At 39.5% G+C, this 72089-nt stretch overlaps 2 protein-coding genes across 7 annotated transcripts; both read right to left on the bottom strand.

Annotated features, from left to right (window-relative positions):
* Window positions 1-40579: 40579 nt before the first annotated feature.
* Window positions 40580-42797, bottom strand: LOC131241228 (calreticulin-3-like). 4 transcript variants are annotated; one of them, XR_009168985.1, is made up of 5 exons: window positions 42708-42797; window positions 41446-42530; window positions 41270-41365; window positions 41096-41152; window positions 40580-40872 (listed from the first exon to the last, which is right to left on the bottom strand). XR_009168985.1 is itself a non-coding variant. In XM_058239962.1 (5 exons), exons 2-5 carry the CDS (start codon window positions 41488-41490, stop codon window positions 40636-40638), a joined length of 435 nt encoding a protein of 144 aa, XP_058095945.1. In that variant the 5' UTR covers window positions 41491-41561; window positions 41717-42723; the 3' UTR covers window positions 40580-40635. The 4 variants fall into 4 exon arrangements, 2 of the variants coding, with proteins under 2 accessions (XP_058095945.1, XP_058095944.1); XR_009168986.1 differs by having other exon boundaries at window positions 41446-42232; window positions 42328-42752; XM_058239962.1 differs by having other exon boundaries at window positions 41446-41561; window positions 41717-42723.
* Window positions 42794-65666, bottom strand: LOC131241227 (pentatricopeptide repeat-containing protein At1g63330-like). 3 transcript variants are annotated; one of them, XR_009168983.1, is made up of 4 exons: window positions 63803-65636; window positions 57078-57224; window positions 56426-56531; window positions 42794-42914 (listed from the first exon to the last, which is right to left on the bottom strand). XR_009168983.1 is itself a non-coding variant. In XM_058239960.1 (2 exons), the coding sequence occupies exons 1-2, from the start codon at window positions 65613-65615 to the stop codon at window positions 57217-57219; spliced, it is 1821 nt and encodes a 606-aa protein (XP_058095943.1). In that variant the 5' UTR covers window positions 65616-65636; the 3' UTR covers window positions 56592-57216. The 3 variants fall into 3 exon arrangements, 1 of the variants encoding a protein (XP_058095943.1); XR_009168984.1 differs by having other exon boundaries at window positions 56426-57224; window positions 65582-65666; XM_058239960.1 differs by lacking the exons at window positions 42794-42914; window positions 56426-56531 and having other exon boundaries at window positions 56592-57224.
* Between the last annotated feature and the right edge of the window lie 6423 nt (window positions 65667-72089).

Raw genomic sequence — 72089 nt, 5'->3', positions numbered from 1 at the left:
TTTTTCTTTTTGGGTTAGCTTGTTAGTACATCAACGGTCATTTCACACTTCACTGTTAGCCACCCCCACCAGGGAATCGATACCAAGACCCCAGTGTTGAAACGAATTATCTTTCACTCATCAGAGGGAGAACGTGATGAACGGTATGGATGGCATGCACAGCCAACAAAGGCCCCACAACATAACATATGAGCACCTCTTATATCTCACGCCACTGAAGGATATTTGCCTCTCTTTTTTTGATGAAAGATCGAATGTAATCAGGCTATATAGCCCACCTCATGTGTGCGTGAACATCCAACGTATCTGAGGGTTGGCCCACCATGAAGATCACCATGAGTAAAAACCAGGCCAATCTAGTCATGAGGTGGGCCACACCATAGAAAACAATGGAAAAGTGCTCAAAGCTACCGAAAATGATTGGGAGGTGAATAGAATTCTAACGTGATAAAATGACCAAAATACATTTCCTCCTGATTTCATGTGTTCGCGAGGTTGGTGAAAGGTTGACTAGGCAATCTGATGTCACGGGTGACTTCATACAGCTCTTCGAATTTGGTATCTTGTACGTTATGGTGATAGTTCACCACTACTTAAAACGCTGGCAATTTACCTACCTACTGTTTACCATGCACGTACAGGAATGGGATAGTCAACCTGCGACTATCCCACCAGTTATGACCAGAATCGTCTATATTATCCGTGAAACATGCAAGCTTTTTGGAACTCATCATGGTGTATATATGTTAAGAATCCACTCCGTACATCACGTGTGTTCCTTGATTTTAGACCCTGGGGCCAAAAATCAACCAGGTCCACCACTCAGGTGGGTCAGATAACAGTAAATAATGAGGAGGGGACATCAACCGTAGATTTGCGTGTGGGGTAACCATGGTGTGTCTTTCATCAAATCCACTCATCAGGTGTGCCTGACCAGGATGCAGGGAATACACAAAAATCAGCATGATCCAAAATTCCGGCGAGGCCATAACAGGTGAACTTAGAGATTTTAGTTGTAAGCTTACAATATGCTCATTTTTGTGGCCCATATATGTAGTTTAAAAGGATGATTTTTTTTAGTGTAATATAAATAATAGGGTCACGATTTAATGAACGGAGCAGATTTCATGTATACAATTAATGCAATGGGCCCGAAATGCTTAGGTGTTTTATAAGCTGCATAAAACACGTGTTGTACTTGTATACGAATTCAGTTGAGAGGTTGTTGAAGCATTGAATTAGACGATCTGAACCATTCCATTAATAAACCAGGACTGTTACGACTTTCGGTCCCTGCACCAACCGCGATGGTCCCCACAGCTCGGGTAGCTGGCTTCCAATGCTTGCAAATTGCGCAACAATAGCAGTAGTCTAAGCATTTTGCTGCTTTATCTTGACCGTCCATTTTAGACTTCATTTTGAATAAAGAGGTCCAAAAGTAAAGGTGATTTAAATGCACGTAATCAAAATCTGCAAGTCGAGAGCAGGGATAATGGTGGTGCAGTTATGCATCGTAAATCTTTAGTCAATCCACACCGTTCAATAAAACTACACTAATCAAATTATCAGACCCATTACACCAATCTTTTTGTTAATCATATTTTAGATTATTAATCGTTTATTTCTGACCATTCATTTAATGGACACCCATCAAATAATATGATAATGTAGTATCTAACTTGGAATGCATGTAATTCAAACAGGCCATACAAATCTTAGCCCATCAAAAATGTCTCCAGTGATTTGAACGGTTTAGATTTGAGAAAGTTCATGATGATGGTTGGAGGTACAGAGCATAGTTCGCCAACCCGCACTCAGATTCAGAATCGGACTGATCTCACTAGGTTGGGTCGACTCAGGACTCAAGACTCTCACTATGAATGCGGAGCGTTGATTATCATTTTACAGCTGGCCCATTTTTCTAACGTCCGTTTACCACACGAAGATTTTGACGTACCTGACATTTACATCTTACCTGTCATGAACAAATAAGATCTTTCGCAGCCCATACCTACCCCCGACTATGTTAGGTAGAGCGGTGCTATCGCTGTTGCACGAGTAGCTATCCATCCTAATCGAACCCTCTCCACACATGTCACATTGGCATCCACGTGATTGATCCGGTCCGGTGATTAGATGGACAGAAAATTAACAATGAAAGTTAACGGTCCAACTTTCACACATGTGAGAACCTTGAGCCACGGAGCACCAGCAACCCAATACTGTCACACGTGTCACATTGGCACGTGGAGGAAGAGTAGATTTGGTGGCAACTCGCATTCTTTGTTACCACCAACAGCTCCCGTCCAACTCAAAAGTGCAGAAGGACAGCTTTCTACCTCATAACATACCAACCCTTTCAATATAACTTAAGTTCGAAATAGGAATGCTGACTACACTCGCCTCACGATTGGACACAAGCAAACGTGTAAGAGATCAGAGCCACTCTTCAGGCGATGCTACTTATATATATATATATATATATATATATATATATATATATATATATATATATATATATATATATATAATTTATTTAGCAATCCATGGCTACACAATTATCAGTTACAATATTAAAAAATAATAGGTTAGTTAAGAAAATTGAACGTTGCTTCAAATTCTGTAGACGATGTGATAATTACATTTGAAAATTCCTAACTGAGAATTGTTGTGAAATGAAAGGGTCATATCTCCACACGTATAACTAGTTTGCATAATTAAGTGCGATGCACTTTCAAAGTTCACTCGAGCGAATGCGATTATATTTTTCTCGACGCAAGTGCATTGGAGGCTTTCTTGGTGCCACGTGTGTTATTCGTGGCCTCTCAAAGATTGCAGGTACATGTCCAGGAGACAGACGAGTAGTGGTTGAGATGCAACGGTTTCTGCGGATGTACTGATGCAGGAATCATGAAACGACGAAGAGCGCGCCGGATTAGGTGAGGCTGATTGTGGGACCCACTTCGATGTATGTGTCGGATGTCTTCCCTGTCCATCCGTTTTTCCAGCTCATTTTAGTGCTTGATACCAAATATGGAGGCTGATTGGGAGTAATTCTTATGTAAAGCCTGTGGGGCCCACGTGATGTATGCTTCAACTGTGGCCTCATGACATAAAATGAACTGGAAAACGGATGAACGGCGTGGATAAGACACATACATCCTTGGTGGGCCCCACACAGTTACTCACACATAAACCTATTTATACAGTCACACAGACTTCGAAACACGGACAACACAAACAGCAGCTCAATCCAAGACTTTTTACACCCCCCCCCCCCCCCCGCGGCAAGAGCGTGATTCGGAATCCTGGATTTAAAATCAACTTTAATCCAAAAGTGACTGTGTATGGTATATCTAGAGGGGTTTGAATTTAATTACTAAATCAACTTTAATATCTCTGGTTATTGAACATATGTAATCTTTGACACAATAGTTGTAATAAGCCAGTTGAAGTATATGCTTTGCCCGGAAATGATGAAATTTAGAATCTCGGATAAGGTACGAGTACAAGATCATGTCCGAGTGAGTGACAAACGATTTCATTGATTTAAATGGACAATGTTTGGACGACATTGATCATCGTATTAAAGTAATTATAGTAATGTAATTGATAATCTAGTTGTTTTGAGATATCGTTAATAGGCCATGTGCCCAATTGTTTACTAGTTTAGTGGCACACATATTACATATGCAATTTTTAAAAGGATTTTAGATGTAATCTAAGCTGTTGTAATGGATTTCAAATACCTCAAAAGACAACTTAAAATCCTTGTTTATTTTATGGTGCCAAACAACAAAGAGTTTGAAATTCCCCAAATCCATGGTGCCAAACGGCCTCTAAAGCTTTTAATGGTCAATCATTACTTAACTAGAAATCATGTAACATAAAAAATTATAAGCATGTTGTTATGACTATGTAACATCCACTTCATTCAATAGGTTTTCTGGCTCATGATGCTATACCAAAGAAAGTAGATTCGAGACTAAAACAAATCATGCCATAATAAACAGGATTCCAACTACATAAATGGAGAACACATGGGTGATTGTGTATTGAAGTTGCGAAGTTATGCATGCCTCGCAACAATACGTGTTATGTCCACGAGAAAGTTGAATGATGCACCCAACTACTCAAACGTCGCAAATACCGTAGAATCCAATGTTGTGCCCTATAGAAAATGAAAGCACCGTTGATTGTTTTTCAATCAGTGGGCCATCGGTGAAATTGTAGCTCTGGCTCACCTCAGAGTATCAATCAATGGAGAAGACATGGTCCGACTCGTGGCTCCCATTCACGGCATTTGTTAGGTTGTACGTCTTATTACAGCTGAAAATGTCGTTGCCACGTGTGACTAAATCCAATCCCTTTCCAAATAATAGCAGATGGATTCGGCCGCATATTTACTGATAAAGCCTTTTGTAGAATTATTGCACTGGAAACCTAGGAGGAGCCACCGTAATGTTTGTTTGAAATCTACTATGTCCATATGTTTTGTAAGCTCGTTTTAGGATTTGAGACCAAAAAGGGTTGACAATGATGCTTAAATACCATTCATATAGTTCATAACATTATTCCTACGGGTATGAACTGAGAACACAAATATTATCCTGGCTCAAAACTTGTGTGGCCTCACGAATATTTCAATTGTGGACGTTCAATAGTCACATTTTCAGCCCACTTGGATAATAAATCTGGCTCATTTTTTATCTCATGTCTTAAAATGAGCTCACAAAATGGATGAGCAAAGTAGATTTCTCAAAAACATCACGGTGGGCCCTACCTAAGTTTCCAACTTAAGAACTTCTTGGGAAAGTCTTTCCTAGGAAATCCGCGTCCCATAAATTCACGTGACCACCAAAGCCCACCTCACCATTTCTACCTCCTGACCTCCATATGCAATGACATGGTATATCGGACTTGAAAAGGAAGCGGATTGTGTGGTGAACCTTTAGGCATTGTAGGGCCCACCGTGATGTATAAGCTTTATATCCACCTTGTTCATCCGTGTTGCCCACTCATTTTAGGGCATGAGCACAAAAATAGAGTAATCCGAAATTCAAGTGGACCACATCACATGAAACCGTGTGAATAATGACACCATTTTAGGGCCCACTATATTATTTATTTGCATGGAAAACGAAAATATCAACTTGATCCAAAACTTTTGTGGCTCATGCCTTAAAATGAGCCAACAAAACAAATGAAACTGATAACTTGCAAAAGCGGTCGTATAACTACGATCCATTTCCACTTGCAAAAGCACTTTGTTTAAGAATTCATTCTCTTTCGCTTTTTTATTACCCTTTTGGATGCATGCAAAGCGCGTGGAAGGAAATGTTGCCTTTTGGGATACCTTATTTCAAAGAAACTAAGGGAAAGTAAATATTATTTTCCTAATTAATGGGCTTTGTTTTTCCTTTTACATTCTAAGCGGAATGTAAATGAGGAGTAATGATAACTTTTCACACCTGTTTATCCTTTTACATTCTAAGTGGAATGTAAATGAGTAATGATAACTTTTCACACTTGATTGGACGAGAGGGAATTATTGGACATGTAGGCCTCGAAAATTGTAGCGTAAATACGTTAAAAAATTATCAGAGTTGCACATGTAAAATTTATGGGCCTACTGTTTTACATGTGTTTGATCCATGCCCTCCATTTGTTTTATCTACTCATTTATAGCTTAAACCAAAAAATGAGGTATATCCATAGCTTAAGTAGACCACACTACAAGAAACAGGGAGAATTGAATGCCTTCTGTTGAAAGTCAAAATAAGCCTAGGGCCGAAAGGGATGTATACCTATCATCCAACCTATTTATGAGGACACATAGACATAGATGAAGGATAAGCACAAATATCAGCTTGATCCAATACTTTCGTACCCCCTTAGAAGAATTGAACGCTAAGTGTAATTCACTTGAGCTTTAGATTGGGTAAAACGGATTAATGGGATGGATCAAACACATACTCAACAGTAAACCTTACAAATTTTAGTGGAAAAAAATTCTTCTTTCCTCAATTTTAGTGTAATAGCGTTCCAAACAGGCCTACTTGTCAGCCTCAAGTGAAGGCTGCCAAAGGTTTATAAATAATTATTACTCATTTACATGTACTTACAATATAAATTAAGAACATATGTGTCCTATTTTTTTCAACAAGATAATTATAAAATTTTAGAATCTATTTACAAATTAGTTATTGGAATGAAAAAATTAAAAAAATTAAAAACATTTTAGGTAGTCACCAACATATGTCAAATTAGCACATATGACAGATGTGAAATGCTTAAAAATAGACATTAACACATATGACATATGTGAAATGCTTAAAAATAGACATTAATACATGTAGCATTATAACATAGTTATATATGAGTACATGAAATTGAATTGTGGTACACCTGATACATGTGAGGTGCTTGAAGTTGTACGCTAGCAAGACAAACATTATTAACACTTAAAGCTAGAAAATTATCTTTCTTAAGATAGAAATGAAAAACAAAAAATAATATTTTCCACGAATTCTCATATACAATAAAAAAGCATTATAAACAACAACAAAATGGGTTTCTTGGAAAACAATGTTTCTTTTACTTTTTATGAATTTAAACAGGCTCTTAAGTTACTCTAAAATTAGGAAGAAATGCAGAACATAAGAGAAACTTAGAAAGGAAAACTTTCGTGTTGAAAATAATTCTTAAAATCTTAGATCCATCCATAAACCTTAGGCTTCAGTCTCCCCAATATCACTTCTACATGAGTCCACACTTGCTAGGATTATAACCTGACCTAATGAATAATGTACCAACCCATATGACGTAGGATACGATCAAATTAAAAGTGGTCCCACCAACATGCTCATCACCTTAAATCAAATAGCCAAATTCAATTGGGTTTGACCAATGATGGTTGCCCAAGATCCAATGGCTAGATTTGATCTGCTTTGATCAAGACCATCTATTACACCTGATGGCAAGCGATCCGAGCACACATTCTCGCGTCTAACTCCATGATTCTCAATGCATGGTGGTCTTGATAAATCTAAGCTGTAATTACATTAGAAAATCCTAATACACTAATAAACGGTTAAAAAGATGTGTTGCAAATTTTCAAATCCAATGATTAAAAAGAATCCAAAAAATAGCATCCCTAGCATTTTGTAAATTGGGAGCATGAGCCAATTATGATGTACGCTGTTAGATTAGTGATAAAGATAATCAAACCATGGGCCCCACATGTAAAAGCACAGGCAAAAGACAAAAGCCAGGTCCATGTCTTAAGAAAATCCATCCTGTTCTTCTTGGCGTGTTTTGTAGGTTAATCAATTCATAGTACCATTCAATAATACATTAGAACCATGGCATCATATGGCCTTTGTTCTAAAACATTTGGTATCCTCCACTTTTCTATAACAAGTCCTTTTCATCTAATACTTTATAGATGCCATCCTCTCCTTGTGACAGATCACATGCAAGAGCCCAAGAGAATATACGTCTGCGCCCACTAATAAAAGGCAATGGGCACATTCAATACAAATGCCAAATGCTATAAATAAGAGAATAGGAGCATTTTAAGAATAGACGGTGCCAATAGAAAGGCTGGTTTTTAGATTAGCCTTAGTCTACAATTTAGTCCCTCATCTGTAAAAGTTATTCACCTTGTTATGGATTATTGTATGTGTGGGGTCCACTGTGCTTTTTGTGTGCCATCCAACCATTTAGAGTCCAGTTATGATGATGGGATGCTTAAAAAATCAGGCCTATTATATTATTAAATGGTCCACACCGTAAAAAATGAGAGCCGATTAGGTCTGGCCCAGGCCTCACCTAAGATAGCGTGGCCCTTACCGTAGGGTTTTTCTTGATGTATGTATTCTATATCCATGTTGGTTATTCTTTTTTTCAGATCATGTCAGGGCACGAGCCTAAAAATGACGAAGATCCAAATCTCAGTTGGACCATACCATAGGAGACAGTGGTGATAAATGAGCCACATAAGTTTTGGATTTAGCTTATATTTGGTCTTCCCTTCATTCAAGTTTGTGTGAAATGATTAATAACTTGGATGACAAATAAACATTACAAAGCCCTAAGGAATTTTTTTAATAGTAGGGTCTTCAGTTACCACCATTTCCTATAGAATTTTCCACTTTAAAAGCATAATTAAGTTAGGCCCTATGATAAAGGGCTGCACCGTCTTGAGTGTGGCTGGTTCCACACCTAATTTGCTCTCATAGAAAATGATGACAATCACTTGAAGACCTCCAAATTTACATAGTAGCTCATGTGATTGTTGAATGGGCTTAACTCCTTGGGGCACAACACTTTCAAGCTAGAAAGCCCTCGAGGAGCAGGTCAGATGCCACAAGCACAACTCTAGTACGAACTAATGGTATATATTGGCTGCCTATATATGATTGGCCGCAACTTGCAAATATACACACACACGTGCACGTGCATGCATACATATGCATGTGCACTTGTGCACGTGCACACCTTTGCACACGTGTCATGGGCATCCAATACATACGGTCCATGTGATGCAGAATCCCATGAAACCCAATAGACAAATTTTCACCCTAATATAAAATTCTAGTGGGTCATAGCAAAGAGAAATGCAAATCAAGGGAGGAAACTGTTTTCGTTTTTCATGGCCCACCAAAGTTTTGGATCAAAGAAAATTATTGGGTCCCACCAAAGTTTTGGAGTTTTCATGAGGTGCTGCTTCACATGGGCTTTCAAGAGGTGCTACTTCACATGGACTGTTCAGATTTTATAGTTACATAACGTACGATGAGTTCTCAAAAATGTTCGCATGCATTGTGATCAAATTGGTGCACAGCTGATCTATATATATATGAGCTTTGAATATTTGCCTTTGCGTCATTTCATTGGATTAACCTAAGGCTGCTTTTGTTCTTTCAACTGTTGGCGGATGGTAGTCCTTTCCTGGCGTTGAAGACATGGCAGTGGTGAGCCTATGTCAAGAAGAGGCAGATTAGAAAGTCAAGCCTACGCCACCCTCGGCCTTGGTGCGGTGATGTGGTGAGATCTGATTGATGGTAGATGTGCCGAGTATGTACTCCACCCAAAAACTTTAGAAAAAAGCCTGAACCCCATCTCTAACGTACAACCCCACCAATAAAATTTTGCCACGTCACCACACCACCAGTGAGCGTGATGTACTAAATCTGCCTATGTGTGAATGCGGTTCCATTGACCTGTTGTGATGAATCTGCAACATCCACCATAACGAATAAGGTTCTATTATTCTGAATAATGTTAGGATGTTGCATTCAAAATGAGGCTAATCAATCGATCATAGCATCGAAACCCTTCTCTCCGTCTCTCTCGTATGCTTGTGGCGACTCCCTTTTCCTTGGCCTTGGTTTCTTCCTATTCTCTCTCCTACTTTGTGGTGATGGGTTGCACATGGCATGTTTTGGTAGTTAAGGTTAAAAACTAACATATGCCAACCATTATCAAACGTGAAACGCATCCTCTTTCCTTTATTCAATTGCTTTGAGAAAATGGGAATCTTTCTCCTTTTTACCTTCAGTCGCTTTCGACGAGATATGATGTCTATCAACCCCCACTCAATCAGTCCGACATTTTGGACTCCACCAACCCCCACAAAAAACTTACCACGTGTCTTAGGTGGACAGTACGAGGGAACTGGCCATGTCTTTTAGACCGTTCATCAGATGCCACTTGTAGGCTTGTGAGATGAACAATGTTCTTATTTTTCTTATTCCTTTTTATCTACCACCTACATGTGTACCATAACGGTTATCTGGACATCAGTGGGTCGCACTGGTTATTCACGGACTTGAAATCACGTTGATCCTGACCATCCGACTCAAAACATGTGATGGATGGTTAAGATTAGGTGTGGTACAGGCCTCACCCAAGATGTGAGGCCCTTACTGTGGGGCCCACCTTCGATGCATGTATTTTATGTTCATGCTGTCCATACGTTTTGTCTGATTATTTTAGGGATGAGCCTTAAAATGAAGTAATACAATTCTCAGGCGAACCATATCATAGGAAACCGTGGTGATTGACCATCGTAAGTTTTGGGTCAAGGTGATATTTATTTTATTTCCTTAGCTAAGAATTATACTCCGGGTTACATGGCAAATAAGTATTACGGTGGGTCTTAGAAAGTTTTTAATAATAGAGTATTACCCCCACTATTTCTTATAATATGGTCTACCTATATTTGAATTTTCTTCATTTTTTTGCTTATTCTATAAAATGATTCACAAAACTAATGGATGACATTGATATACAATGCATACGTCAAAATGGGCCCATGGTAAGTGCCGCACCTAATCCACTCCCAAAGAAATGGGAAAGGGGCGACAATCAATGCAATGGATTGATAAGCAGATGAAATCATCGATGTCAAATGGTCATAAAAATAATTAAAACAAGCAAAAACAAACAAGCAAACATAAAAGCAGGTAGGTAGAGAGAACGAGTAATGGTCAGATACAACGGATTCATCTGCCCGTTTGGCCGGTCGGATTGGAAGGGATTGGATGGTATTGAAAGTAAAATCCCGGGATTGGCTGGGCGTGCCAAACAGAGTCGGTGATCTGATCACAATCCCATGGATCTTAAGACAATCCACTGACAACACTATCGTTACCTTTAAATCCCATCCAATCCACCCTAATCCGTTCAAATTTGCCTGGGACGTGTTTGGTTCAAGGGATTGGAAGGGATGGGAAGGTTTAATCCCGGGATTGGCCCGGCGTGCCAAACAGACTAGATACAGCAATCCCATGAATCTAAAGACAATCCACCGACAACACTATCATTACCTAAAAATCCATACCATCCACCCCACTACCATTCAATCCCTTCCAATCCACCCTGCCAAACGGGCCCTTAAGTTCCTACACGGCAGTTTGTTTTTGGAAACGAAATATCAGATGCATAGAACATCCTGTTTGTGAAAAAGGTGGGCTATTCAATGATGATCAGCTGGTATTAAAATCAGGTAGATCTATTCATTGGGTGTATCACACTCTGCACTTGGCCGCCATACCCACTCAATTTTAATACTTTTCTGATTTTAATATTACGTGATCATCACAGTAGTGTGGCCCACCTTCCACACAGATTGAATACTCTGTAGATGTGACAGGTTGGTGAGATGAAATTGGTCGGCTTGTTTTTTTTTTATTTTTTCGCTATTGAAAAGAAACCGTGCGAGTAATTAAAGGGACTTCGCTAATTGTTAGACGCGGATTGCCTACTGATGGCTACTGACATTGGTTTGTGGGCCCTATCATAAGTTATGTATCTTATCCACGTCATTCATCCATTTTTTCAGAATATTTTATTAAATAAGAGAAAAAATGAGGCAGATCCAAATCTCAGACGGACCACACCATAGGAAAGAGTGGTGATTGAACACTCACTATTAAAAACTTCTTAGAGGCCACAAAAGTTTTGGATTAAACTGATATTTTTGTTTTATCTTCATCCAGGTGTGACTGACCTAATCAACAGGTTAGATGAAAAATAAACACTACAGTGAGCCCTAGGAAGTTTTTAATGGTAGGCATTCAATCGCCACTGTTTTCTTTTGGTGTGGTCCACTCTAGATTTGGATTTCCATCATTTTTTGGGTTCATGTCTATAATGATATGGAAAAATAGATGGACGGATTTGATAAAACACATATATATCATGCGGGCCCCACATGACAATGTCAGTAGCCACCCTTGCTGATTGCGTCCTTGTTGTTGGGTAGATTTAATACGTGGACGCCTATCTTTGACGCACTAGCGTGCGTGCAGTTGAATAATAACGTCTATACCTTTGATGGATGTTAGCAATGCATCCAAACTTTTAATTAATACATGGGACAATTAATCATCAATCTGGACTGTCCATTCATCTCTATCACTTAGGGCCAGCCACGGGTATCTTATGATCATAGCCGTTCGAATTCATCCATGGTTTTGACTCTATGATTCGGCCGGACTTGTTTGGGTTTGAGTTGAGGTGTGACTCACCTGAGTTAAGGGCAAATCATCCAAGCTCACCTCATGAATCGGATGTGACTCGTGGATGGCCCGAACGGGTCCATGCAAGTCTGAGTCAACTCGGAAGAGCCCTCGTTGCACGGTTGATTCAACTGAGGTACCTGAGGTGGAGACGGTTTGGCTAGTGAACCCAACACGTTTTGTGGGCCCCATCATGATGTATGTGTCTTATCCATATTTTTCATTCTTGCTTACTTTAGGATATGAGATGAAAAACAAAGGCAAATCAGAATCCCAGGTGGACCACGCCACATGAAAACAATGTTGATTGAATGTCCAGTGTTAAATACTTCTTAGACCACAGTGTAATGTTTATTTGTCATCCAACCTGTTGATAAGGTCACATAGAATTGAATGAAGGGAAATAAAAAATTTAAGCTTGTTCAAAATCTTTCACAACCCCTCAAAAAGTTTTCAATGGTAATACATTACCCACAATTTTCTCCACCTAAGATTTTAGATTTTCTTCATTTCTTGGGTCATTCCTAATAAGTTGACAAAATGAATGTACAATGTGGATGAAACACATATATTATGATCGAGCCCACAAAGCTTCGACAATGGCTAGCTTGCCTGTGTTAGGTCATAGCTAGAGGTGTACATGAATCGAGCTTGGCATAGCTCGACTTGGCTCAACCACTAGTTGACTTCAGCTCGAACTCGGCTTGGCTTGTTCCTCGAGCCTATGTGTGCGGGATTTTCACATACACATGGAGTGTACTTTCAATTTTTTTTATTATATGTAATACAACAGCAGTTGTTTACAAATATTTCATCAAACACCTTGTAGGCAACATCAAAATCAAGAAAAAAAAATGGTATTTGTTTCATATATATAACTTCCTTGCCATTAGCCTACACTTCGTTGTGTCATTTCATCAAACACTTGATGAGCAATAACAATATGAAAGTAACCGAGTCACCAAATTGGTTTAATCCGAGTTTGATTCAAATTGGAGTTCTATCCAAGTCGAGTCGAGCTTGGGCAGGCTCAAACTTAGCTCAAAATTTTTTTTAAGTTTAAAAAATCAGCTCGACTCGGTGCAAACTCAATTTTGATCTGAGTTAAATCTAACTTTTTTGATTTGAGTCGAACAAGCAAACTCAGCTCATGTACAGCCCTAGTCTTATTGAAACTGTGTCCAGGTGAAATTACCATAGAGTCAAATCCTGTCCATCTAATAAAGAGTTTTGTCTCTTTCATAAGGTCTTCAAGTTATATTAAGTTATTTATAATATTCTTGTTTGAATCTCTTTTTACTTGTAGCTCTTCAATTGAATATATTAAAAAAAATAAAAATAAAATATAAAATCTAGACCTAATCTTTGGTAGACATCTCATTGGACGTGCAATATAATTAGGTAGAGTCGTGAAAACCGCCCCTTGAACATTCAAGGAAGTGCAATCATCATAAGGAACACAACATAAAAAGTACAACCGTTGATATCGTACAAACTACGTATGTTGCCGACCTGATGATATCATGGACCTGATTTTTTTGCTAGGTGAACTTGTTGGTGGGGCCAGCCTTTTGGACAGTTTGTATTTCATTCACTCATTTTAGTTGTATGTTAGACCTCAGCAACTACTTGATCTGTATGTTGTGTCCCTGGTGGGTTGTAAAATGGCATTGTTTTTGAAAAAAAACGGTCTAAACAGTGTATAACTCTTTATGAAAAGATTTGATCTTGTACACGTGTTTTATAATGGGACTTTTGTAAGCGTGTGGATAGACAGGATCCACACGCGTTTTTGAGCTAAGAAACCTCTAACATTTCCTTCTTATGGTTGAAAACGAAAGGATTCCGACATAAACGGAAGTAGATCAGGTGTTACCCGGGTAACACCGTAGCGGGCGTTTTTCTAAATCTAGGGTCCACCTTGATGTATATTTTGTATATCTATGCCGTCCATCATATTTTAAAGATTAATTTTTGCGGATATTACGAAAATTGAATCGTATCCAATTCCTAAGTGGACCCCACCACAGTAAACAGTGATAATTGACCGTTAAAAACTTTTTGTGGGCCATAAAACTTTTTGATAAATCTGATAGCTGTGTTTTCCCTTCATCCATGTCTGTGAAACCTAATAAACAGGTTAGATGTAAGATAAACATTACGATGGGCCCTGGAAAGTTTTTAATGATGACAATTCAATGACCACTTTTTCCTAGTGTGTGGTCCACGTGAGATTTATATCTGATTCATTCTTGGTATTTTTCCATAAAATGATCTGTAAAAACGGATGGACAGCGTGGATGTACAAAAAATAAATCAAGGTGGGCCCCATAGTTAGGAAAACACCAACGAGAGTGTTGCCCGGATAGCACCCCATCCGCTCCCGACATGAACCTACCCTTTTTTTATTATTATTATTTTTATTATTATTTTTTTGGGGGGGTTAGCTTGTTAGTACACAGCCATGTCAGTACACACACTCCGTGTTAGCCACTACTCAGCTTTGCTAAGACCACACTCGTGACACCTGGTGCATGGCTCAAGTGGTAGACTAAGTGAAAGATAGCATGATCCCTACTAGGTCAAAAAAAAAAAAGACCACACTCGTGTATAAACACAAAATCAACGGACAGGTAAATGGTCTGAATCAATAATGTAAAGCATGGCTCACCTAATGAGTGGATTGACCCAACTGTAGTTGTAGGGTCATTTCTTTAGTGACACCTTTTTCCGGTTGGGATCTTCTGCGCAAGTGTCACGTTGAATGTGAAACACATTGAAGAATTTACATAGGAATAAAGTGTAAAATAAAGTAGTCATGGGAAAAGTGTGGACGCTTGAACATGTTATCATAAAAAGTAAAATGAATCTTGATTCTTTTTCATTTAAATTATTGATTAAAGAAAAAAGATGCAGTTCTACTAACCCACACACGTGTACAAGTCAGATAATATACGCCCCACCAGGTAGGCCTGCGTTGCAGACAGGTGCAGTATTCAAGCCATCTATCAGAAGGGCACCTATTTATGTAGATTCCCACTAGCTAAACATGTAGGCCCATGCCAGGCCTGGCCTATTATGTAAGAACTTAGAATCATATAATAGGGTTTTGATAAAATCCAAAGCCCCATATCACAGCTGAGATGTGCTGTAAATTATATGCGGAATTGTAAAGGATCATGTTATGGATCGAATATGAAAATACCTTGTTGAGATGCCATTGATGTAAGGTTAATGCTATAGTCTATCACACCTTACACCCTCAGAGAAACTCCAGGATAAAACCTTTTTATATAGTTTAGAGAGTTGATGAATTTGAAACCCATCGAAACTACACTCACTAAATGTAGGATTAAGTACTGAGTCATGTTTATATAGTTTAAAGGATTGAGGAGTTCGATGGGTTTCAAACTCTTCTCCCTAATGCTCCACACGAATTTAGTAATCTCAATCTCATATATCACCCCTTAGACAATTTTAGATGCATCACAACTTATTGGGGTCCATTGATACTTTCGATCACACTATCAAACCCTTAAGACAATTTAGACCCTTGATTAATAAGGCTTACCCGACATATATACTCTGTATATGCCCTGGACTAAAAATAATATTATTTTGACAATCTAGTGGACCACATTAGTACATGAACCCAACTCATTCTACCCCAAAATCATATATTTTACGTCAGGTAAATCATTCTGGATTGCGAGATACATCCGATCTAAGGTCCGACGGTCCGGATCACTTCTGTTGTCGACCGGGCTTGTTCTGATCCATCTTGGCCATGAAATTGTCCGCGACCTGCTCTCCATCATATTCTTAATAGAATTCATGGTTTTTGTAACGCCCTGAAAATCGGGGGTCGTGCATATACTCGACTCTCGAGTTCCTGGAGTCACTTATAGCCAGTTTTAATTAATATGTGATCCAGTCTGAATGCGCAGCCTGAAATCTCCTGGAACATGAAGCACATCCACACAAGGCCACTGAAATGAAATAGACTGAATACAAATACATATATATACATGTCCAAAAGAATACATGGGACGCATAAGATGCTACCTAACAAAATCGCAAAAGAATAGTAACTCCAAAAAGGAATAAAACCGAGCCCCTGCTCAGCGATCCAATCCCGCCTCTCAAGCTGGCGGAGAACCGTCCATCAGCTGGAAGTATGATAGCTCGTCCTCCTCGTCCAGGCTCGTCTCGCCAGGCTCCTCCAGTCCCGAGTCACCTGCATCTATGAATGGGTCTGGTTGGTGTTTTAAAACACTGTCCCAGAGTGGGAGTGAGTGATCAAGTCAGTGGGTGCTATTAACCTTAAGTTATCACAGGCATCAATTATAATATGATCTTAATGAAAAGCAGACAATCACATACGTCTAAGTAATCTTATTAATGCGCATGTATGCAGCATGACATGATGTATGCCCTCACTATAACGCTCCCTCATGCGACACCATCTAACGATCGCCAATGCCAACACTCCCTCAGTGCGACCTCAACTGCCGAGTCGCCACTCTAACTAGTGCGATGCAATGATCGTGTTAGCCGTGTGATTAGTTAGGTCCATTCATCCAGCAGATTTGGAAATCTGGTACACCCCACGTATCAATACCATAAACGGGTTGCGAGGCCAAGACCCCCCAATGCGTGAGGCCGAGACCCCGAGGTCCGTGATCCCGTCGGGTTTCTCATCCCCGACTTCAAGCACATGAGGAGTGCCATGAGAAAGGGATCACTCGCGGTCACTACGGGGAGGCGCGGTACCCCAGCATAGGCCGACAGCTCGGACACAGTGTCTCATTCCACCATGCCCGGCTCACGAGGCTGTGGACCAAATTTCAAGTGGGTTATTGATGAGCTACAACGGTTGTAGGGTGTTCCAGGTTCCATATAAGTGTGAACAAGCAGGATTAACAATCAAGGTTGGTCAGACAGTAGGCTAGACCACCCGAGTCGGGCGAGCATAAGGCGAGCGACATCGGGCACAAAGGACCCATGTAGTCGAACTACAGCCACCCGCACACACCCGCCCAAACGCATGGGTCTAGTCATAGCATAGTCCAACCGATGAGACTACCGTCATTTCTCAAATTTCTGACCAACCCAAGGATAGGAATAGAGACTCATAGCATGCCAACTACCAAAGTAACATCAAGCATATTCAACACCATGTTCTCATGTTGCTCAACATATAATTCAAATTTCTCTAACAAGCAAACTAATAACATCATGAATAAAGTGTATGTGTGTGGTGTGGTTTGGTGAGGAAGTTAACACTTCCTCCAACTTAAGAAATCACATGCATAAGGGTAATGAATCATACATCCTATGAAGCAAAAACACTTAGGAAAATCAACCATGGCATGAACATATAATAATCCATACACCAAATCATGTGAGAGACAAGAACAATCATCATAAGAGTCGAACCTACAATTCCATACTATTGCAACAAACATACAATTCGTAGGGTTCCTCTAGTTCTCCTAATATGGCATTCAAGCAATCAAAATCATTAATCTCATACTAGAATTGGTGCTAGGCCACCTAAGATCAATAGTCCGCACCTCCAGATTGTTGAAGGCTTGAAAGACGACCTAGGAAGATGGATTTTTAGGGTTGAACGGCCGGAATCCCTAAAGCAAGCATTTGTATGTTAGAATCCATGCCAATCTCTTCTCAATACATGGATTTCAAGAAAAAATGGGTAGGAGTTTTACCTAGATGACCAACGGACGATTCTTGTGGTTATAGTGTAGGGATTTTCTTGGAGAATGGGTAGAGAGTTGCAAGGTTGAGCTTCCTTGGGCCCCACCATCAACAACACCCTCCTTCACTCTCTTATTCCTCTCTCTTTCTCCTCCTTCTCTTCTCCCCTTTCTCTCTTCTCTTTCTTCTAGGGCAAAATCGTATGGAGAGAGGGGGTGCCCAAATAAGGCCCTTTTATAATACCAGATTTGGTGAAAATGGCCCCAAGTGTTGGGTTTTTACTATACTAGACCCATAAGAGGGTCTTTCTAAGCTCTAGGGCCCACTATGAGGTGTACACATTGATTTACACCGTAGGATAGTTAGCCCTAATGATGATCTACGTATGGATATGATCGGCCCGCCATTTGGATGCGCCGATCAACAGATATGATTAGAAGTCTGTTCAACGGTCACCGATAGTCGATCGGGACCGCGGCTATACGGATATGAGCAGGAAAATATTTTTACTCCACGTGTGAAATTTGGTCGCAAACCAACGGTCCGAAATCCTCAACTTTGCATAAGAGGGGACGACCCAATTCACTTAAGTTTCAGCTCCTTTCTTTAAGGTATTTGCACTTCTCATGCACTCGTCCTTTAGCTCAAGTTGAGCGGTTCTGGGCAGTACCCAGGTCCGACTCTCGCGATGGACGTCAAGCCCAGCAAGACGGACATTACTCTATAATTTTGTAACTAGTGGCCCACCAACGAGCGGTCTAGAGCTTGTTCGGAAAATCGGGGCATTTTTGGAATGAATTAGGTATTGAGATTTCTCGTGGGCAATGATTAGGGTTTGGATTAACTATGTTCATAGTGTGGCCTATTCATAACTAGTGAAAGTGGAGATTCGGTCATGATTACTCTAAGCCGTCGGTTTTAGGCTAAAAGAGTAATGGGGTTGATTTGGTCTATTATTCAAGATCCGGGCCTTATCTGACCTTGCCCCAGTTAGATCTTTAATTTATTCATGCTTGCCTTGATTATTTAGCGAAGGGTCGGTTAGATTTGGGCCCTCTGGCCTTTAGTTTCAATGAATTCTCACAATAACCCTCTAGGATTCCTCATTGGCTTTGGGGCGGACCCAACACCCCCTTGGCCACCAAATTTGGTGTGTATGTGTCTTATGGCCCAATGAGGGGTCATATAAAATTTGAAAACAAACGGATGAACGGTTATGGGGTTTGAGTAAACGGTTCCGATCTTCAAATGGCCCTGTGGGGTCCATTCTGGTGATTGGAGCAGTTCTGGTGGCCCTCTGGTTATGAAATTCAAAGGATAGTTGCTCCATGGCTCGATGAAGGGCCACGCAAAATTTGAAGACGATCGGATCTGGAGTTTGGTCGCACGAGCCCGATTTGCAATCAACGGTCACCGTTCCACGATCAGGTCCCAGAGTTTGTGGACGGGTGTAGAAAAATTTATTAGACCTCCCTTAAAAATGTAGAAGAGATCCGACGGCTGGATAACCTTGTATCTCAGCTTCATTTGCGAGCGCCAGATTTCGATCCTGGCATAAGTGGGGTGCATTTAGTCAGTGCCAGATCCCACTTTTGGGTGTCCACTGGGTCCGTGGTCCGTGATGGCCTACAAGCCCAGTGAGTTCTATGGTTCCCTAAATTTTTGAATTTTTCTAACCTTCCTGCATCGCGGTACAGCCCGCACGGGCTGTCGCTAGGTGTAAACGGCCATCTGGCTTGGAGGCCCGCACTAGGTTCTATCAAGACCCGTCTGGCCTAATCAATTGGGCAAATCTTGGTCTAATTTATTTGTGATACCTCTCTACGAGTAGCTTAAACGAACGGCCTTGTGGCAAATCTTACATGGACGCCTCAGGACACTGTTCTGTTTGGGCGGGACGTTACACTACACCTGATGTTCAAGTGAGCGAACGGATTCATTGGCTTCCTACGGCTGATTAATCAGACTGGTGCGGTTCTTTACTGGTACCACCCCTGTATACACTAACATTGAGTGCTAATGGTTAATAAGTAATATTATAAGTTAATTAAATTTAAAAAAAATTAAAGGAATTTTGAAAATCTAAAACAGTGAAAATCCAGGATGTTACAGCTTTTGACCAAAAATAATGTGTACAATTTGGTCAAATTACCTTATTCTTCCAACTTTTCGAAGCCATTTTCTTATTGAGTTTGATTTTTACAACTCAAATGATCAAAAGTTATAGTTGAACTAAAATTTAATATTTACAATAAAAAATTAAAATAAATGAGACTTTTGACAGTTGATCTAATGGAATCTCACAAATTCAGCATTGGAGTTAGTTAGCTTAAGTAGGTTCTCCAACTCCAAAATCCAATATAATTTGTCAAAAAAAACTCATCCTGATTTGCTTAGATACGACTGATTTAAGGTTCTAACTGTCCAGATCATTTTCGCATTTGATTGGGCCTTCTTTGATCCATCTTTGCCATGAAAGTGTCTGCAACCCATTGTATATCAGCTAACTTTGCAAGTGTGTATGAGATCTAAGCCATCCATCGATCGAGTTTATCTTCCCTTGTCAAGTGGACCATAATGTTTGGTGCCAATAGATGGATGGAGAAAACATTGCCAAGCTTTTTGAGCCCTTCGTTTTTTTCCCACTCTGTGCGCATTATGATTGGATTGGCCTAATCTTTGGATGGTACATCTGCAACCCAAGACCCAGCTAATGGATGGCTTGGATACTCCACATGTAAAAACAGGTTTGCACGTGTGATGGTGCATAGTTGGGTGGCCTGATACATAGGACAGATTCGCTACTTTCATAAACATGATTGTGCTTTTGGGTTGCTTGTAGCTTTTGCAGACATTAAGATGACTCCACCAGTGGGAAGATCAGGCACTGGTCTAATTCACAGATGGATATCTGTTGATGGAAAGCATGGATGAAAGATGATGGATCAAACAATCCGTGCGTTCATGACATAACACCACATTCATTAACTATATCCATCACAGGATCTGATTTTCCACCAACAGAATCTCACAATATTCATACAACCTCCATCCAAAAATATACAATGATCCACTCATAGCGATAATATACAAGTGAAAAAAAAATAAAAATGAGAAATATGCTTTCATGGAAGGCCTTTTTTTTATATGCATTTTAGATCTTCCAACATAAATCAACTCACTCTTTACTAATGCAATTTTAAATTTGAACTAGGCATGGGTTTGAAAGATTTAAGGGTTAAAAAGTATTTGATTTGAGATTTATTATTATTATTATTATATTTCTTTTTAATTTTCCTTTTATATTGATTTTTACACGTCCCATCAATCTAAATATAATGAACAATTCTTTGGATCGTTGAAGTAGGATGTAATTGTATTTGATTATGTGCAAATTCCATGAGATGTTTGGAGACCATAGAAAGGAATGAGAGTGGATAGAATGAAATTGCATTGGTCTCATGTGGGATTTTTAATGGATTTTGAAATCCCTATATTTGTTGGCTCACATTCATACATGTGTTTTATGCATGTAGTCCTTCCATATGCATCTTTTATATGTAACATTCAAGTTGTATATGTGTACCATTGTAAATTTGATATGTTGATTACAATTTCATGATCTACAAAAAGTAATTTTGGTAAATATTGTATTTTTATCTGAAGAAGAATCTAATCTCAAACATAGGTATTGAATATAAAAAAAATACTATGATACCTCTAGACATGCAATTATCATGCAATAATGTTTTAAACTCAAGTAATGCAATTCCGGACCAAACAGCCCCTAACATTTATTATTATCATTATTACATGCGCAGACACACCATAATAGGATTTCACCACCTATGGATACTCGAATCCTTGATCAGGTGTTGAAACTCCTCCGGAAGTGTTTGGCGCATGGTATTGGGAAAGATTATATGGGATGGGATTCAAAAAATATAATTATTACATATGGCAGAAATTGTCCCCCATTACTATGGGATAAGCCTATGTTTGTAATACAGTGGTACATTGAATGAATATACTTACCATCATTTGAAACTATTGAGAATAACACATGTTATATCTAAAGTGCTCATCTGTTTTGTAACCTCATTTTATAATATAGGCTTAAAAATAAGGTAGATCCAAAATTATGTAGCCCTAAAGAAGTTTTCAACAATAAGTATTCAATCCTCGCTTCTTTCTATGGTGGGGTCCACTTGAGCTTTAGATTTTCCTGATTTTTTGGCCTATGCTCTAAAAAGATCTCAAAAAATGAGTGGACGGTGTGGATATAGCCCACACATCATGGTGGGACCTACACAACTTGCTAACACTGAGTGAAATTGGGAGGGACCGAGTGCAATTCCATCTAACCGAATTCCAAGCTTTCACGGAACAAATACAATTACGTCCCACGTAATCTCATCTAATACCACGCCCCAAACGCCCCCTCCTAGTCTACTACCATGGCAAGATTAAGAATCCAAACAACCAGCCCTGGTAAACAGGCAAACCTTTAACTGAAACACCCGAACTAACAGGCTCGGTGTCATCCGAACCAAAGCCTATCATGAGCCGGACGCGGATTAAATACTGACAGGTTGGGTAGCCAGATTCCCTACTTAAGTGACGTCACCAAGTTATGTAGACCTCACTGTGATGTACGTGTTGTATCCGCGACGTCCATTCATTTGGAGATATTATTTTAAGGGATGACCTAGAGAACTAGGCAGATTCAAAGCTTTAGTGGACCCCACCGTAGAAAACAGCGGGAGTCTGATGCACACCGTTGAAACCTTCCTAAGGCCCACCATGTTGTTTTATGAAAATCCAACCTGTTCGAAAGTTTAAAAAAAACATTAAAGAAGGGTAAACAAAAATATCATCTTGATCGAAAACTTTTGTGGCCTTTAGAAGTTTTAAATGGTGGTGTCACTCTCTCCACCATTTTCTGTGGTGGGGTTCACTGGAGCTTTGGATGTAACTCATTCTATGGATCCTATGCTAAAATGATCTCTCCAGATGGATGGACGGCGTAGATACAAAACATATATCGTGGGGCTACAGAAATTAGTGACGTCACTTCAGTGGCCGTCTTGCTACTCAACCTGTCAGTAGCCGATCTGCGCCCACGTGAGCCCAGTAAATGAAAGTATCTTCCAATTAAAAAAGTAAAAAAATAAGACAACACGTGACAAAAAAGGAAGCATGCTATTTCTACGAGGCTCCCTCTCTATAATACACGTGACTGACATGTTCTTTATGATACACGTGAGTGAGATCTGATGATCAAGACTATTATTCTAATAGGCCAACTCATGGATAGGCCAACACTGAAAGTTCAGGAGATTTAAAGACAGTAGGCATCCATCAGCGCACTGAGTTAGAACAACAGTCCACACTTCAACTAGAAAACCAAAAAACACTATATAGTCTGGATAATCATTGTAATTTTTTAACTTTTAAGTTACACCTCTCCAATGTCGTTCCAGCAGATCAACGGTCCAGATCTCGAAACATATATAAGCATGTGTAGATAAAGGAGTGAAATGCACGGATCTTCTTTTAGGCAGCCTGCACGGTAGCATTCCACAATAAAAAGGCCAATTCTTCCCCGCCTCCGCCTTTGAAAATTCCGCTCGTTGTCTTGACCGAGGAAAACGAATAAATCGCGAAATCCCAAACAGGCTCATGATAAAATGTTTGATGGATGATACCCAAACATATTTGTGGAATAATTCAAACTAATATCCAAACCGTCCAAATTATGTGGGTCCCAGCTTATAGATGTATCATGAACCAAAAATCACACTTATTTGATCACCCGACTATTGGATTTATGAAATTGATTGGACAGTTAAAACTGGATAATATCCCATAATATCGAATCGAAGGTTAAGATTGTTCAACCAATTTGATTTTGGAACTGTCCATTATCAATAGTGGGCTCCACACCTTATCAGTTTAATATGAGTTAATGCATACCACGTGGACAATTTCTTAGTGACAACATATCAAGTATCAAACTCTGCCAGAGCATCAATTAACTCCCCCAACTCTATAAAATAAGTAACAAAGTAAAGCAATTGGCAATTAGCTAAATGGAGCTTATGTCTTGATAATTTTTATTGATTTTCTTAGCATCGCCGAATTTCCGCCTCGTCGATGATAGATTGTGTACTTATGTGAAATAGTAGTGACTAATCCAAGACATTAAATTGCATAAAAAAATGTTCCTAGTTTGCAAGTGGCATTGTGTCCACTTTCTTAATTAAAGGAAGAGACAAGGCCCTTGTATAGATGACTGATCTGCGGTGGTTTGCTAGAATACATCCCGATGTATTTGCAATATAATATCCCGGTACTTTCATGTGTTGGATTGGTTTTTTTCAATTGCATAAACTGTTTTTGTGATGGTCCCTACCATGGATTGGAATACCCAAAAGAATTTCAAACATTGAAATTAATTAGTTAATCCTTTAATTAGTGAAATGTTGGTAAGATTATCAATACAAAAGGGGAAAAACTAGAATGATTAAATGATTGAAATATTCCAATCTAAAAGCTTATGTTTTTTTGTTGTTAACATAGGGAAGAGCATGAAAAAGTGAAAAGGAAGATTATTGTCTTTTTCAAGTGATAAAGGCATCGAATCCACGAGGTTTTTTTTAATTCTTAAAAAAAAAAGAGAGAGAGAGAGAGAACAAAGCTGAATATTATATTGAATAATGTGTAATGTGTATAATCTTTCAATTACATTACTAAAAAAATAAAAAATAAAATCATAATTCCAAATTATTCCAAATAACAAAATTCTAACCTTAATTGAATGTTATTTGAAATAGTAAAACTCATTTAAAGCCTAATTTAACCAAATAGAAATTTCAAATAAACCTTATTAGAGGAGTTCTAACATAATTATAAACAATTTCTAAAAAAAGATGAAAACCTAAAAATGTAAAAATAAAGAAATACTACGAAAATCATAATTGTTAAAAATAGTAATTTTTTTCTTTAAATCTCGTTTTTGGACTGGAAGTGTAGATTTTCTCATATAATAGACAAACCCAACTAGTTTTGTGGGTTAGTTGACCCCCAATGGCCCGTTATGATAAAAAATGATAGGTCATGCGTCCCATAATAATACTTGAATCAAAAGTTATTATTGATTTATGGTTCACACTTCAAATGACAATTTTCCCTATACATATTGAATTACTTTGAACCGAACACGCTCGGGACTTAGTTACATCATGCCTTATGTAGGATTAGGCTTGTATCAGATGGATTACTTCAACTTTCGTTTAGCCATCTTTTAGTCCAACCATGCTAAGATTATATCTGTGCAGCGTCCTACATCAGTTACCCCATGCAAGATGACACCCATCATATAAAGGGTTAGAAAACTGAAACATGACAACATATCAAAAAGATAACTTCCCATATCCTATAGCAATGCATTGGGATGTATCCTAGCAAAGCTCTAATGCATATGATTATTACTAAGAATACATAAGGTTCTTAAATCTCAAGGGGTGTTTAGATATTGTAAGTTACTTTACATAAGTTATTTATGCATTAAGTAGCTTATTTTAGTTTCAATTTATTCAGTGAATAAGCATGTTTGGTAAACAACATACTATCAACCAAAAAGTAGAAAACTATATTTGGTTTCCAATATCATATATGTATAGTCCACTCTTAATATCCACCGCCCACTATGTCGCCCAACCTTTGATGTGGACCGTTTATTATGTTGGACCTACCTTCGCCCTATCTCCAATGTGAACCATCCCTTGTGTGGAGCTTACTTTCAATGTGGAGGTTGGCTATCCATCATGTAGGCCCAGCTTTAATGTGGATCATCCATCATGTAGGGCTCAACTTCGAAGTGGGGTGTTGGGCCCACCATCAATGTTATTATCCATCATGTGGGGACCACCTTCAATATCCATCACCTATCATATAAAGCCCACCTTTTCGGCCCACCTTTAATGCTTTAGATGTGGACCATTCATTAGTAGGGGCCTAATTTTATTTTATTTTTTTATTTTTTGGATTAACTTGTTATTACACACTGTACTGTCAGTATACACTCCATGGTTAACCACCCCCAGGAGGGAATCGATACCATGACCTCAGTGTTGAAACCAAGTATCTTCTCTCAATCTACCACTTGAGATATGAATTAGGGTGTTCATTAGTAAGGGCCTACATTTGATGTGGACAATTCATTTTGTGGGCTCACCTTGAAATGGGACATCCATGATGTGGGGCCCACCTTTGATGTGGACCATCCATCATGTGGGCCCCACCTTTGATGTAGGACCACCCACTACGTGTACCTTGATATAGATCATCCATCACATGGGGAGAGAGAAAAATAAAAGAGTCAAAAATCAAAAAGCAAAAAATTAATACATTTATGAAGATAAATAATTTTCATAACTTAAGTTACTTTATACAAAAACGCATACTAAATTAATCTAAGTTAAAAAAATAACTTACCAACTTAACTTAGGTTTAAAAAAAGTAACTTATTAACTTGAAATAAGCTATCATATCCTTACTCATGCTTCAGTAGTAGACTCAAGAGTTTCAACACTCAATCATACGTTCGAGTACCCCTTATGCGTCGGTGTTGTGAGTGCACGTGTTTTAAAAAAATTAAATTAAATTAAATTAAATTAAAAAGTTATTTACTGGTATTATCCAAACGAGTTTTTAAATCGGGCAGAATATCTTCAAAACCAGAGGCAATAACAGCTAAGCGAAACCCCCGTGGCCTCAAATTACCAGATAATCACATTGCCCAGCCCATACACACACAACTGATGGAAATAATTTGAGTGGTGAGCAGACATGGTGAGATGTGACTCGTGATATTGTTCCCTATTAGAGATGGAGATGGACCGGTAAATATTGGGTTGAACAATGGGACGCAGATTAGATACTTACATGTTGAGTAGACTCACCACTGAAGTGATGTCACCAAGTCCTATAGGACCCACCATGATGTATGTGTTGTATCCATACCATCTGTCAATTTAGAGAGATCATTTTAGGCTATGAAACAAAAAATGAGTCAGATCTAAATGTCACGGTGTGGATGCAACACATACATCAGGATGGGTTCCATGAACTAGGTGACGTCACTTCGCATCCGGCTGTTCAACGCATTGGTGGCTAATCCACGTCCGGTTAAAAGAGGAAGCAGATTGGCTGGTGTACCACACACCAGCTATATAGCTGCTGTAGGTACATGTCGAGCGAAGACTAGCATTGACACTCCTCGGGCCCGAGTTGTAAGAACGGTTCAAAGGACATCAAAGTTACATGGTCCCACAGTAATGTATTTATTATATTTACATTGTTTATCTATTTTTATTAATCATTTTAGAGCATTATTCAATAAATGAATCATATCCAAAGATCATATGGACCACACCACAAATAGCCGTCGAGATAATGATTTTCACTGTTAAATAATTTGTAAGGCCCTTCATAATGTTTATTTTCCATCTAATCTATTTACAAGCTCATGAAGACCAGAATTAAGAGGAAAAATAATTTTCATATTGATTCAGAACCTTATGACCCTAAAAAAGGTTTCAATGGTAGACGTTTAATTTTTCACTACTTTTTTCAGTGTGGCCCACTTGATAGTTAAATCCGTCTTATCTTTCGTCTCAGGCCTTAAGACACTCCCAACTGGATGAATGGTTTGGATATAACACGTACCTCGTAATAATCAAATCCATGAGCTTGCTGATGTCAATGCAGCCGATGGAGAGATGGTGTGAGGTTCACGGACAAATCCGCATCCCGTTAAAGAAGCCAGTCCCATCTCCGACAGCACACAACCGTACCACTCCAATCACACACCTGCCCTGTCTGCTCACTAATAAGGCTGCGAATGGCCAAGCTCAAGCACAGAGAAATTGAAATGTTGAAATGTACTGGCACGTCTTACTCAGCTGAAACAGTTTAAAATATGGGTTAAAGCCAACTTGTAGGTCGGGCGGGTCAACGGCCTTACCACTGAAGTGGGTGTGGTAGAAGCCAATTGGTACTGACTGCCTTACCACTGACGTGGGTGTGGTAGAAGCCGATTGGTACTGAGTAAATCATTACGGTAAATTGGCTGAGTAAATTATGTAGGGTTCATATTGATTTATGCATTTTATCCACCCCGTTCATATATTTTACTGGATAATTTTAGAGGTTGAGTCTAAAAATAAAGCACATCCAAAGCTGATCAAGTGGGCCACATTATAGGAAACAGTGTGAATTAAAGGTCTACCATTGAAAAATTCTTAGGGGGCCACGGAAGTTTTGAATCACGCTGATATTCGTGGTTTCCTTCCATCCATGCCCGTATTATCTTATAAACAGGTTGGATGACAAATAAACATCACTGCAAGCCCTACTAAGGTTTCAACAGTTGAAAACTGGAAATTATTATTTCTAATGTTTCTTATGGTGTGGTCCACCTACCTCAACAAAGAGTTGGAAAAATGGATGGATGCAAGCCCTACTAAGGTTTCAACGTTTTGAATCACGCTGATAAACCACATACATAGGTGAGCCCAACAGAGAGTAACATGTATGCCATTAGGGTTTATTCATCAGGTGAATCCTTGGACCTTTAAAAGAAAAGAAAAAAAAAAACAGGTCGCATATGTTTCTGAACTTGGATTGATTGCCGGCCTTCTCTAACCATCCATCTTTCCTAAATGTGGGGATGGATTGATTGCCGTCCTTCCCTAACCATCTATCTTTCCTAAATGTGTGGACACAGCTGATGAACGAACTGGAGCAATTTGCAGGACACCACACACTAAAACAGCGGACCCATATGATGACAGCCTGGATCTCACACATTCTCGTCGACCTATGTGATTTTCATTCCTCTTTTAATTAATTTCATATATACTATCCATTCAAAAATTGGGCCACACCATGATGATCACCTAATATGAAAATCAAGCCAATCACTTGTTTTGTGGGCCACTCCAGGACACTGATCAGTCATACCATTGGCTGTCATTGATCTTGGTGTTGTCTCCAGTTCCATGAGTGGATCGGCCTGATTTTCTTATCAGGTGATCATTATGGTTTGGTCCACTTTTCACACGGTTTAGATATTTTACACATGTGACATGTTGATGGGAAAAGAATAACGGGATCACAACTTCTCAATGGCTTTGACGAGTCCATTTGTCTAACCATGCACAGATCAGATCACGTACAGGTTCAACTATTTTGGTAGTAATGAAGTGAAAATATATGAAAATGAATCTCTCTCCTGACGAAATGGAAAGTCTTTTGATTTGGACATTGTAGAAAGGTAGGCAGCAAAGGTGGGCAAGGAAAACATGCATGATGGGATGCCTTTTCTTTTAAGTATTACAAAACATACTAGTCTTTTTGGGTTTCCCGTGACCCCTTGCTCATCTTAAAAGGACACGATGGATGTTACGTGGCCACCTTAAACACATGCACAACCGATGCGCTTATAATGTGCACGTGAGTGAAATCTAACCATCCAAATCATCATAACCAAGGTATCAACCTCATCTGCGCTTGTCTCCGACATGCACATTCTCCATGTGTGTGTGTGGGAAAAAGTTCTATCCGGTCGAGCTCATGGGAACTCCCCATGAGGTTGAGCTGCGTGGGCCCCACCATGATGTATGTCAAACATCAATGCAGTGCATTTGATGGGTGCCCTTTAAATTATTGGATATCCCAAAAATCAGTTGAACACGGAGGTGAGCTATACCATCTAAAATCATGTGAATACATGCCTAAAACATATAAAAGCATTTGGTGGGCCCACTTGAAATTTAGATGCGTCTGAAACTTGGCCTGACCCCTTATCCAAGTGGGACACACATAATGGATGGGCTGAATTTGTGAGCCATATCTCAGTGGGCCCACACAGCTCGACCTCATGGGAAGTTCCTATGAGCTCGACTAAATGGATGGATAGGATGGATCTCTCACAAACATTACAATGTGCCCCACATAAATTCCCATAACAAGAACTTTGTGTGAAAGTGAAATCTTTGCCAGTTCTACCACCCGTGAGATGCATCTTCAAACACCATACGCATGCCACATTCAACTTCTAAAAATCTCACCTATCATATAATACCTATGCATGCATACACCACATGTGCCACTGCACCTTCAAGCATTTACATGTGCCATGGTGCATCTCCAGGTAACCCTGACATTCCAATATTAATTTATAGGGACATGACATGGATATGCTCATGTAAATAGAATATTTCACAAACAACAGCCAATATAACAAAATTGTTTATCCATACAAGCCTATTCAAATAGACCTTTGTCGGATGTATATGTCTAAAAAAATACCTAAATCAATTTTTACATTGACAATCATCCTATTTCAAGCAATATGACAATCCTTCCGGGGCCCATATGAAGTCCTTATATATCGGGGTTTCAATCAAGTAATGAATTAACCACTGGCGCAATTGTTCCTAGCCAATTGGTACATACATTAATAGGGCTTTGTCAACATCTCCAACTCAACACCGCACTAATGATGAGGCTATGGTATCCAATGTAACGAATATCGTTGTGATCTTGAAAATCCGACAGCATTTTCATGAAAATTTAATGAAATGATATTATTACAACAATATAATGAGAATTTCAAATATTAGCATTTTTCATCTTTTTGTGATTTTATTGCGATAATATCCTGAAATTAACACAAATTATTTTAAAATTTAACTAATTGATCATTATATATTTAAAATTTCAAAGTTAATAAACTTATTCTATTAATTTATAATAAATCTTTTTATTTTTTCTTAGTGAGATTTTTCCAGTAATATCCAGAGAAAAACCTCTAATTTTGAAATATCCCAAGAAATTCGTGACGATAACTATGATAGAATCTGCTAAGCTTAGAGGGTGGCCTTATATGGTTATGGAATTGTCAGCCAGGGTGTAACTTATTCCTAATCCGACCCAACCCAAGATGAATCCTTTAACTTGAGCCCAACCCATTTCAAGTCAGCCCTTTTTTTTCTTTTTTTTGCTTTTTCTTTTCTTTTTTTACACAGGTGCGCACGCGCATACACACACACGCTGTAGTGGGATTTCACCACCTATGGATACTCAACCCTTGACCGGGTGTTGAAACTCCTGAGAGTCTATCACCTGAGTAAGGATCCAGTTCAGGTTACAACCCTAATTGCAAGCAAGCCAGCTTTAAAGGAATAAGAGCCGATGAGTTCAAGCTTCCAATTGATTATGAATGAGATCATTATTCCAGTCATGCATCACCGGTGTAAAAGAATAAAATGGTTTCTAAGAGTCTTAAAATAAATAAATAAAAACAATAGTTTTATATATAAAAAGAATAATAAGAGACACTGCAGAAGTAAATTCAATTTTCTTATTTGAATTGAGGAAAATATATGAACTAAATGAAAAGATTCTATTATTACTAATAAGAATAACCATGAATTGATCATTTGAAATAGATCTATGGATTAGATAAATTCTTCACTGATAGAATGAAGAAACTAATAGATTTGTAAAATTATGATGAATGTTTGACTAAGAATCATGTGGTCATGCAATACATACACGGCTACAATTAATCACATGAACTTATGATCACTTAGGTGTGGCTACCAATTCATGTGACCACATGATGCTTTGGGTGTCCAGTTAATCATGGCCGTGATATACATTGGACCACTAAATCAAGTGATCAAGTGATTTATGAATGGTTACTTAGCCACGTGCAATAATAAGATATACATGACCACTGAGTAAACGATCATGCGATGTAGGTATGACCACTCTATCATGTGAATTAGTAATGCATGTATCACCACAAATAATGTAATCATGAGATGTCGGTATGCATATTGGTTTTTGAACTATCCTCATAAAATTACATCAGGGGAAATTTTATGAGAAGTTTCTAGAATTTTCTAAATGAAAATAAGATTCTACAAATAGTGTTGCATATTAACTTTCGCATGAAAAGTTATCCTTCCCATTAGTGTTGTAAAATAACAGAGCTGAACAAAAGGTGGGCCACACCATAGATATTGTCAGTTGTGGAAAATCAAGATTGCCCACTCATGAAGTGGCCAACACAAAATCAACGGACAGGTAAATGGTCTGAATCAATGTAAAGCATGGCTCACCTAATGAGTGGATTGATCCAACTGTAGTTGTAGGGTCATTTCTTTAGTGACACCTTTTTCACAGTTGGGATCTTCTGCGCAAGTGTCACGTTGAATGTGAAACACATTGAAGAATTTACATAGGAATAAAGTGTAAAATAAAGTAGTCATGGGAAAAGTGTAGACGCTTGAATATGTTACCATAAAAAGTAAAAAAGAATATTGATTCTATTTCATTTAAATTATTTGTTAAAGAAAAAAAGATGCAGTTCTACTAACACACGCACGTGTACAAGTCAGCTAATATACGCCCCACCAGGTATGCCTGCGTTGCAGACAGGTGCAGTATTCAAGCCATCTATCAGAAGGGCACCTACTTAGGTAGATTGCCACTAGCTAAACATGTAGGCTATGGTGCTATACATCGAATATGGAAAACAGATGAACTGGGATGTAGGCTTAAACTCTAGGATGGAAATTGAGCTTAAGTTGTATATAGGATTGGGTATCCAACCCTATTTATATAAGTTAGAGAGTTGAGGATTTTGAAACCCATCAAAACTTTTCTCCTAGGATTGGGTAAACCATGTTTATATAGTTTAGAGGATTGAGGAGTTTGATGGGTTTCAAACTCTTCTCTCTAATGCTCCACACGAATTTGGTAATCCCAATCCCACATACCACCCCTTACACAATTTTAGATGCATCACAGTTTAGTAGAGTCCATTGGTACTCCTGATCACATTGTATCAAACCCTTACGACAATCTAGACCATTGATCAATAAGGCCCTCCTAATAAAATTCTTACATGTGGGACATGAGAATCTGACATATATACTCTGAACATGCCCTGGACCAAAAATAATATTATTTCGACAATTAGGTGGACCACAATGGTACATGAATCCAACCCGAGGACCTTGACGACCCAACCTAAACATGAGTTGGGTCAATCAGATTTGGGTTGATCCGAACACCCAGGTGCTACATTGGTAATACTTCATTTTCCATCTTCTGCTAGAGAAACACTTTGATACTCTCGCTGAATGCCATGGATGATACAAAAGAAGATAGAAATTACTGAGGAATTACATACATGGCACCATTTATGCATGCATGAGTATCAAGCGTAGCATGCAGACAGAGTATCAAATAACTCCCCTTGCTGCTCCAGCTTGAACTCGATAGTCACTGAGTACGCTACCAAAAAAAGATAGTCACTGAGTCAAATTGATCTCTTTTTTAAAGATTTAGAAGGGGAGTAGATGTTTCCTTTAAAATCTTTGTACTCAAAAAATATAAAATAAATTAAAAAGCTAGCATGAAAATGACTCCATTCATGAACATATTCATAAGGGAAACTTCACGGTGGAGAAAAGCCCACGTGATTATACAGTCCCATCGCTTGCCCCGGGGCCCAACTCCCAGTATCTAGCAACCAAATCCACTGGGAAAATACATGGTGGAGAAAAGCCCACGTGATTATACAGTCCCCTCGCTTGCCCCGGGACCCAACTCCCATTATCTAGCAACCTAATCCGCTGTCAATATCTAGTCATCTCAAATGTATGGTGTATTATTTATTTATCCAAGAAGCGTCCCAATTAAATAAACAAGTGTGGCCCACTCTATCCCGTCATCAACTACAACTCTGAATGTCATTTATGTATGCAATCAAATCAATGAATGGATTGGACCTTGCGTGTGTGAGCAAAAATTTCATGTGTTATCTACAATGGCTAAAGAAATGATATTGATCATGTTGGGATTTGTGCTGCAGAATTACATAGATATAGATCTAGGATAGCAATCCAATGACACCAAGCAAACACAAGAGAATACAAAGATTTAAAGCGGAAAACCCTTTCGGGAAAAAACCACGGCACAAAGCGCAAATCTTTACTATGAAAATAGAAATTACAAAGAGAGAGGACTTACCCGATTCGAACAACATTGAATCTCACCCTTGTTACACATTTTGATACCATAGAATCCCTTCTAGAAACCCTTAGAATACATTTAAAATGCATTTAGAATCATTAGAATGACCCTAGGGACTCCTATTTATAGTTTAGGAAACTTAACTTACGCACCTCTTTGAAACCACTTCAAATTTATGCAATCCGCGCACCATCTGCGTAACCTTCGACTGGTCGAGCCTGTGCTTCGATTGGTCGAAAGACCCCTTCGACTAGTCGAGCCTATCCCTCGACTGATCGAAGACCTCGGAAATTTCAGAAACATTATTGTTAGACTTTAAGTCGAACTTGCTTCGACTAGTTGAACTTTTTCCAGAACTTTTCAGATTTAAGATATCTTTTTTAACAACAATCTCCACTATGTCTTCAATCTTCAAACATGTAGATTCTTGATCTCTTCTTGTCACACCCCAAACTCGGAAATCGAGCTCACAAAATTTCTGATCGCCGAATCCGGTGCCGACAGCCTCCGTAATACCTCATTCTCAGCTCTCAGTGCCCATACGCTAGGTTTCGATCCTGAGATCCTACAAGGAGGATTTTTAACATGAATTTCTTTATAAATAAAGAAGCATAACCACAAGTTTTACCCGAATCACAAAGACAACATTATCATCACATATCAACTAATATAAACAGTTGATTATAGTGCTGAAGAGGAAATACATATATCGATACTCCAAAAGACAATTGCACGCTCGAAGCTCAACGCTGCTGCTACCTAACGCCATCTGCGCACATCTATCGTGCATAAGCTTATAGAAGCTTAGAGAGTGGTGTAAGTATATGATCAAGATAAGTGTCAAGCATACAAATATCAGAGCAATGCGGAAACATGCTGGTAAGTCCATAAATATCATCACCCTTATCTAGGCTATGCGATGTAAAAACATAATAAGCCAATATTATATACTGAGAAAGAAATGTAGATCAGTTATGCAATGCGGAGACATAGCAAGTCAAATATCATATACTGAGGATGTAATGCAATATGCAAATCTTGATGAGTCCACGAATACCGTCAGCCGTATCTAAGCCATGCATCAAACCTGCGCGTATTGCGCGATCATGTGAGCGCAAGTCCTTTTCACAAGGAATTCTATAAACATCTCAGCCCAATGGCATATGCTTTAATCAATCATCCCTCATAATATGCATACGAATGATGGAGGTCTACAGAGGACGTCAAATCTAGACCAAATATCAAGATAGGCTCTAAACAATGGATACACCAAACCTGATACTACATATCCTTCCGTCTACGGCAAGGGATGATATAGACTGCTTTGCTAAAGTTCACTGATTTAAAACGCATCACGACAGTTAAGGAAGGAATCCAACTTATAACCACCACAATATCAGATGATGCTTCCGATGTGGGACAAAGTTCTGCCTTCACTGTGTGCATAGTAGCTTACCAGCACAGTAGCCTACCAATCACTGGTAGCTCGTCCAGGCCCTTAGGCCCCACCCACATCAGTGTCTGCCCACGTGTGCAACAATGATGGAGCATTATAATATCCCCCACTGAGGGCAGAGCCGAGTCTAAGTACAATAAGTGGGCTTCCTTACCCTCTCTATCACACAATAAACTGGACTGCCCTATGGGGCCCAATATATACACAAGGTGGGCTCCGATATGTGGGTAATCTAATGGGTATCACTAACATCAAGGTGGGCCCAACGGTTTGGGATAGCCCAATCAGAGAAGATGAAAATGGGCTTGATAATGGGCTCTAGGGAGGTTTGCAACGTGGACATTTAACCACCATTGCACCTAGAGTACGGTCCGCCATAAAATCTAACTTATAGTGAGGAAAGGGCCTCATACAATCACAATGGGCCTCATACAATCACAACGGGCCTCATACAATCACAATGGGCCACATACAATCTCAATAGGCCTCATACAATCATAATGGGCCTTATACAATCACAATGGGCCTCATCACATGGGCCTCGTATATATCACAATGAACCTCACCACATAGGCCTCATATATATCACACTGGGCCTCATCATATGGGCCTCACATACATCACACTGGGCCTCACATTATCACAATGGGTCGCATCGCATGGGCCTTATATACATCACAATGGGCCGCATCACATGGGTCTTACACATCACAATAGGCCGCATCTCATGGACCTAATACACCTCACAATGAGCCATATCACATGGGCCTGATATACATCACAATGGGCCTCATCTCATGGGCCTCTCATACATCACAATGGACCTCATATACATCACCATGGGCCGCATCACATGGGCTTCATATATAACACATCGGGCCTCATCATATGGGCCTCATATACAACATATCGGGCCTCACTCATGGGCCACATATACATCATAATGGGCCCCACCAGATGGATAACTTCAATCAAATACGTACACCACGTGGATGGACGGTACTAATATACAACACATCACAAGGTGGGCCGCATAAGTGGACGGCATAGATGAAACACGTACAATATGGTGGGCCCTGCAATTACACAACAGGTGGGCCTACCGTTCATGGCCGGATGGTGTGGATTATACAACACATACATCATCATGGGGTCCACGTCCCATGTGGACAGTGTGGACAGCCACACACGTGGCTGGCCTCACGTCCAGCCCTGAACGGACGGCCAGGATATACAATACAGCAAGGTAGGCCCCACATGGCAATGTCCAGAGATGGACAATGCAGATACAAAATACATACATAAATGTGGGCCCCACCCGTCCAACAAACGGACAACGTGGATGTGACCCATACATCACGGTCAGCCCGATATAGCCCATCCAAATGGACGGCGCTGATATACAATACATACATTAAGGTAGGCCCCACCCACACACGTGCAGCACATGTGGGGTGGGTCCCACGCTGCTAAATGGATGGACGATATGGTATAACACATACCTCATGATCGGGCCCACAGAACTTGCTGACGCTAATACAGCAGTTGAGCAGCTACGTGGGACCCACCGTCCAAGGTTTGGACAATGTGGATCCAGCACATACACAAAGCTGATATTTATGTTTTCCATTCGTCCAGGCTTGCTGGAGGCTGGACGGTGCCAGCTCCAGCAACTAGGCCCAATCAAACCTGGGCCCACTAATGGACAACCTGGTAAGATACATGCATCAAGGTGGGGTCCACGTCAATGTAGCCCACCTATTTTGGGATCAAAGTTGATATTCATATTTCCCTATGTCCAGCCCTGCCCGAAAATGGGCAGCAAGGTGGACCCATATGTGGACAGCGGTTCGGCCCGCCTAAATGGACAGCGTGGATGAAATCTATACATCGGGGTGGGCAATCGATTAGGGAAAGAGAGAGAGAGAGAGAGAGAGAGAGAGAGAGGTAGAGAGAGAAAGAAAGAGAGGCGTGTGTGTGAGGGAGGAGCTCTGCCACTATGAGCTCCTCTCGGTTTACAACGCGTACATTAAATGGGTCCCACCACAAGTGGGCCCTCAGATAGAAATCAAGGGTGGAATTTCCAAGATCACCTACCGTTGGTCTTCTTCTTTAGCTCCTTAGACTCCTTAGCTCCTAGGCTTTCTCTTTTATGGTGGATGATGAAGTTTGGATGGTTGGATGGTGAGATTGGGTGGTAGAGAGATGGGTCCTCTCTTAGTTCTTCTCTCCTTAGGATTTTCTCTCCCAATTGCTTAGAAATGGTGGAGAATGAGATGGGATGGAGTGATGGATGGGAGAGAGGGATAGTATAAGAGGGATGGGATGAGAGGAATGGGTGTGTAAGAGAGGGATGGGTGAGAGTTGACTTTTGGATGAGAGAGGAATGGGCTAGGTATGGATTGTGATGGGATGTACTTGACTAATTGATGTGAAAGGTGGTAGAGATTCTCTCGGAATTCGCAACGCGCAGTGTTTTTCTCGAAATATACGTGGGCCCACAATTCCTGGGTATCGCATCGGTGCGCAAAACACAGCGTTGGACAGCAGTGACGACGCGGTTGCAAGGGTACAAGTCTTAGGTTGAGTCGACTCAGATCTATGGGATGCGACTTATGGTCGCGCGCAAACGCTGATTATAGGTCGTAGGTCATCAGAATTCAACGGGGAGGATCATGGAAGTCTAAGGAACGGTACGGTCTAGGATATAGGCCTTACACTTCTCTTATCCCTACCTTGTATCATAGCTTTATTAACACATCTTATGCACACTGCCCTTCTTTTACACCATCTCCAAGCCCAAAGAAGTCACACATAACTTGAACTTTTCTATATGAATGACCTTGGTGAGCATGTCTGTCGGATCTGAATCCACGTATCCAACCACCTTTGCTCCTATCTTCCCAAAAGTAAGACGCAGTCTTCTGTACCTAAAATGTATCGAAGTAACCATCTCACCATGCTTTTATATGTTTTAGGCATGTCTTTACATGATTTTAGATGGTGTGGCCCGTCGGAGTTCCGTGTACGGCTGATTTTTTGAAATATCCCATAATTTAAAGAGGACCCATCAAATGCACAGTGTTAATGTTCGACATACATCATGGTGGGACCCACACAGCTCGACCTCTTGAGTTCCCATGGCTTCAACCATATAGAACCTTTTCCCTATATATATATATATATATATATCTCTGTGAGTCACAAGCCATACCAAAGCAATCCAAATAAATGTTGATTTTAACCCATTTTCTATCAAATTCATAATAAAATGTCTTTTGTATACATGCAATGTTCTACATGAATGCAGATTTTATGTGAATGCCCTTTACAGGGAGTTCATAGGTTGGAAAAAGCTAGTCGGCGCTCATTGCAACAAAATTAGGCAAATTCAAAACTCAAATGGGAGACAGGAAAGGAAACAGTGAGGATTGAATTAACACGGTTGAAGTATTTATATATCACAAAAGTTTTGTATTGGGCTAAATTTTTAATGTTTTCAGTTCATTCTAGTCGGAATGACCTTATAAACAGTTTGAATGTTATATAAACACCAAAGGTGGATTCAGCAAGATTTTAACGGTAGGCATTTCTTTTCCTAGTTTTTCTTCGGTGTGGCCTCTTTGAGTTTTGGATCCACCATACGCATGCCACATTCAACTTCTAAAAATCTCACCTATCATATAATACCTATGCATGCATACACCACATGTGCCACTGCACCTTCAAGCATTTACATGTGCCATGGTGCATCTACATGTGCCATGGTGCATCTCCAGGTAACCCTGACATTCCAATAGTAATTTATAGGGACACGACATGGATATGCTCATGTAAATAGAATATTTCACAAACAACAGCCAATATAACAAAATTGTTTATCCATACAAGCCTATTCAAATAGACCTTTGTCGGATGAATATGTCTAAAAAATACCTAAATCAATTTTTACATTGACAATCATCCTATTTCAAGCAATATGACAATCCTTCCGGGGCCCATATGAAGTCCTTATATGTCGGGGTTTCAATCAAGTAATGAATTAACCACTGGCGCAATTGTTCCTAGCCAATTGGTACATACATTAATAGGGCGTTGTCAACATCTCCAACTCAACACCACACTGTCTTCAGGCAAGAATGACAAGGCTATGGTATCCCATGCAACAAATATCGTTGCGATTTTGAAAATCCTACAATATTTTCATGAAAATTTAATGAAATGATATTATTACAACAATATAATGAGAATTTCAAATATTAGCATTTTTCATCTTTTTGTAATTTTATCGCGATAATTCCTGAAGTAACACAAATTATTTAGAATTTTAACTAATTGATCATTATATATTTAAAATTTCAAAGTTATTCTATTAATTTATAATAAATCTTTTTATTTTTTCTTAGTGAGATTTTTCCAGTAATAACCAGAGAAAAACCTCTTATTTTGAAATATCCCAAGAAATTCCTGACAGTGAAATGTGTGACTATGATAGAATCTGCTGAAAGCAAGAAGGGGGGCCTTATTTGGTTATATGGAATTGTAAGCCAGGGTGTAACTTGGGTGACCAGACCTCAAAAGAACCCAGCATGCAACCCGGCCTGACCCGACTCAAATTCTAATATGAACGAAACCTAATTTCCTCTACACACTACCCTAAACTGACCCAACCTAAATATATGTGATTATTCCCAATCCGACCTAACCCAAGATGAATCCTTTAACTTGAGCCCAACCCATTTCAAGTTATGTTGCTGTTTTCTGACCCTGACCAACCTGATGGCCTTGACAACCAAACCCAACCTGACCCCAACTTGGTTTGGGTCTGTCGAGTTCACGTTACAGCCCTAATTGCAAGCAAGCCAGCTTTAAAGGAATAGGAGCCGATGAGTTCAAGCTTCCAATTGATTATGAATGAGATCATTATTCCATTTATTCGATTCATATATCAATGGTGTAAAAGAATAAAATGGTTTCTAAGTGTCTTAAAATACATAAATAAAAACAATAATTTTATATATAAAAAGAATAATAAGAGAGTGCAAAAGTGGAGTTAAAAAAGGGCTTAAGCTCTATTTGGTTTGAGAAAAAATTTATATTCATAAAGATTGATGTGATGAACAAATGGAGCCTAAGACTTATAACAGTAGCAGTAAATGGAAACTGAAAAATAATATATATATATATATATATATATATATATCTATATATATATATATATATATAATCAGTCTAGCAGTAAATGGAAACTGAAGAATCCAATGCAAATGGAGACTTCTAATATTCAACAATCCCCAGGTAAGAACCCCAGTGTCAGAAAATAATTTCCTTTTTCAGATTTAGAGTGCAATGTACCCTGTGAAGATTGGTTGAGTCACTGGTCAGACAATACACACTCAAATACTGATATTCAGAACCTATGGTGGTACCACATTGGGTACCACCGACTAGGGACAATACCACATTGTAGCACTCCTTATCTCGGTAATACCGGTCATGACCCCTCTCCTTTCTCCGCCGTTGACCTTCCTCTCTCGCCCTTCGAGATTCCTGTACAAATAGTAGCTCAAAACATTAAAAAAAAAATTCTTCAGTTGGATGACTTTCCACACCCTTACCAATAGATTTAGTACTGAGGGAGTGAATGCAAAAATAGTACATAAATACACATACAGAAGGTAAGAGAGAGAGCATGGTTTTAAATCTACTTTAAAAAAAAAAAAAATGGAAGTCCAAACATAGAGAAAAGGCAATGTAAGTTTCTATTAGTTACCTCTTCTTCTTGAGCCCATCTCACTTTCTCTGCTTCCTCAAAGTCCTCTTTCTCAGGCTGAAATTCTAAATACAAATGAAGAAGGCACAAAGAAGAGAGATCACAATTTAGAATTTAGCACTTGGCAGTTGGCTGAACTTTATAAGCAATAGATATTGAAGGCTTTGGTCTCACCTCCTTATTTTTGGCCCATGTCTCCTCCACAACCTGTTTTGCATACTCTGGATCATCACAAATTAGAATATTGTTGTAAACAGAACCAGCCTTCACCTGCACATTTCATTGAATTATGAGATTAGGCCATTCCAAGCACTGGTAAGTACATTTTATGGAACAGGAGCAATCATCACCTTTAAAACTGAAAGTTGATGTCCCATCCAAAAGAGTAGAAACATCCATTCAACAGCAGGTGTCCCATCCTACTGTTTCCAGTGTTGTTGCTCACATGAGTTTTCACCTAAGCAAGCTGAAAATAGGTAACAACAATGCGGTGTTAGCCAAACAAAATAACCTGACCACCGTTGAATATACATGATATAGAAATGTTAAAACTCTAAATCTACATCAAAACTAGCAGTTGTCTTAAAACTCTAAATCTACATCTGTGATATAATTCCTTACCATCCAGTGATGATTGAAGCCATCAACACATTTGTCACAAACCTGCATTACATCTATCATGTCCATTCTATAGAAACAACTAATCAAGTAAGCTATACAAGATGTACTTGGGACGAGTCCACAAATACAATAAAAACATACTGTCCAAAAAGGTGAATCGTCCAAAAAAGTGTTAGACTATTGTCCCTAATCGATGAACTCAGTAAAGGAAGAATGCCATGCAACAAATGAGCCAATTCCAACTTCGCCTAAAGTCGAATGATATCCGTCTGGCTCGGGCAATTCGGTGTCTCCTTTAATAATGATATCAATGGCAACCTTGTAAAACTCTTTCCGAAAAGGTTTGCCATCAATCATTTGGGGCCCATCTGCCAAAAGAATTCGCCCTTGAGCAACAAGCTCTTTACGCCAAGAGTACAACTTGCATGGCCGCATTCTCTCTACACATTGACAATTCTCAACTGAAGGTCCACTAGTCGATTGTAGATTCTCCAGTTGAACCAAATCCATGCGTTGCTGCAGAAATAAAGTTCCACACGTGTTATGTACAATAATTGAAGAAAATTTTTACTATTTAAATTTAAAAAAGAAGGATTTCAATGAAAATTAACTTGAAGCATCTCTTTAATACCCCTAACTTGGTCCGTAAAAATATCTATTTTAGAAGATAGCTCTTGAATTTTGAACGATTGCTCTTGAATTGTGGATGATTGTTCTTCTAATTTTCCTTTATACATAGATTTTTTCAAGAGCTGCAGCAGAACCCCTGATTTGTGATTGGGAAACGGTGGTCCCAACACCTCAAACACGACCCCTTGTATCAGGACCAAACACTTGAGTCAATGGATCATTGAGGATGTCGTGGGAATTACTTCCTTCGCTAGAAAGTAACTCTTTGATTTTTTTTCCTACAATATTATACAATTACATAAGTAATATATTGACACTGAATTTGACTTCTATAAACTTAAGTTTAAGACAATGAGGTTACCAAATGTGAAGCCACATTACTGTGAATAGAACCATCCTTTCTTGTATGAGCTTTAATCCATACTTCAATCCTACTAATCGGGGTGTCTCCCTTCTCAAAGTCCACACATAGAGTACGCGCTACCCTTTGAGCTTCTTTTGTTTGCAAAAGACCTTCTCGCTCAACTTTTATCACCGCATTGTATAGATCATGATTTGTATTCAGAAACTGCAAGCAATGTCAGCAGTAAAATAAAACAAAGGGTTGAGATCGGGAGAGAGGGAGATTGAGAGAGGGAGAGGGAGAGGGAGATCGAGAGAGAGGGTTGGTTGAGATTGGGAGAGGGAGATCAAAAGATAGAGCGAGGGAGAGGGAGAGGGCGATTGAGAGAGAGGGTTGAGATCGGGAGAGGGAGATCGAAAGATAGAGCGAGGGAGAGGGAGAGGGTGATCGAGAGAGAGGATTGAGATCGGGAGAGGGAGATTGAGAGAGAGAGACGGAAACGGAAACGGAGGCACAGTCTGCGAAATGGAGATTTTAGGGCTTTTGGCGTAAGAAAATAGGTAAAATCAATCGGTAGTCTGCGGTACATATAGAGTAATGTGCCTCTTGGGCTTTGTGGGGTCCACTGAGAGGTATATAACTGAATCCATTCCGTCCATCAGTTTTAAAATAAAACAATAAAACAATATAATAAAAACTAAGAATATCCAACACTTAATTGGAACACACCAAAAAAAAAAAAAAAAGTGAAAATAACCACTAAAAATTGCAGTACGGTTCAGAATCAGAACCAAAATTTTACCTGTTCCAGTTAGGCGATTTTGGTGTAGTGAGAGTGCAAAAGTAAAATCAATTTTCTTATTTGAATTGAGGAAAGTATATGAACGAAATGAAAAGATTCTATAATTACTAATAAGATTAACCATGACTTGATCATTTGAATTGGATTCATGGATTAGACAAATTATTCATTGATATCATTTATAAAAAAAAAAAAAAAAACTAATAGATTTGTAAAATTATGATGAATGTTTGACTAAGAATCATGTGGTCATGTAATACATACGTAGATACAATTAATCATGTGAATTTATGACTTAGATGTGGCTACCAAATCATGTGACCACGTGATGCTTTGGGTGTCCAATTAATCATGTATAACCGTGATATACATTGGACCACTAAATCAAGTAATCATGTGATTTATGAATAGTTACTTAGCCATGTGCAATAATAAAATATACATGACCACTAAGTATGCGATCATATGATATAAGTATGACACTCTATCATGTGAATTAGTAATGTATGTATCACCACAAATAATGTGATCATGAGATGTAGATACCATCTTCATAAAATTATATCACAAGAAAATTTTATGAGAAGTTTCTAGAAATTTCTAAACGAAAATAAGATTCTACATATTAACGTTCACATGAAAAGTTATCTTTCTACATTGGTGTTGTAAAATAACAGAGCTGATCAACAAAAGGTGGGCCACACCATAGATATTGTCAGTTATGGAAAATCAGGATTGCCCACTCATGAAGTGGCCAACACAAAATCAACGGACAGGTAAATGGTCTGAATCAATGTAAAGCATGGCTCACCTAATGAGTGGATTGACCCAACTGTAGTTGTAGGGTCATTTCTTTAGTGACACCTTTTTCACGGTTGGGATCTTCTGCGCAAGTGTCACATTGAATGTGAAACACATTGAAGAATTTACAGAGGAATAAAGTATAAAATAAAGTAGTCATGGGAAAAGCGTGGACACTTGAACATGTTATCATAAAAAGTAAAATGAATCTTGATTCTTTTTCATTTAAATTATTGATTAAAGAAAAAAGATGCAGTTCTACTAACCCACACACGTGTACAAGTCAGATAATATACGCCCCACCAGGTATGCCTGCGTTGCTGACAGGTGCAGTATTCAAGCCATCTATCAGAAGGGCACCTATTTATGTAGATTCCCACTAGCTAAACATGTAGGCCCATGCCAGGCCTGGCCTATTATGTAAGAACTTAGAATCATATAATAGGGTTTTGACAAAATCCAAAGCCCCATATCACAGCTGAGATGTGCTGTAAATTATATGCGGAATTGTAAAGGACCATGTTATGCATCGAATATGAAAATACCTTGTTGAGATGCCATTGACATAGGGTTAAGGCTATAGTCTATCACACCTTACACCCTTAGAGAAACTCCGGGATGAAACCTTTTTATATAGTTTAGAGAGTTGATGAGTTTGAAACCCATCGAAACTACTCTCACTAAACGTAGGATTGAGTACTGAGTCATGTTTATATAGTTTAGAGGATTGAGGAGTTCGATGGGTTTCAAACTCTTCTCCCTAATGCTCCACGTGAATTTAGTAATCCCAATCCCATATATCACCCCTTAGACAATTTTAGATGCATCACAACTTACTAGGGTCCATTGATACTTTCGATCACACTATCAAACCCTTAAGACAATCTAGACCCTTGATCAATAAGGCTCACCTTATAAAATTCTTACATGTGAGACATGAGAATCCGACATATATACTTTGTATATGCCCTGGACCAAAAATAATATTATTTTGACAATCAAGTGGACCACACTAGTACATGAACCCAACTCAAGGACCTTGACTACCTGACCTAAACACGGGTTGCGTCGATCAGATTTGGGCTGATCCGAACACCCAATTAGTGCTGCATTGGTAATACTTCATTTTTCATCTTCTGCTAGAGAAACACTTTGATACTCTTGCCAAGTGCATGGATGATACACAAGAAGATAGAAATTACCGAGGAATTACATACATGGAACCATTTATGCATGCATGAGTATCAAGCGTAGCATGCAAACCGAGTATCAAATAACACCCCTTGTTGCTCCAGCTTGAACTCGGTAGTCACAGAGTAGGCTGCCAAAAAAAGATAGTCACTGAGTCAAAATGATCTCTCTTTTTTGAAAGATTTAGAAAGGAAGTAAATGTTTCCTTTAAAATCTTTCTACTAAAAAAAATATTAAAAAAAATTAAAAAGCTAGCATGAAAATGACTCCATTCATGAACATAATCAAAAGGGAAATTTCACAGTGGAGAAAAGCTCACGTGATTATACAGTCCCACCACTTGCCTTGGGACCCTACTCCCATTATCTAGCAACCAAATCCTCTGGCAATATGTAGTCATTTCAAATGTATGGTGTACTATTTATTTATTTAAGAAACATCTAAGTTAAATAAACAAGTGTGGCCCACTCCATCAAGTCATCCACTACAACTCTCAATGTCATTTATTTAAGTAACACGCAACCTCCATGATGAAAGGTCATAATTGCGACTGTACGACTTAAGTGAGCCAACTCTTCATTGTAAAAGGTGTGACGGATCGCTTCCCTAGACATTTACTCCCTAAGTTCGAACTCGCACTCAGAGAGTAGAGGACTTCTGTTATGGGAAAGTTTGCATGTCACTCCGAGCCGACCTATACTAAACTCCGAGCAATTAAGATCAGCGAGGTACTGCACAGTTTGGCTTAATCTCCTCCGTGTAAAGTGAGACCAGGCTCGGAGTAGAGGTATAATGCCGAGCTTGCTCTCCGAGTCGAGCGGAAGGAATATCGTCGTGAGAACTAACCACTCACAGGTTCTTTTAAGGGCGGTCCTCGGATCATTCCCCAATCCTCGGATCATCCCCGATAACATGTTCTCAAGATAACTACATAACCATCCATACCCGCACGACCTCTATCGTTCGCAGTTAAGGGCTAAGAATGTGTCGAGAATAATGGGCATGTCCACTCCAGTTGAAATGTATAAATAAGAGACATCTTTACAAGAACAGGTACGCAATATCTCACACCCTAAGCCCCAGCTACAATACTTAGACCCAGATTCCTAGTCTGACTTTGGCATCGGAGGGTCCCCTGCTCTACCCAAGGTCTCCTTTGTACTTCTCCTGTGCGGGCTTACAGAGCTCGACGTGAGTGCTCGAAGCTTGGCACGAGTGAACCAGATTTTTGCACCAACAAACATCATGATGGGCCCTAGGAAGGTTTCAATGGTGGGCATCACCATCCCCAATGTTTTTTACGGTTGGTCCACGTGAACTTTGGATCATGCCTAAAATGATCTCTCCAAATGAATAGATGGTGTGGATACAACAAATACATCATGGTGGGGCCAAAGAACATGGTGACATCACTTCAGTAGCAAACTTCAGTAGCCGACTCGCTACTGTCAGGTTAAGTAGCTAATCGGCCTCCTAAGATAAGATGACGTCGATATACAATGTATACATGGAAGTGAGTCTAGGATCAGGTAACACCAACACCACTGACAAGAAGTTACCTAGCCGAAGTACTCAAGACAGAGGAAGGGGATTGCACCTAATTTATGCATCTTATCCATGTCGTCCATCCATATTACTGCTTATTATAAGAATATGAGCCCAAAATTGAAGCATATTCAAAACTCAAGTGGACCGCACCAAAGGAAACAATGTGAATTGAACATCTACCGTTGAAATCTTCTCAGGATCCACAAAAGTTGTGGATCAAGCTGATATTTGTGTTTTCCCTTCATCTATGTCTGTGTGTCCTTATGAACAGGGTTGGCTGACAAATAGACCCAGTTAGAAAGACAAATGGTTAGCCATGAAATCGTGGTCTTTGCTAGAGTTATCCGGGTCACTCTATTATTCCCACTGTTTCCTGTGGTGTGGTCCACTTAAATACGAGGTATACTTCAATTTCGGGCTCATTCCCTGAAATTAGCTAAAAAAACGGATATAAGGTGTGGATAGGCTAAATATATTCAAGGTAGGCCCAAACAGAGTTTATCATTTATCATACAGAGTTACTCGGTTCACTATCTGCTTGGGTGGTTGGAAGCTATGTGGGCCACAGAGGTACTTGTGATAAATCCACCCCATTCATTTCCTGCAGATCCCGATAATAAAGGAGTCCAAAAAATTAAGGTAAATTCGAGGCTACAGTAGGCTACACTACACGACTCCCTGTTAAAAACTTTGTGGGGCCATATAAGTTCTGTGTCACGATGATAAAACACATACATCAATGGTGGGCCCACAAAGTTTACTCTATAAGATATATCCTACTGAGTGACTGAGTACGCAATCCGCTTCCCATATGGTCGGACACCAGGCAACACCAACCCTTGTGTGTCCACATGTTGGGTGCAGTGAGACCTAATGTGATGCTTGTGTTTTATATCCAAGCCATTCATCCGTTTTGCCCCCTTATTTTTGGGCATGAACTCAAAAAAGAAGCAGATCCGAGGCTCAAGTGGACCACACAATGGGAAACAGTAGTGATCGAATGCTAACTATTAAAAACTTATAAAAGGTTGATATTTGTGTGTTCTTCATGGGGTATGAGTAACTGTAGACACGACACCACACATAAAATGTGGACAAGCCACTCTTTGAGATTCAACTTTACTTCAATAAATTATCTCTTACTGACATAGAAATTATTGAAAATCCAAACAGGTCGAATTGTTATCGGTGATTTATTAATGGACTCAATCGGCTAGCGCCAAATCCAATAACGATTCGGTCACGATCGTGCATCCGAATTCCAAAACCAGGAAACTCTCTGTACATTGCAACTGATATGCGAAAATTGATAAAATAAACTCTCTCTACCCAATGATCATTCTTTGTACTACTTAGTCTTCTTGAATAATGTTGTGTTGAAGCGTGAGAAGTCATATATTCAAGATTGAAGAAAGTACGGTCGTCTTTGTACATAAAGTAACCATGGTATTATTGAGAGCAAATTTTGACCAATCAAGATAATTTATGGTTCATTGAAAATGTAGTCAAATGATCTTCCTAACGAACTTAAGTTTTCTCCAATCTGAGTTATGATAAGGAAGATCTGTCTCATTTACCGAAACCACACATTACTGAGTGACCAAAGCCATAAAAAAAATTTTACCAGACTTTAGACTAGTCGAATGGGATCCGATTGAGGTGATTTTAGTTACATTGAAAAGCTTATCAAACGACATTTCCAATGAGCCTAAGATCATTAAAAAAAAAAAAAAACCATCGGTCAAATTGTAAACAAGCGATTTCATATACTAAACGGTCGTACTTCCGATAGGTCAAATGAGATCCAACCAAAGTGATTTTAGTCTTGTTAAGAAACTTTTCTAGGATGGACAACAAATAAGATACAAGTATTTAAACAATTTGTAGAAAAAAATAAAAACTAATCATTACGTTTCTTATATTATATATATAATAAAAAGTAATGATTACTTATATATATATATATATATAATGGTTTGAACTATGGCCGCCCACAACGCAACCTGATGAGTTATGGCCATTGGCGCGGCAACCAACGCTTATATAAATAACCCGAAGGACGAAGGAAGGAAAATACGAAGAGGAACGAGGAAAGTGAGTCAGAGAAGGAAAGAAAGAAAGAGAGAAACAAAGAGAAAGAGAAAAAGAGAGAAAAATACAAAGAGGGTCCGAGAGTTGGAGTTCATCTAAAGGCACTACTCGAGGTGTCTTAAAGATTTTCAACATGCTGACATGCTGGCCAACATAGGAGACAAAAACGGTCATTAAAGAAGTCATTGAAGTTAAGAGTTTGTCCATCTCTATTTAATTCGCATTTCGCTCCACACATTCCAAGTGCATCAACTATATCCACATCTCTTTCTATCACATTCTGCATTATTTTCCCTCTTCTGTTTTTTACTTCATTTGCCTAGCTAAGATCTTAAATCCTGAGAAAAAAATGTAAGTAGGTATTTCATTTTACTCACTATATTTTTACTTTATTTACTTACCCAAGGTCACTTAGCTCTACGATGCAAGGTTGGATAGTTTTCTCTTATTTTCACTTGCCCGACCCTTATAGCTTATTCGAAGTATGGCCAAATATAAAAATGTCAAAATTCTATTGAATCCAAAAAAAAAAAAAACTGTAAAATATTGTGAAGTAGAGACCACACATTGTGTGGATTAAAAAAAAAAATGCTTAATCCCTTCCCTTTTCGTAGAGCTGGGCATCGAGTTGAGTTAGACCGAGTTAGGGCTGACTTGATTCGATCCAGTTTTGAAATAGGCCTGACCCGAACTCAACTCGACTCAATACCGAGTCCAACATGCCTAACTCGATCCGAGTCTTGTCTAGCCTAGACTGATCTGGACCGAGTCCGATCCGGTCAGAAGTACTGAGTCGGGTCGAGTTGACACCAAATCGAATTGAGATATGAGGGAGGGAGAGACCGAGAGAGTGGAGAGGAGAGAGAGGAGGAGGAGGAGGAGGAGGAGGAGGAGGGTGATGGTGGTGGGTGGTTGTCGGGCTTGGAAGATGAGGAGGATGAGGGAGGGAGGGAGGGAGATTTTGGGATTAGGTCATATGAACGCTGGGAAATTGGCGCCCACGCTAGTTTATTTATGTTTTTTTAATTTTTGTGGTTGTGGAGTGATTTGACTGATTTGGATTAATGATGTGACGTAGATTTGGAGTCGCCACTAGCCACTTAATCTCAAAATCCCGCAGTTGGCTAAAACCTACAAAACATGTAAAGCTAGAGAATCCGAGGACTCTCTTACTTTACGTTGACTCCTGGTTTGCGATCCGAGATTCTAAGTAAGGGACCTCAGTTACAAAGAGGGGAAGGTGTTAGGCACACTTTCTGCCTGTACAAGTGTACGGTCTCTACTCCGTGTGGTAAAGTAATCTTAAGGGACAAATGATGTGGTCGAAGTGGGACTAGGCACACTCAGATTTCTGATGTAGTAAGATCCGGGATTTCAGCAACGTATAAAGCATACGTCCACAGAATGTCTAGAAAAGCGGATGTAATGATGCTAATATAATAATAAAAAGAAAGTGGACTAGACCACCATGAATTTTTAATGCGATATGATCCGATATACGGCAAGTCACAGAGCATACATTCGATAGTGATCTAAAATAGCGAGGGGGTTGAAAAGGGAAAAGATGATATGATGAATGCTTTATAGAAGATGATATGGTCTTTGACTTGCTTTTGAGATAGCTAGGACATGGAGTGCACCATGACCAACCCGGGTGGGATTATAGGATTAAGGATGGCTTGGAAGATGCTAAGGGATGGCTAAAAGATTAGGGCTTGAAGGCTTGGAGCTCCCCTTCACTCTCACTCTTCCTCTCTCTCTTACTATCCCCTTTAGAAAATTTGGGAAATGGAATTGTTGTGTGAAATGATGAGAGGTGAAGGCTATTTATAGCCTTTTGTGATGGCATTTTGGTAATTATTGGGTTTGTGGAGGGTAAAAGTTAACATGGCAGCTTGTGATTGATTGAGGAGAGAGAAATGTCATGTGGCATGCTCTTATAAGCTATTGGGGTTTGGTAAAAGGGTAAATAGGGTGAACTTATAAGGTAATTCCATATGAAAGTTGACTTTGGGAGGGGGGATAGCTGTGTGCTCAGAGGGGACACTAGTCGAATAAGGAGCAGCACTCCGATTACCGCCAGAGGTAGTCATACTACCACCTAGGCTGAGTTCCCTCTGGGCTTTGGCTGGTGGGCTTGCTTTGGGATCCTGGATCGGCCCAAAGTCTGTTTTCGGATGTTCAGCTCAAAATGGTTGGGTGTGTTTCTGGGAATTGGATCGATTTTCAGGTAGGCACTGGCTTGGGTGGTGGTTGGGGTTTAGGTTAGGGTTGGGGTTTAGGTTAGGGTTAGGGTAGGTTAGGGTTAGGGTTTAGGGAATGATTGGGGTTTCCAGGTTGTCTTCTAAGGGTCGTCCTTGCTTTTCTTAAGATGCTAGCCTGGGTGGGGTGCCTACAAATGTCCCTCTTTGGCCGAGGTTGCAAGCAACCAAGTGCCAAAGCGAGTGGACACCCCACCCTTCTGCTTAGAAAGGGTAGTGGTTCAAATCCACTGTCTGCTATTGCATCGTAGCCAGCTTACTGTTTGGAAAAGAGATGACTCGCACATATCATGAGGGTTGAGGAAATGTTGTGATTGTCCCTTCATGTTCTATGGCATTATGGGCCACGAATCACAACCCTTTCACGTCAGATTGTTCATAGCATTAGAGGGTAAGTCTGAAAAGTAGGGCTCCTGTGCGTTCCTGCAGCTTTACGGGGATTCCCGTACTATTTGGATCTTGTTGTTTCCTTTGATACGTAATCATCCTAGTAGTATTTGTTTCGTTTGATCGTCGAAGTGGTTAGTTGCCCTGCGCGTTCTACGGCCTTACGGGGAACTCACTACGCCGACTTGGACTCAATCAAACTTTCCAAATATCCCGGACTAGGTATGTGCGGGTAATGTTTTGTCATGCAGTCTTCTGGTTCCGATACTTTGGTTACAACGGATCTTCTCCACTTAGAGTGTGGTTATTCTTACCAGATATAGATCAAATCATCACTTGCATTCGATTCATATGATTGTCCAGATATTGAGATCTGGCCAATCGTACTTGTATCATATACGAATTCAATTGTCCTCCGAGAAGACCAGAAGAGATCCAACCTTATTTTGTTGTTTGCACTGGCCGCAACTGGAGAATATGAAAGATTCCTCAGTATACTGCGTGCCGAATGCGTTTTTGAAAATTTTGCTTGTTTGAAAGCTATCCTGTTCGGAGCTATACTCCTTGGGGATCTTATAGTAAATATTTTTAGAATTTTTTGAAAATATCAGTTCGATCTCGCGGTAGGGCGTCATCGTTCGGTTTTTATTCGCACAATTTAAATAAACATCAAACAGTTGTGTTGCCTCCACTGATGAGTTAATAGGGCTAACGGTGATTATTGTAAATATTTTTGAGCTTTTTTTAAAATGTCCGTTCGATCTCGCGGGAGGGTGTCGTCGTTCAGTTTTTATTTACATAATCTAAATAAACATCAAACAGTTACATCGCCTCCACTAATGAGTTAATGGGGCTAACGGTGATTATTGTAAATATTTTTTAGATTTTTTGAAAATATCCGTTCGATCTCGCGGGATGACGTCGTCATTCGGTTTTTATTTGCATAATTTAAATAAACATCAAACAGTTGCGTTGCCTCCACTAATGAGCAAATGGGGGCTTAACTGTGATTTGTTTTGTTAATTTTTGTATTTTCTTTTCTTTTTCTTCCTTTTTTTAATTTTCTTGAAATTATCATTTTATTTTATTAAGATTCTCAATTTCTCACGAAATTTTGCAATTTCTCGTGAGATAGTGGGTTTATCTTATGAGAATATTCCATTTCTCACTTTCCTGTCTATTATCCATCGGTTCGAGGCATTTTCTGGTCGTCCCATCACCTCACAAGGGACAGACGTGCCGATCCATGCACGTTGGGCGACGGGCGGTGGTCGGATTACCACCCGACACCCGTTTGTCCTCTGGTCGGACGCTGGTGCTAGTCCGAGCCTGGTCCCTCTCCTTCCTATTTCTTCTTCCCATTTCTCTATCTAAGGACGCCATTGCTGCTCCCATCCAAGCTTTTGTTCTCCTTTGTTGCTAATTCCTTACCACTTCCACCTCCTTCTCGCTTCTTCTCTCAGATCTTCTTCCAGGTGGTTGTCCTTTGGTGGACTAATTTCTTTGTTTGCTAGATTTCAGCATCCATGCTTGTGGAATGTTTGAAACACTTATCTATGGTATTGGATATTCCTCTTGGACATAGGAGATTATTGATCCGGATTTTGGAGAACATTACCTAAAATTCCAGCCTTTGGATCTTGCTGGAAAATTTTTATTTTGCCATGAACAATGTATTTTTTTCATTTTTGATTGAGTGGGGGGTGATAAGAAAGGGGCCCCACTCTTATTTTGCGTATGGAGACATTTTTTTTGTATTTTATTTTATTTTTCTTGAAGAAGGTCCAGCTCATGAGATGGTGGGCCAGGATGGATGATTCGTGGTTCACTTGGATCGTCCAATAATATGGATGTTGATGGTGGGCCATCATTTGTGGAGTGGATCACACTCCTTGGCTTGACTTTTGGCTCCATGCATGGATTGGATTCTCCAAGTGGGGCAGGATCATGAGCCTAGAGATATGGGCTTTGATTTAGAGATGTGGGCCTTAGACAATGGGCCTTGAGATATGGACTTGAGATTTGGAGATGTGGGCCTTGAACAATGGGCCTTAAGATATGGTCTTTGCAGTGGGCCTTGAGATATGGACTTGAGATTTTAGAGATGTGGGCCTTAGACAATGGGCCTTGAGATATAGACTTGAGATTTAGAGATGTGGGCCTTGGACAATGGGACTTGAGATATGTGCTTTGAAGTGGGCTTTGACCAATGGGTTTTGGACTTTTGAAATGTGGGCCTTGAAATGTGGGCCTTGGATTGGGCTTTGATCCATGGGCTTTTAGACTTGAAATGTGGGCCTTGAGATGGGCCTTCAGTAGCCTATTCACAATGTGTATCCCTCTTATAAAATGTGTATTTTATGGAAGTGAGAGGGATACTTACCTGTGAATGTCTGATCATGCAACATGCCTCGCCGTGGTAGGAATAAGGCAAGACCTTCTCATCAGTCGGTTGATTCTTGTTACGTGCCTCAAGAGGGTCGGCACCTTTTCGATGTGGCCCGGGAGGGAGGAGCTCCTGCAGTCTTGAGAGGTCGTGGGGTCTGCACTCATTGGCCTGATTAGTTCAAGGATCCCCAGCCACTATTCTTTCAGGTGTTGGAGCGCACCCCTCTATTCAGCCACATTTTTACACTCGAGTCAATAACATAATCTAGCTATACTAATAAATAAATACCAAAGTCAAGGAAGTGAGGGCACCATCGTGCGAGCATGGGAGGAGGCTTTCACAGTGACCTTGTCAAGAAATTGGATAAAAGACAAACGGGGCTTTGGAAAGGTTTAGGGTATGTTTCATTTTGACTTCACGCACTGAAAATGAACCGGAAAAACGGAGGGACCGTCTGGATATAAACCACATACATCATGTTAGGCCCCACAGCTTGCAACACATCAACATACCTGCCGCGTTCATCGCGTTGGTAGATATGGACACCGATCGTGGGGAAGTGGGATTTGGTAGTGACCTTTAACGGTACTAAGGTGAGTAGTAGTCAGTGTTATGTGGGCCCCACCATGATGCATGTATTTTATCCATGGCGTCCATTCAATTTGCCAACTCATGCCCAAAAATCTTAGGTGGACCACACTACAGAAACAGTGGTGATTGACACCCACCAAAAAAAAAAAGGAAAAAACTTCTCATGTTGAAGGGACAACTGGATGAAGGGAAAACATAAATATCAGATTGATCCAAAACTTTAGCCCCGTAAAGTTTTTAATGGTGGGCATTCAACTGCCATTCGTTTCTTGTGGTGTGGTCCACCAAAGATTTGGTTCTGCCTTATTTTTTAACTCATGTCATAAAATGTGATCGCAAAATAGCTCATTTTTTAACTCATGTCATGGCAAAATGGATGGACATCATGGATAAAACACATATATCATGGTGGGGCCAACAGAGCTTTTCCAGTACCGAGGTCAGTCCAGGAGAGGTCACCATCCAATCATCCAAGTCCATGTTAAAGAGGTTGCAAGTTTGAATCTAGCATAAGTAATTATTTTTTAATTTAATTAAAAAGACTTCTGACAAGATGATTGACACAGACTGAGTCAGGGTGAGTCAAGTTGACCGAGTTAGTAGGTCAACTCAACAAGTTTCCATGTAACTGGGCCGAGTCACTGGCAAATTCCAGTTTCCTGCAGAAATCTCACAAGTTTCAAGTCAAGTCAATAAGTTTAAGAACTATGGTTGGAAGTTATTCGGACAAATACATTGGAGAGGTTCTACTTTTGAGTTTTTCATTACTAAGCTTGACAGGTTGAGAGAGTTATCATCTTGTTTCCTTAAATTTAAAAATAAATAAATAAATAAAACATAACATCGATCACCTAAATTCTTTCATGTTCTTCAGTACATCAGAGAATTCTGAACTATTTCTTAATTGAGGTAGTCAGAGAAACTGGATGTTACATGCATGCAGCCTTCTTGGAAATTTTTTACTAGGCTGCACGAATTCTGTCAAACGCATGCAAATGCACACTTGTACTTGAATCAGAAACATCTCTGGTTTGAAAATACTAACTTCCGTATTGATTTAAATTTCTCTCTGTATAAAATCAGCAAACGAGCAACAGTCAAAGAATGTAGGAATAATGAAAGGAATAGAAAGGTTGCTTTGATGTGATCTGAACTGAGTAACAAAGCTGTATCAGCACAAACAGTTCGTGATTGGACTCAAACATGTCCTTGAGAAGTCAGGATCTCTTCCAGATCAATCTGCTCCAATCACCATGGAAGGGGGCCATGCAGAGTTTTCCCATAAAAATCAGACAGGCAGAGCAAACAGATGTGAGATTGAGTTGTTTTGAACCGTCCACTACTACCTATGACTTGTTATTATTAGGAGTTGGTTGGTCACTGGAAGCCACAGTAGTTGAGATTAATAGAAAAATGATCATAAGGGTGGGAATGAGCATGTCCATCCCCATGCTGGCACTGTATTCCACATGCCGCTAGCCCTGGATATAAACCAGTACAAAGGAGATTGGAAAAGCTTCTCACATGAACTTTGCAAATTGACAATGCATAAACAAGTGGCATACTTTTGATTACTCAAAGTTAGACGAATTGCCCAAATCTAAGACATCACCATACCAACATCAGAAGGCCATGAATGTATAGAAAATTGGAGAAAAATCAAGCTGTCACTGACCTGCACCTAGTCTCCATCAATGAATCCACTGCAAAATAAACTATCCCGAGCAGACGGCAACAAGTAGCCACTAATGCATAGATTGACCATTAAAATTGGACATCATCTGCACTCAGCTAATTAAAAAAGAAAAGAAAAGAAAGAAACTAAGTAAGAGGAAAGAAAGAAAGAAACCGGCTCCAACTGCATCAATTCGAAAACCAAAAGATGCTACAAGGCATGAATCACCAAAATAGTGTCTGACATCTGAGCAGCCCATACAAATAACACATGGGGCAATTCCATTTGATGATAACAACCAAACTCTATGAATCAATCAAAATTAGAACAGATCCTTGGGGATGTTACTGGCCTGCAATTCTGCACCACAACTTAAAACCATGGAATTTGATAGGATACTGCCCAGCAAAACCCCTCTGCTCATGGCAAGCATAACACCACCAAATTCACTCCCACGAGCTGTAGGATTGAAGGATAGAAGCCCACAGCGAACAGCAAACCAACTAGGCATATGAAGAATAGAAGTGCAAATTCTTGAAAAGGGCAATTAAAGCTCTTTAATTTTCAAAACAAGAAGCTGCAAATCAAATATGGAGCCTCAAACCAAAAGCCACATTCTATCTTCATCAACACCAAAACTCTTGACTAACACATTTTCAGAACTTAAGCAGAAAATCCAATAGCAGCAGAGATCGTCGTCGTCGTCGTCGTCGTCGTCGTCATCTACGCCCTCTCCCATGGCTACATGGATACTGTTCAGCCATTCCACTCAATCAAGGGCCTGACTTTCATCATGAATCTGAAAAATAATAGCAGTAGAGATAAACAATAAATGATAAATTCCAGCAACTATATACAATTCCAACAATTGATCACCCTCAGCATTACCACATTTGGAAACAAGGAGAGAGAGAGAGCAGGGGGCTGCGTGGAGAAGTCCCACATCATCCCCCTGCTTGTTGCCCAACATGCACATCCCAATACTATGTTCTTCATCATAGTCCAATATTATCATCATAACCATATTCACCACTACCATCATCATAATAAAAATCATGGACATCACATTCAATAGAAAAAGGGTATTAAAAAACATAAAAAGGGGAGATAAATTCTAGCTCAACAAAGAGAAAATCACAGAAACGAAGATGGAGAGGGAAAGATCGAAGTGACCGATTACTACCACATGAATGTAACTTCAAACTAAACATGAAAATCAATTGTTTGTCACATTGAAGGAGATTAAACATGCATAAACTAATTAAAACAAACAAAAATTGCTGCAAACAGAAGAAGAAGAAACCCGCATGCATCAATTATGTTAATGTTGATGAATGCGAGCGAACAATCGTATAGCCCATCTAGATGATAGTAATAAGGACCGTAAAGTTGTACGGCCCACCTAGTCTCTTCATTTATCATGTAGCCTCTAGTCATATTTGGTACACTTACAATGTACATGTTAAATTGCAATAGGTGGGAGGTATTTATTTCTCTTTTCTTCTTCTTTTTTCATGAACTTTGATGATTTTATTGCAAAGAGGCCAAAGCCTAAAGAATTACAAGATTAAAAAAAAAAAAAATTTATTTAAAGGAAGAAAAAGACACTACAAAAATCTGCCCAATTTTAAGAAAACTGATATGCCACAATAGCCTTTGGTTTGATCACCCATTCCATGATAAGCTCTTTAGCCATGTTGATCTACCCTTTACCCCCACCATGCCACGACAAAAAGAAAGAGTCTATGGAACACGGCATGACCCACCGAGTACCAAACATGCCAAGAAATCCCTCCCATACTTTCTTTACAACTATGCAATGAATGAAAAGATGATTCACTGATTCCTCATCCTGGTAACACATAAAACACATTCAGAAGAATCATTTTTCTCTTGCATAAACCGTCGACTGCAGGCACTTTGTTACTTCACAGTTCACACTAGCCACGCTGGCAGCCACCTTCAGAGGAGCGCCATATCTCCAAAGATTAAGCTGTGTGACTAACCCCGTTGACATTTAACCTGCAACTGATCATTTGGTAGATAGATTTAACTGAAAACTTGCTGGACTTTTCTTCTAATCACCACATCAAATCTCTTTGTAAGACCAAAGGACACGCCTAGCACAACATTTCCAACAATCTCAACAACTCCTCTACCAGTTCCTCATTTAAGTTTCTCCTGCAAGGAGGAGCCCAAATAACTTCATCTCCTTGGAAAGAATACCACCTTGCCACTCACAAGTTAACCTCTTGCAAAATCCCTGCTAAAAGGGGGAGCAACTCCCTCAATGTTTTATCATGTAGCCAAACATCCTCCCAAAATCTGAACCCCTCACCATTACCCAAAGAAACCCCCACTCCTTCCCAAACCTAATTTTTTAGTGAGGCCACCGCTTTCCAAAGAAACAATGCCCAATACAACAATGATCCCTTAATCCACCAAGAACCTTCTTGGAACCCATACTTTCTTCCCACCACTTCTCTCCATAAACTATCATCTTCGATACCAAACCTCCACACCCACTTACCCAATAACGCTAAATTCATCTATCCCAAGACCTTAAGACCGGCTCCCCCTTGATCCCATAGCTAACACACTTCATTCCACTTCATAAGATGAAACTTATTCTTTTGTTTTACCCCCTTCCAAAAGAAATCCCACCTAATTTTTTCAAGCTTCTCCACCACCGCTTTCGGATACTTAAATAAGGGCATGTAGTAGACTTGTAGGTTAGACATCGCCGCCTTAATTAGCATTAACCCTCCTCCCAAACACAAGTGCCTTCTCTTCTAACTTCGTAACTTTCTTTCAAATCTTATATTATTCAACAACAGATTTCCACCACTCTTACTATATTTTTTAGGATTAAAATCATAGATTGAAGCAATTTAGGTGAATAGAAGCTCCGAGGGTCATTTTTTTCAAAAAATAAATAAATTTGTATTTATGCCTTTTTTCGATTTCTAGTTCTAATGCTTGATTATGATGTGTAAATATTAGATACACATAACCATGTTCATAAATTCACCAAACAACCAGATACAACACTCTCATCAAAGAGTAGACCGTTATGCTATCATAAACATGTTTTAAAAAATGAATACATATTTGGAATATTTATATTATTCTAAATTGTTTAAATATTATTCCATAACTTTTCAGGAAAAAAAAAAAAATCAGCCGTTACAGGGGTCATAACGGTCGTTATACCCCCAATATCGGCCATTAAGGCCTATGCCCATATTGGTAATGGTAGTGACCGTTACAGCCACCATTACCTATACGAAATACCTTGCCAGGAAGCTACTATCTGAGCCTTGTATTGTTTACAATTATTCCTAATTTGTACCCTCTTTTATGAACACCCCAGATGATGCACGTTCCAACTTATTATCTTGATAGAGAAACTACGCTTGCCCTTCTCTTTGCTGAGCTCCTCTCTTTCTTCTTCACCTCATAAGAAACCGTTGGATCAACCCTTGCCAAACTCTTTGTCAATGCCTCTTCATCTTCCTCTTGCCTCTGTAGATCTGACATTGACGACACTATACCTTCACAAATCATCATCACTTGGTCGAAACTTTCAACTGACTGTTGCTCAATGTAGACCCCATTACACTCTCCAAACTCTATCTAATCCTCCAATAATTTCGAGATGGAAACGTTCAATTGCTCATGAAGATATTCTCTTTCTCTTAGCAATCTAAAGTAAAATAAATAGATAAATAAATAAAAGAAAGAGACAAACCACCATATCGTTATATATTAATTTCAGGCACATGCCATCACTTATACTTTCCCTCATCTATGTGAAGCAAACCACGCGTGTGGCTCCCAGTTGTGTTAATAGAACCACTCGCAAGACACCTTCCACATGCGATGAGAGGCCCATATTAAAAGTTCCTTTTGAAACTTCACTACGTTGAAAAAGCATTTTTTTTTATGATGTCACCATCACAAGTCACCATTCTCTTCTCCTTCATTAAAACAAGAAAACTAAGCTTACTGCTCAACCTCTCATTTAAAGCATCTTCACATCATCCCCCCCCCCTCCAAAAAAAAAAAAGAGAGAGAGAGAGAGACCCACACCCGTTCAAAGCTTCAGCTGTGACTGACATTGGTATCATTACTACAAGAGGTGTACACGAGTCGAGCTTGGCACAACTCGACTTGGCTCAGCTACTAGCTGACCCCAGCTCAAGCTCGGCTCGGTCCTCAAACTTGACTGGCCAGCTCAACTCGATTCGATCAGTAGCTCGGGCCAGTTCGAGCCTGTGCGGCATTTTCACAAACACATGGAGTGCACTTTCAATTTCTTGTTGTATGTAAAACATCAGCAACTGTTTACAAGTATTTCATCAAACACCTTGTAGGCAACATCAAAATCAATAAAAAATGTATTTGTTTCATATACATACCTTCCTTGCCACTAGCCAACACTTTATTGAGTCGTTTCATCAAACACTTGGTGAGCAACATCAATATCAAAGTAACCGAGTCATCTAATTGGTTCAATCTGAGTTCGATTCGAGTTGGGGTTCGATTCGAGTCGAGTCGAGCTTGGGCAAGCTTGAACTCGGTTCGAAATTTTTTCGAGCTAAAAAATCAACTCGACTCGGGTCAAACTCAGTTTCGAATCGAGTTGAATCGAGCTTTTTCGAGTCGAGTCGAGCGAGCTAACTGAGTTAACTCGGTTCGTGTACAACCCTGATTACTGCCACACATCAACACCTCTTCTCTTTTATTCCACCTACCTTTCTGCCCATCAATGAGGGACTTACAGCACAATGATTTATCATTCCATCATCTTCGACATCCTGATTTGCCATCAACGACGAGCTCGAGCCTAATCATGTCCCTGTTTTGTGGAAGTACGCTGCTCCTCCTAGGATCATGGCTTTCGGCTGGCTTGCAGGTAGAAAGAAGATCCACACAATTGACAATCTCAGGCGAAGGGGGATGATCATTCCGAACATTTGTCTTTGCTGCATGCGGGAAGCAGAATCAGTTGACCACCTTCTTCTCAACTGCCCGTTTATCCAATCTATTTGGGCTGGTTTTTTTTCGCTCTTTCAACGTTTCCTGGAGTCTTCTGGAGAAGATCGACGGTTTGCTTTCAGCGTGACACGATGTACATATAGGCAAATCCAAAACTAAGCTTTGGAGGATGGTGCTTCTAGTGGTCTAGTGGTTCACGTGGGAAGAGCGAAACAATCGTTGTTTTCGGGACAGGGCTAATTTCACTAACTTTGTTTTGTCTAAGGCTAAAAGAGTCGTTATTGAATGGGCTGCTAATGTTGCTTCTTTTAAAGACAGTGATTTTCTTTTTCTAGGTTTCTAGCTTCCGATCTACTATCTCAACGAATCGTCATTGTTTCTGTTTTCTGTTTTTTCTGTTAATAAAATCGTTGTCTTTCAAAATTAAAAAATAAAAATGACAAGCTTGAGCTGTCTTCCTCTACACCTATAACAAACTCCTGAGATTCCTTCTGCAACTTTACGAAAAGGCTATCATTTTCGACTCTAATTCGAATATTTTTCAGCACCATTTGCAGTTTTTTCTTCCTTATTTAGATCCTAGCAAAACGAATTTTCTCACAATATTCGAAGAGTAGATCAATCTCCACTACCATTTCAATACAAGCCTCGATTTCCATGAACACTTTGTTTATCCAAAATTCCAAAGGGAGGTCCCAAATTTGGATCCAAACATTATTTTATGATTTGAGTAAATATAAGCTAGAGGGTGGGCGGCATCCAACACTAACTCTCGCTTCCTTCCCCTTTCTTTCTCTCCTCTCTTTTCCAGTATCTCTTCTCTCTTACATCAAACTAGATGGTATTAAAGCAGTAATCGATCAAGTTCCAATCGCTTTCTTTTCCCTTACCTATCAAAAACCTTCTCTTCCTTTCCTTCATGTTCTCTTGTTTTCATAGCTTTTTAAGAAACTTAGGGTTATTTCTAGTGCACTTGCCTCTTCAATGGCCTATGTGTGAATGGTGTTGGTGATGTGTATGTGATCGTAGTTCTTTCTAGTATTTGGTTAAGGTGTATGGGCTGATTGGTGCATCCTGTATTGTGTATGCATTGTGTTGGATTGTGTGGCTGAAGCATTCAAGTTTCTAGAAGCATAAGCCCTTACTTCTATAAGCATTGTACATCCATTTCTTCTAGTTTTTATTGCCTCTATTTGTAATGGAGATGAAGGCTAAGCAAAAATTAGGTTCATAAATCCATTTAACTTTTTGAGGGTTCAAATATCCACTATCAAGTTAAATGGCCAGTATTCTAAATCTATACAAGTCTTAACAACCAAGGGGAACAATAGGAGAAATTGGATGAAAAGAAGTAAATATGATGAATGGATTTAGGACAATGCTCAGATTGTGACGTGCTTGTAGAATATTATGGAAATGTTATTAGAGATGTTTCTAGATATGGCAAATAAGGTTTAGGATTCTCCATGAGTAGAGTTGTACATGAGTCAAACCGAGTCGAGCTTGGCACAGCTCAGCTCAGCTCGGTTCCGCCAGTAGCTAACCCCAGCTCAAACTCAGCTCGGCTCGATTCTTGAGCCTGACTGGCCAGCTCGGCTCGATTTAGTCAATAGCTCGGGCCAGTTCGAGCCTATCCGACATTTTCTCAAACACATAGGATGCATCTTCAATTTCACACATAATGCAAAACAATAACAACACTTTACAGGTATTTCATCAAACACTCGGCGAGCAACATCAAAATCAAGATATGAGGGCAATCTTATAATGTAAAGTTTTTTGTTTAGTGATTTGTTTCGTATCCATTCCTTCCTCGCCACCAACTGATCCCGCAGAGAATCTATGCACTCGAAACAACACTTTGTTGAGTCATTTCATCAAACACTCGGCGAGCAGCATCAATATCAAAATAACTGAATCATCGAGCTAAATCGATCCGAGTCGATTCGAGTTGAGGTTCGATCCGAGTCGAGTCGAGCTCAGGCAAGCTCAAGCTCAAATTTTTTCGAGCTCCAAAAACCAACTCAACTCGGTCCGAATCCAATTTCTAGCCGAGGCGAGTCGAGCTTTTCCGAGTCGAGTCAAGCGATGGATTCATAAAAATAAAAACATCACTCAATCCACACCAATTATTTGAAGAGATTTTTTACTTTCCAACAAGGAGATAAATCGCTAGGTGAATATTACTGGAAACTCAAAGGAACATTGGAGGAGTTGAATGTGTATCAACCTCTTACAAGCAAGGTATTCCCTAATGGTAACAATGGTCATAACGGATACTATTGTTAAAATAATTGGTGTGGAGAGAGAGAGAGAGAGAGAGAGAGAGAGAGAGAGAGAATTGATGTTGAATCGATGTTCACCAAATCACCTCACCTTCTCCATAGGGCACAAATTTATGAAGCATTCTCAAGTATTCTTGACCTTTTTCGTCCTCTGTGAGCAAGCCCACTAACATAGCTGCGGTGTATGCATCCACAGAAAAATGTCTTTTAGTCATTTCCCTGAGAAGTTGCATTGCCTTGAGGGTCTCATTCTTTTGTAGAAATCCCCTAATTAAAACATTGAAGGTGACGTTGTCTGGTTGGGAACCCTGCTCTTCCATTTGCAAGATTAATCTATTAGCTTCCTCCAAAAGCCCTTCTTTACAGAGCCCATTGATTAACGTGTTATATGTCCTAACATTATTTCCCAAGCCCTTGGCAGAGGCCCAACTGAAAAGCTCCTTCGCATATTTAAGTTCCCTAACTTTGCACATCCCATTGATAAGGACACCAATAACTTTATTATCTGGTTGAATTCCTCTAATTTGCATCTCATTAAGTAGTTTCATTGCCTCGACAGGACGCTCACTTTTACACAGCCCATCCATCAAAATGGTGTATGTGAAGATATTCGGACATTGTCCATGAGCTTGCATCTCATTGAAGAGCTCTTGTGCAGCCACAATTCTCTGTACCCGGTACAGCCCACCTATAAGAGTGTTATAAGTAACAACATCGGGCTTCAATCCCTTGCAAGGCATTTCTCTGAAAAGCCGCATAGCCTTGTCTACCATCTGCTTCTTGCAATAGCCGTTGATTAATATGACATAAGTCACAACACTATGCTTATGCCCTTTACACACCATGTAATTAAATATCTTTAAGGCAGCATCCATTTGGCCAATAAAACAGTAGCCATTCATCAATGCATTATATGTGATTACGTCAGGCTCCACACCTCTCTGAGTCATCAATTCTAGTAATCCATGGGCTTCTTTAACCATTCCTTCATTGCAAAGAGCATTCACCAATATGTTGAAGGTTGTCACATTAGGAGAGATTCCTCCAATCAACATTTCCTCGAACAGACTCATTCCTTCTTTCCACTGCCCTAAATTGCATAGTCCATGAATTAAAGAACTGTAAGTGAAAACATTTGGCCAAATCCCTTTACCAACCATTTCTGAGAAGAGGTTAAAGGCCTCCTTTGTAAGCCCATCTTTGCATAGACTGTCGATGATTGTGGTATACACAGTAAGGTTAGGCCTACATTTACCCACACCCTTCTCCATTTGCCGGAGCAACCCAAGCGCCATTCCATTGCTCCCTGACTTGCAAAGACCGTCGATTAGTATCCCGAACGACACCACGTCATAAGGATATCCCATTTCTACTGTCTTCAGAAAGAAACTACTCGCTTCCCCAATCCGCCCTTCCATACAAAACCCCTTAATAAAAGTGGCCAGAGTCACGGCACCCAGCTCATGGCCACGTTTTAGGATGTCACCGAGAAGAGCGAAACCAAAACGGACGCCATTCAAGTGGCAGAAACAATTGAGAAGAATGTTCCAAGTATAGATATCGGATGGGATTCCTAACCGATTCATGTCTCGATGCATAGAAATTACAGCTGAATAGTGTCTCATTCTGGCAATCGTAGCTAACAGGTGATTAAAGGTCCGGATCGAAGGCAGCGGCTGCGTGCGGACCATACGATTGAAGAGGCCCACTGCATCTTCTAACCTCACAAAAGCACCGGCTCGAATCGAATTGGATAGATCATTCACCAAATGGTTGAATTGGGTGGGAATAGGGATCTTGTTCTCTATGATTTTAGAATCAGGGGCAGAAATAGTACTTTCAATATAAAATGGAGCGGAGAGAGTTTTACCCTTTTGAGCAGCGGCAGCTCTTCTCAACGCCATTTTGCGAAATCGAAGATTCTATGGGTGGGTGCAAAACGACGGAGAGCGTATTAGATACTGAACACTACAGTAGCCAAGAGGCTATTGAAGTGACGTGGTGAAATAGGATTGGTTGAACGCCGACAGTCCGTGCATTATAAATAATGCTCTTTCCGATGGACCATAATGTATATATTGTATCCAAACCGCCCATCCATTTCGAGAGATCATTTTAGGGCATAATCCAAAGATTGAGAAAGATCCAAATTTCAAGCACACCCCACCACTGAAAACATTGAGGATTGAACGCTTACCATTAAAACCTCTTTGGGCCATAGAAGCTTTCGATCGAGCTAATATTTATGTTTTACCTTATTCAATGTCTTTTTTGAGTTATAAGAAAGTTAGATCTCAAATAAACATCATCGTCAGCCCTGGAAGATTTCAACGGTGGCTGTCACTCTCCCACTGTTTTCTGTGGTGGGGTCCCCTTGAACTTTGGGTCTGCCTAATTTTTTGGCTTGCTCCCTAAAATGATCTCTCCAAATGGATGGATGGTGTGGATACAACACATACATCATGGTGGGGCCACGGAACGTAGTCAACAGGCGGATCAAGAAAAGAAATGACTTGAAAAACTTTCACCTTTACATGGTCGAGGGAGTGCATTGCAAAACGGAGAGAGACGTATGACTGTGCTCTAACTGAAAGAGTATTGAAGGAAACATTCTACCAATCCTCTTTCATCACGTCACTTCAGTAGCCTTTCGGCTACCGAAGTGTTCAGTATCTAATCCGCTCCCTAAACGACGGAGGCAGATTTCCAGCGAAAGCCCTGCGCACGGATTCTGGATGGGGCCCACTGAAATGTTTATGAGAAATTAAACCTGTCCATCCGTTTTTCGAGGTCATTTTAGGACATTTGACCAAAAATAATGTGGATCCAAGATTACAATCAACCACACGAGAGGAAAAAGTGGGATTTTAGTGACAACCGTTGAAATATTTATATAGCTACAAAAGTTTTGCATCGGTCTATTTTTTTGAGGTTTTCACTTCATCCCATTGAAATTGACCTTATAAATGGTTTGGATGGTATATAAACATCAACGTGGAGCCTAGGAAGATTTCAACGGTAGGAATTCCTTTCCCAACCTTTTCATCTTGTATGGCCCAGTTGATCGTATGGCCCAGTTGATCTTTGAATACTCATCGTTTTTGGTCAAATGTCCTAAAATGATCTTAAAAAACGGATGGACTGGTTAGGTTTCTCACAAACATCCCACTGGGCCCCACTCATAATCCTTGCTTGGGAACTTCCAGCGAAAGGCAGGCCGCCACCCCAAACAATTCCTCAGAGAGGATGGCGGATTGCGATCTATCCCCGCCGGCTCTGTGGGTCCCACGTTTATGTAAGTATTTTATCAACATTCATAGTTTTTATCGTATAATTTTAAGGTATTAGTCAAAAAATGAGGCAGACACGTGACTTAATGAACCACAAAGTAAGCATTGAACATCCACCGTTAAAAACTTCTTAAGAGTTGGAAAAGTTTAGATCAATATAATATTTGTTTTTTCAATTTGTCCACGTCTTCCTGACCTTATTAATAGCTCAGGTAGACATGGGTATCATTATCACCGCAGCTTCCTTTAGTGTGGTAAATTGGAGCTATAGACCTACTTCATTTTTAGAAGCATATCTTAAAATTATTTGAGAAGAGTGATGGATGGTGTGGATAAAACAATTACATCACGGTGGGCCCCATAGAGCCCGGCCCTAATGGGGCTCTATGGGTCCCATAGTTATGTAAGTATTTTATCAACGTTGTTAATAGTTTTTATTGAATCATCTTAAGGTCTGAGTCAAAAAATGAGACATGCACATGGCTTAATGGACCACAGAGTAGGGATTGAACGTCCACCATTAAAAACTTCTTGGGAGCAGGAGAAGTTTCAGATTAAGATGATATTTGTTTTTTCAATTCATCCACGTCTACATGACCTTATTAATAGGTTGGATGGTAAAAAAAACATCACAGTGTCTCATAGAAAGGTTTCAACGATGGGTATCATTATCACTGCAGCTTCCTTTGGTGTGGTCAACTAGAGCTATGGACCTACTTCATTTTTAGAAGCATATCTTAAAATGATTCGAAAAGAGCGATGAGCGGCGTGGATAAAACAATTACATCACGATGGGCACCACAGAATCCGTCCGAGCGGGGGTAGGACGCAATCCGCGACCGTAAAATGGATGGAAAACATGGATAAAGCTACATAAATTACGGTGTAACGAAGCGGCTTAGACCACCGAAAATTCCTGCTAGTGTTGTTGGTCCGAGCCAGAGCATAGGGTACGTCTCCATGTATGCGTTGTACATTGACACCGTCATCATAGCCTTAAAATAAAAGCAGACACAAATATCAAGTAAACCACCATAGGAAATAATGGTTATTGAACAACAAACAAATATCAACTTGATCCAAGACTTTTGTGGCCCACGGAAGGTTTTTAATAATCAATAACTGCTTTTCATGTGGTGGGGCCACCTGAAATTTTTATCTGTTTCATGTTTTGGGCTATAACCTACAATATACCTACAAAACATATGGACGGCGTGGGTGGATATACAATTCATACATTGAAGTGGGTCCAACCGTCAGGGTCACACCCACATCAATGGTTCCGGGTGGTAGCCGCACTCCACAACGACCATCCCATATTCCCCAGCTCCCAAGAAGTTTTTGATGGTGGACGTTCAATCCCTACTTTGTGGTCTATTAAACCACGTACCTGCCTCATATTTTGAGTCACCTTAAAATGATATGATAAAAACTATTAATGGTGTTGAGGCTCTGTAGGGCCCACCATGATGTAATTGTTTTATCCATGCCGTTCATCGCTCTTTTCAGATCATTTTAAGAAATGCTTCTAAAAATGAAGTAGGTCCATAGCTCCAATTGACCACACTAAAGGAAGCTATAGTGATAATGATATCCACCGTTGAAACCTTTCTAAGGGACACCGTGATGTTTTCTTACCATCCAATAAGGTCATGTAGACATGGATGAATTAAAAAAACAAATATCATCTTGATCTGAAACTTCTCCAACTCCCAAGAAGTTTTTAATGGTGGACGTTCAATTCCTACTTTGTGGTCCATTAAGCCATGTACCTGTCTCATTTTTTTAACTCATATCTTAAAATGATCAGGTAAAAGCTATTAACGGCGTTGATAAAGTACTTACATAACTGTGGGACTCACAACGCCCTGCTCAGTTGGATTACTGTCCGGGTGGGGGTAGGACACAGTCTGCATCCCCATTTACTGCTTATTTTAACAATGTAAGCCCAAATCAAACTATATTCAAAACTCAAGTGGACCACACACTAAAGGAAGCAATGTGAATTGAACTCCAACCATTGAAATCTTCTCATGAGCCACAAAAGATGTGGATCAAGCTGATATTTGTGTTTTCCCTTCATCCATGCACGTGTGTCATTATGAACAGGTTAGATTGTTGGTTGGCTGACAAATAAACGCCATTACTCCCACTGTTTCCTGTGGTATGGTCCACTTGAATATGGGGTATACTTGAATTTTGAATTTTGGGCTCAACCCCTAAAATGAGTTGAAAAAATGGATGTAAGAGCCAAATATATTCAAGTTAGGACCAACAAAGTTTATTGTACAGACTTAGTTCACTATTCACTTGGGTGGTTGGAAGTTATGTGGGCCCACAGAAGTAGTTGTGATAAATCCACCCCCATCCATTTATGGAGATCACAATATTAAAGGAGTCCAAAAAAATAATGCAAATTCAAGGCCTTAGGCCACACTACATGATCGTGGATGTTTTCGTTTTCACTGTTTCATGTGGTGTGGTCCACCTAAGTTTTGGATCTAACTATTGTTGTCTTGCAAAATTGATGGACACAGACATCTTTATGAGCCCCACATAGCTCGGACCATAAAAACTTCATGGGGTGGGGTCACAAACAAGTATACCTGTAATGGAGAGGATTTCTTGCCTGAGCCAATCACGATACCTACGCGGGTCCATTGTATGTTGACTAGAAATCTACTTTGTTTATACATTTTGCCGGCTCATTTTAGCCAACAAAAAAAATGAGGCATTAATAAAAAAATGAGGTAGATTCAAATCTCAAGTGAGTTGTGTTATTATATATCTTCAATCTATATATATAACAAGATTAGTGATCAATCGAGAGCACTCCAAATTATACAGATTAGTCTCTAGACAATTTTAGACGGTTTTGATCGATCGAACTTTCAGGTTGATAAATTGGCAAAATTCATAAATACTTGAAAACTCTCTTGATACTTTCTAGCATATTCAAGAGATTGAACATGTGAGACTTGATCGATCGAAGACTACTCGATCAATGTCGATCGATTAATGCTTAGACCGGCTGCTCACGCAGTTTTACATAATTGCGTAATTTATTTCCTATTCCGGTTGTAATACTATATATATGTGCTATAATTCGAATTAGGGTATTCTAAAGACATCATTAAGGAGTTCTAGAGAGAAAGTTAAGGCTTTGGAGAGAATTTTTTCAAGGGTTCTCATCTGTGTAAGTGCATCTATGCAAAAATCGTGTGTTATTTACGGTGCTTGTTTACGTTTATCTTATTCATGTTTAATCTGAATTCGAGGTTTGCTTTCATAATTCCTCGACAAGTGATATTAGAACTAATGTTAGGTTTCAAGTTTGAATTTGAAACATGTCGTGGAAAGGACCAAATGTGAAGTATGAAACAGAAAAGTTCATTGTAAAAAATAATTTTGAACTATGGAATGTGAAGATGAGGGGTTTTATAGTTCAGGTGAATTGAGACACATTATCTGATGCACCTCACTGTAATAATGGCCAACCGTCACTATAAATTAGGGAGCGGATTAGTTTCGGCGGTGTGGCCTCACCCAAGATAGTGCATCACTTACTCTGGGGACCATGACGATGTATGGTTGTTCATTTATTTATTATTATCATTCTACAAATTATTTTATTGCATGAGCCCAAAAAAAGAAGAAGATCGAAACAGTAGCAATTGATTGCCCTACCATTAAAAACTTCATATGGTCCATCGTCATGTTTCTGTAATTTTCAGTATTTATCCAAGCTGTTGATAAGGTCACATAAACCCAGATGAATGGAAAAAACAAATATGATCAGCTTGATCCAAAACTTACATGGCCCATTAATGGTCAATCTCCATTTTTTTCTTATAGCATGGTCCAAGTGAGAATTGCATCTATTTTAGCATGGTCCATATGATAATTCGATCTATTTTATTTCAGACAGTGCCCTAAAATAGTTTGGAAAAACAGATACACATGGAGGCAGATTTCCTACCAAAGCCTTTGGCATAAAGTTCCTGCCTAAGAATGCTAGTTTCGGCCTACCATGATGTTTGTGAGAAATTCACCTCGTTTATCCATTTTGCAAGCTCATTTTAGGACATGAGATAAATAATGAAGCGAATCCAAAGCTCAAGTGGATCACATTGACTAGGAAAATAGGGGAAATAAATTCCTACCGTTGAAACCTTCTTTGGCTCCACCTTGATGTTTATATGCCGTCTAAACCGTTTATAAGGTCATTAACATTGGGATGAATAGAAAATACCAAAAAAAAAAAAAAAAAAGCCTGATACAAAACTTTATAGCCCCAAAAATGTTTTAACAGTACTCACTAAATCCCCATTGTTTCCTCTAGTGTGGCTCACTTGAATTTTGGATTCACCTCCTTTTTTGTCGTATGTCCTAAAATAAGCTCACAAAATCGATTAACAAGGTAGATTTCCTACAAACATGGTGGCAGGCCCCACCCAACATCTTGTGCAGTAACTTCCTTAGAAAGGCTTAGGATATCGTCACAGAAGCTCTTGAGCTGGAAACCTTAGTGGGCCCACGGTAATGTTTGTGAAAAAATTATTCTGCCTATCCGTTTCGTAAGCTCATTTTAAAACTTGAGGCAAAAATGTAAAAAAATAAAAAAATGAACATGATCCAAGACCCAAGTGGGCTGCACTAAAGCAAAAGTGGTCAGTGAAATTCCTACGGTCTCAATGAACGTTTACATGCCATCCATGTTAATAACATCATTACTGTTGAGATGAACTTAAAACATGGGGTGATTTCTTATAAACATTACAATGGGCCCACCAAGGTTTCCAGTGCAGTAACTTCCTTCCAAAGGCTTTTGCAGGAAATCCGTGTCCTACTATAATGTTTTTTTTATATCCAAACTGTCCGTCCATTTGTTAATATGATTTTAGGGCCTAAGTCCAAAAATGAGGTAGATTCATAGTTCAAACTTCAAATGAACTGTACCAAAGAAAGCAGCAGGGATAATGATTTCCACCGTTGAAAACTTTTCAGGCTAACATGATGTTTATTTGCTATCTAACCTATTACACGGACATGGATGGAAGAAAAAGATAAATAAATATCAGATTGATA

Source organism: Magnolia sinica, chromosome 3, assembly GCF_029962835.1.
Source record: "Magnolia sinica isolate HGM2019 chromosome 3, MsV1, whole genome shotgun sequence".
NCBI classification, from domain to species: Eukaryota; Viridiplantae; Streptophyta; class Magnoliopsida; order Magnoliales; family Magnoliaceae; genus Magnolia; species Magnolia sinica.
This window is presented reverse-complemented; position numbering and strand designations above follow the sequence as displayed.

Coding starts and splice junctions, on each gene's coding strand:
- LOC131241227 (XM_058239960.1), bottom strand. CDS start 65,615: ATGGCGTTGAGAAGAGCTGCCGCTGCTCAAAAGGGTAAAACTCTCTCC.
- LOC131241228 (XM_058239961.1), bottom strand. CDS start 41,490: ATGTTTCTACTCTTTTGGATGGGACATCAACTTTCAGTTTTAAAG. Junction 41,153..41,269: donor CATGGGCCAAAAATAAGGAG/GTGAGACCAAAG, acceptor TTAGAATTTCAG/CCTGAGAAAGAGGACTTTGA. Junction 40,873..41,095: donor GATGGGCTCAAGAAGAAGAG/GTAACTAATAGA, acceptor CTATTTGTACAG/GAATCTCGAAGGGCGAGAGA.